General features: G+C 36.0%; 2 protein-coding genes across 2 annotated transcripts; one reads left to right on the forward strand and one right to left on the reverse strand.

Moving 5' to 3' along the window:
• Window positions 1-48,153: 48,153 nt before the first annotated feature.
• On the reverse strand, window positions 48,154-50,780 carry LOC102667629 (uncharacterized). Its single transcript, XM_006586436.1, has 6 exons — window positions 50,478-50,780; window positions 49,680-50,074; window positions 49,517-49,580; window positions 48,610-49,209; window positions 48,340-48,516; window positions 48,154-48,255 (listed from the first exon to the last, which is right to left on the reverse strand). Exons 1-6 carry the CDS (start codon window positions 50,778-50,780, stop codon window positions 48,154-48,156), a joined length of 1,641 nt encoding a protein of 546 aa, XP_006586499.1.
• Window positions 50,781-52,857: 2,077 nt separating this feature from the next.
• On the forward strand, window positions 52,858-53,787 carry LOC102667755 (RING-H2 finger protein ATL29). The gene has a single exon (XM_006586437.1). It carries the CDS (start codon window positions 52,858-52,860, stop codon window positions 53,785-53,787), a length of 930 nt encoding a protein of 309 aa, XP_006586500.1.
• The last annotated feature ends 14,046 nt before the right edge of the window (window positions 53,788-67,833 follow it).

The following is a 67,833-nucleotide window of genomic DNA, read 5'->3' on the forward strand; positions in this document are numbered from 1 at the left end:
GAGCTTACTTTGGGTTTAAAAGTGAGCTTTCAGAAGAGTAAGTTAGCTGGTGTTGGTGTTGATAGTGACAATCTTTGAAGGTATGCCTCTCTCCTAAATTGCAAGGTTATGCCTATACTTCACCCTTTTGTTATTGTGTATGCTTTCATTCTATAAGATTCCAAAAGTAGTCATTAAAAGGTTTAGGTCCACTACAAGAATTTATAGATTTCGCATCGCACGGTTAATATCGGTTATTGAAACAACCGATGTTAACAAAAGCACGGTGGCATTTTCGTAAATAACTTAAGTTAAGTAACATTGGTTTTGAAAAAATCGATGTTAACACGAGATCGTTAACATCAATTATTAAAAAACCGATGCTAACATCAACTGGTTAACATCAGTTTTTCCAAAACTGATGTTAACATGGGATCGTTAACATCAGTATTTTATAAAACCGATGTTAACTAGTTGATGTTAACATCGGTTTTCTTTAAAAAAACCGATGTTGTGTTATACATAAATTAAAAACCAAAACCCTTCCACCCCCCCCCCCCCGCGCTTAGTCTCATAATCCCTTTCTCTTCTCCTTCACCTACAAGACCTGTCACCATCGTTTGTGACCTATCACTGTTGTTTGTGACCTGTCATCGTCGTGTCCTCCTCACCATCATCGCAGCTGAACTACTCCACGAGTTGGGGTTCATCACTACCGCGAGGTTGAGCATTCCGTTGGAGTTCGACATCAGCGCAAGGTACGTGATGCAGTGGGCATTGGATAGAAGACTCCAAGAAGATTGGGCCAGAGATGTAAGAGAAGGCCCTAAGGTTCTCATGAGCCTTAGGGTAGATTTTGGGCCCATGGGCTAAGTATGAGCCCACTTATCTTTGTACATATTAGATTAAGATTTCATTATTTTTGGGCCTTGTATTTAGGGCTCCATAATGTAGGTAGGGTACCCTAGAAATGTAGGATTTTCCGCCCTTGTATTTTAGGGCACCTAGACTAGTTTTTGTATTAGGGGTAGTTTTGTAATTTCACATGAATTAAGTGAATATTTGATGTGTGTGTTGAGAAATAAATTTAATTGAATTGGGAGAAGCCCAATCCAATTAAATTTTAGAGGGGGAGGTGAGCATTTGCTTGCTACACCCTATTGCCACATCATATGATCACACTTTGTGCATGTCCTTCATGCTTTACATGCCTCATGACACCTAAGCACACTTAGTGGAGAATCTTGAACTTGATCTTGGATTAGTGGGCTGAACCATAGCTAAAATTCACTAATCATAATTAGTGAAATTTTGGCTCCAAAATTTGGCTCCACAAATTCAATTTCAAATTCAAGTGAAATTTGAATAGAAATTCAAATTTCCCTCCAATTTTGTGTGACACTTAGGCTATAAATAGAGGTCATGTGTGTGCATTTTTTCAACTTTGATCATTTGAAAATTAAACTTCAGATTTCAGAGCTCTTTTAGAGCACAAAATTTCGTGCTCTTCTCTTCCTCTCCCTTCATTCATCTCCTTCTTCCTCCAAGCTCTTATCCATGGCCTCCTATGGTGGTGAGCTTCTTCTAGACTCATCTTCTACTTGAAGTGGCATCTCCTCTCTCTCTTTTCCTTCTCTATTACGCTGCCATTCATCTTCTAAGAAGCAAAGGAATCCATTGATGAAGAAGATCCTAGGCCTACAAGCTCCAATGGAGCTTACATCATGTGGTATCAAGAGCATCTTCATCTAGGTGATCTTCTTTTGCTTCCTCTATCTTTTTGTTCGGTGAATTCTCTTTAATTCCTTGTTCTTCATCTTATTATTCATGTATATCCTCCATTTTCTTGTGGTTTGGTGCTGTTTAGAGTAGATTAAAAAAAATAAACCGATTAAATCTTAGAACTACACTTGTTCTTGCATTTCTATGGTTCAAATTTTGTAGATCTACTCTTGAATCATGATTTTGTGTTGATTTTAGGTTCTATCATTTTTCATTCATAATATTCTTGTGCTGAACTTTTGATCTAAATTTTCTTCCAAAATATTGATTAAAAAAAAAACACGAAAATCTAAGTGTAAATCACTTAATCCATGTTGTTAGATCTATTACGCTGCCATTCATCTTCTAAGAAGCAAAGGAATCCATTGATGAAGAAGATCCTAGGCCTACAAGCTCCAATGGAGCTTACATCATGTGGTATCAAGAGCATCTTCATCTAGGTGATCTTCTTTTGCTTCCTCTATCTTTTTGTTCGGTGAATTCTCTTTAATTCCTTGTTCTTCATCTTATTCTTCATGTATATCCTCCATTTTCTTGTGGTTTGGTGCTGTTTAGAGTAGATTAAAAAAAATAAACCGATTAAATCTTAGAACTACACTTGTTCTTGCATTTCTATGGTTCAAATTTTGTAGATCTACTCTTGAATCATGATTTTGTGTTGATTTTAGGTTCTATCATTTTTCATTCATAATATTCTTGTGCTGAACTTTTGATCTAAATTTTCTTCCAAAATATTGATTAAAAAAAAAACACGAAAATCTAAGTGTAAATCACTTAATCCATGTTGTCTTGGAGTCATGTTTAGTCATAGTAATTGTCACATTATGTTCTCTAAGTTTGTGTTGAATTTTTTTTTTTGTTGATTGAATTCTAGATACATTTGTTCATGTATTCTTGTCATTCTTAGCCTATCTTTTGAATTTTGAGTCTAATTCATGCATGTTATTTAGTTCATAACATGTTCTAAATCAATTCGTAGAAGTAGTCTTGTTGTTGAACTCTTTTTTTTTTTGTTTTCTAAGTTTCCTACATGATGCCTATGATGAAGTTGAGTTGTGGTGCTGAGTTGTGGCTGGATTTGTGAATCAAAATAAGTCTTAAGCTCTCTTGAATTGTGTTATTCAAGATAATTGAGCATAAGTAAACACAAATTATAACTATCGAAACCTTAAGCAACATAAACACTACTGTTGATTTCTAGGTTGAAATCGTTGGTGTTGGTAGCTTGAACATACGAACTTGTATAAATTACTGGGAATTGGTCACTATGTTTTTTGAGCTGAAATGTTTACTGAATTTTCTAGACATCTGGAGCAAAATTATGAAAAAAGAACCAAGCGTTTTGGATTAAAGGAAAAAATAAGAAAAATCACACAAGTTGGTAGAAAAATCAGTGTTTAGGAAAAAAACGTGAAAGGGAAGTGTGTTGGTTGTTTTGGCTCAAAATTTGTTCTATAATTGGTGTCTATTTTATACCAATCCTAGTTCTGAAATTTAAATTGAAAATTAGTGTGAAATAAAAGTTCCAAAACTAGAGGTTTCTTGAGTCTTTTTATTTTAGTTTTTTTTACTCTACTCTAGAGCCATTCTAAGTTTCTCTTTGAGTTCTAGCTAGCTTTTATGTGCTTTTCCTTGCCTTAATTGTTGAATAATCCTTGAAAAATTGTCTTGTTAAAAATCTATTGGTTTAGCTTTCATTTCATTTTTTTGGTCTTTGGTTATTGCTTGTCTCTTTGTTTCCTTGTTTGTGAGTTGCCACATAGGGAATTGGAAATGAGGATTAGTGCCATCCATTGAAGAATTTGAGTCAAGAAGCAAGGGGCCAACCACCTTATGAGCTATTGGAATAAGAAGCACTCCAAATTGAGTGAAACACCACAAAGAGAATAGCCACCAAAATTGAAGACTCTTTTTTGTAATTTTGTAATTGGCAATTTTTTTTGCTTTCAAATTTTGTAACAAAAAGGCCTTTCATTGGAAGTAAGTTGGGAGCCTCCAATAGGTCACCCTACTTCTATTTGTGTGTAATAATTTTAGGAAATTTTCCCTTAGGATTGTGAGTGTTTTGTTGGGAACCTTAAATGTGGTCATCCAAACACTCTTAGGATTTGCCTAGTTTACATTTCTTGCTTACTTTCATAGCTTATTTCCTTTACCTTCCATTGTCAAACCACCTAGATAGCTTGCCTTTTACCAATTAATTTTTACCTTATCTTTCACACCTCTTTTAGTGTTTATTTTGGCTAGTTTCAACCATAGATTCTTTTACCTTTTGTTTTCAAACCCCCAAAAAGAAAGAACCATAACTTGGAACCAACATGGGTCTTCATTCTTTATCTAGTTTTAATGGTGAGGGTTCTACTCCTAAGGACCCCTTGTATAAGATATTAGATGAGTTGAGATCCCTTAAGTTGTGGAAGGAAAAACAAGAGAGAAAAGAAAAAGGTAAAAAAAAAGTGGAAGAAATAAGTCAAGATGAAAGAGAGAAAATAAGAGAGGAAGAAAGAAGAAAAATAATGAAAGAAATGAAAAGAGAAAAACATGCCTCTTATAGTAGTCATGACTCTTGCAATAGTTTAAGTGAAGAACTTAGCGACTATTATAGAGAGCACCATAGTTCACATACTAAACATCACTCCCAAAGAAGAGAAAAGGATAGAAGGCCTCAAGAGGTTAACATTAGCCTCCCATATTTCCATAGAAAAGATAATGTTGAGGCCTACTTAGATTGGGAAATGAAGGTTGAACAACTCTTTGCTTGCCATCATATTAGCAAAGAGAGAAAATTTTCATTGGCTACCCTTAGCTTTCAAGGGTATGCCCTCTATTGGTGGACTTCCCTTGTTAGGGAATGAATGATTCATGAGGATCCTTGAGTTGAGTATTGGAATGATCTTAAGAGTGCCTTTAGGAAGAGGCTCCCTCCTACTATGAAATAGAGCTTATCGACAAGTTCCAAAGGCTTAGACTAGGGAGTATGAGTGTTGAAGAATATAGACAACAAATGGAACTACTCTTTTTAAGAGATGGACTTAGGGAGGAGGAAAGAACAAGCATAGCTAGGTTCCGTAGTGGGCTTAATATAGAAGTGAGGGACAAGGTTGAACTGCTTCCATATAGGGACCTAGATGAGCTAGTCCAACTTTGTATAAGAGTGGAGCAATAACTTAAAAGAAAGCCTTCTTCAAAATCTTATGGCTCTCACTCTTATCCAAGGAAGGACCAAGCCCATGGAATTTTGGGGGCTGCATCTTCAAAACCCAAGGAAGATTGGGGTAAGACCATAAATAAATACACCCCTAAGACTAGTTCCCAAGAAAGGACTAGCAACATTAAATTCTTCAAATATCTTGGGAGAGGTCACATTGCCTCTCAATGCCCCACAAAGAAAACCATGATCATGAGGGGTCAAGACATTTATAGTTGTCAAGAGGAGACTACTTCTTGCCCTCCTTCTAGTGGAAGTGAAGATAATGTAAGGGGTGAAGAGTCTAGTGAGGAAGTCTACCCCCATGAAGAAGGTGACCTCTTAATGGTTAGAAGGCTCCTTGGAGGTCAATCTTGTGATCTATCTCAATCCCAAAGAGAGAACCTCTTTCATACAAGATGCAAAATTTTAGATAAAACTTGTTCTCTCATTGTGGATAGTGGATCTTGTTGCAATTGTTGTAGCACAAGATTAGTTTCCAAGTTGATCCTCACTATCATTCCCCACCAAAAACCTTATAAACTTCAATGGCTCAATGAACAAGGGGAAATGATAGTTAACCAACAAGTGAAGGTACCTTTCTCCATTGGGACATATAAGGATGAAGTTAATTTTGATATAGTTCCCATGGAGGCAGGGCATATTCTTTTAGGAAGGCCATGACAATTTGATAGGAAGATCATTTACAATGGCCTAACTAATGAGATTACCCTCACCCATCTTGGCACTAAATTTGTGTTGCATCCTCAAACACCTTCACAGGTGGCCAAGGATCAACTAACTATGAAAGATAAGAGGGACAAGGAAGAAAAACTATAAAACCAAAAGAAAAAGAAGGATAGTAAGGCCTTGTCTTCAAAGGCCAAGGGGAAGGAAAAAGAGGAAAAGGATTCGTCCAAGAAGATTGTTAAGAAGGAAAATCATTTTGCAACAAAATGTGATATCAAAAGAGCACTCCTTCTTAAACAATCTTTCTACCTTCTCCTATCAAGGGAAACATCCCTTAGCATCACCATACCTCTTGAGCTTGAGGTTATTCCTCAAGTAAAAGAGTTGTTGGATAAGGGTTTGGTTCGTAAGAGCTTAAATCCTTGTGCTTTGTTGGTGCCCAAAATAAGTATTATGAGGCACCAAATCCCTATGATAGGTGGTATGATGAATGTGTTGAGTGGTGCAACCCTCTTTTTTAAAATCACTAATGCACCCAACATCTTCATGATTTGTGTACATAAGGACTCATTAGGTAGGTTTGTTCTTATTTTTTGTTTCAATACAAACTTAGGTGCTCATATGGGACACCTTAGGTTTGTCATAATTTTTTGTAGGAATAATCAACATGAAAATAAACAAAAAGGTATGTTTTATTCCATTACTTTCCTTAACTTTTTAAATAGTGATCAAGGGCTTCTCATGGACCCTAAGAGAATAAAGGTCATTCCTGAGTGGCCTACTCCACCATGTATAAGGGAAATTTGGGGCTTCAATGACTTAATAAACTTTTACAAAAGGTTTGTCCCATATTTTTCTATACTTGTAGCACCACTCATTGAGTTGGTGAGGAACCATGTTCTCTCATGGGAGGATGGTCAGGAAAGGGGTTTTCAGTCCTTATTCTACTCTAACATACCCAGCATCACTAATACATATGTTTTTATTCTTTTTACAGGTGTTGAGGAAAGAACCCTTGAGTTTCAAGAACCTATGGATTTGAGGTCAAATCCTTTTCAAGGGGGAGGGAATGATGCAATCCTACCCTCTAAGGGCATTGGATAGAAGACTCCAAGAAGATTGGGCCAGAGATGAAAAAGAAGGCTTTGAGGTTCTCATGAGCCTTAGGGTAGATTTTGGGCCCATGGGCTAAGTATGAGCCCACTTATCTTTGCACATATTAGATTAGGATTTCATTATTTTTGGGCCTTGTATTTAGGACTCCATAAATTAGGTAGGGTCCCTAGAAATGTAGGATTTTTCCGCCCTTGTATTTTAGGGCACCTAAACTAGTTTTTGTATTAGGGGTAGTTTTGTAATTTCACATGAATTAAGTGAATATTTGATGTGTGTGTTGAGAAATAAATTTAATTGAATTGGGAGAAGCCCAATCCAATTAAATTTTAGAGGGGGAGGTGAGCATTTGCTTGCTACACCCCATTGCCACATCATATGATCACACTTTGTGCATGTCCTTCATGCTTTACATGCCTCATGACACCTAAGCACACTTAGTGGAGAATCTTGAACTTGATCTTGGATTAGTGGGCTGAACCATAGCTAAAATTCACTAATCATAATTAGTGAAATTTTGGCTCCAAAATTTGGCTCCACAAATTCAATTTCAAATTCAAGTGAAATTTGAATAGAAATTCAAATTTCCCTCCAATTTTGTGTGACACTTAGGCTATAAATAGAGGTCACGTGTGTGCATTTTTTCAACTTTGATCATTTGAAAATTAACCTTCAGATTTCAGAGCTCTTTTAGAGCACAAAATTTTGTGCTCTTCTCTTCCTCTTCCTTCATTCATCTCCTTATTCCTCCAAGCTCTTATCCATGGTCTCCTATGGTGGTGAGCTTCTTCTAGAGTCATCTTCTCCTTGAAGTGGCATCTCCTCTCTCTCTTCCTTCTCCATTCCGCTGCCATTCATTTTCTAAGAAGCAAAGGAATTTATTGATGAAGAAGATCCTAGGCCTACAAGCTCCAATGGAGCTTACATCAGTACGTGGTTGCTTCTTTTCTCATTCTTGTGAGCTTTTGTAAGCTTGTTTTTTTTTTCAATAGATGTTTTTATGTCACTGGTTCTTTGAATGACATTAGATGCTTTGATGTTTGAACTTATTTGTTGTTCTCTATAACTATCGACTGCTGCCACTGTTTGGTTTTTGCCTTGCTTTATAACTTTGTCAGGCCCTATGTTGAACACAATAAGAACGTTAAAATATGCTATTAGATACTTGTTCTAAGACCTGTTATTTCAAATTTGAAGGCAAAAGCTAATCTAAGACCTGTTTGTTAGTAGATGGTAATATTAGAGTGGTCACAAGTGTTAAACTTGGGTACTTAGGCCATCTCCAACTGTGATTCTTATAGGGATTCTTAATAAAAACTCTAGCTTACGAATTTATACTATTGAAGTTAATATAGTGGCATCCATTCTTTGAAAATAATCAAGTCTTTCTATCTTTTGTTGCATTCTCAAGTCCTGAACTTTTAAAGTTGTGTTTCTGTAGTATACCAATTCATCAGAATGCATGAATGACTTTTCTATTGGAGATTGAAGATACTCTTAGGACCTGCTTTTTTTTTTTTTTTTTTTTTCATTTGGACATAATTCTACACATCCTATTAAAATCTTTCTATAACAATACACATGATGAAGAGCCAAGTTACTTGAATACTATTCATTCTATTTTCGTTCTTTTTACATCCTCTCAGTTTTGTTATTAGGCTTTCTCAACATTGTTTGCTACACTTCATTTTAATTTGTGGCCGGTTAAAATTGGGTCGATATCATATAGAGCTTTCAAATGCTGATTTATTTTCCAATTCCATATTCATACATGGAGGACTATTGCATCCCAAAGTATTAGAACAAGTATCTAATAGGATGTTCCAGCTGTAAATTTCGAACTTCACATGCATGGTACAATAGACCAGTAGCACTCCCTGTGTTACAAAATTGTTGCATTTTAAAAATATGCAAAAGTAGATCATTACATCAAGTAATTTTACTGTTTCTTATGGCTGTCAAAATTACCACAATAGCTTTTTTGATCAAATTTAGTTTGAGCCTTTTAACTCATTTTCTACAAATCCAAAAATGAAGCTAGCTACTGCCTCCACATCATAACTTAGCCACTGATATCGTTGGCCAAACCTGTCCCTTTGAGATATCATGCCAACGCGTCATTTAGGCCGTCTCTAATCATGGCTGTTGGGCCTTCCTTCTTAAATTCTGAGATGATTTTCATCTTGTCCTCTTGCAAAAGTTCTACATGGACTAACTCCATAGAATGCCCCAGCTGTAGATGAAATCAATGTTGCAATTAGTATTTAACTTAGGTTCCATGACTTCAACTTGTCCATGGGAAGTTAATACTTAATGCTAATAGTAGAGCATATTCAGATATCTACGCATAGAAAAAGGAATTGCCTAGTGACATCTTAGAGCATAAAAAAAAATAAAAGTTCAATTCACTTGACAAAGCATATAAGTTCAAAATGGTGCAGCTTGCTACAATTTAGCCATATTATATTCAGAAAGGTTTAACCATATAAAATCACACACCTGGTCTTGTGCTTGCATTGCAGCAGATTGACTATCTCTAGTGACCATAGTGGTTTTGATTCCCAGACTTCAACTGCCCTATTGCCTCCTGAACCCCTAATCTGCAGTTATCTGAAAGAGAGAAAAATCCAAGTGGGGTTGCTCCCAAGTAAGATAGGAACTGCAAAACAAAACCATCACAAATCACAATGAACATTTCACTCAATTCCAAGAAACAGAAGAAAAAGAGTGTTGACCTCTAGAGAGCATAAACCATAGGGGTCAGTTGTCATTAGCTAAAAGGGATGTTGAAATACGTTGTAATCTCTTTCAAAAAGCATGATAGAGTATTGCTACCAGGTTACACCTCAATGTGAGAGTTGTGTAGTTTGCTTTGCATTTTTGAAGGTTGTCCATGTTAATAATTAGAGGTAATTATATTGAAATTTGGACCAAAATAGCTAGATATGTGTATAGTATGTGCTACTAAGAGAGAGAGAGGGAGAAAGAGAGGGAAAAGTTGAGATCAGGATTATTGAGTTTGAGTTTGAGAATGAGAGTGAAGGTTCATAAGTTCACTTATATAGGGGAACGTTTGTTGAAGGCCACGTTATTTGGGAAGGGTGTGGGGCCCACATATAGTAGTGAGTTTATAGTCTCAAGTTTGAACCCACACTTTTGAAAGTTGACCCTTGTTTTTCAATTCCATGCATGGTGCTTGTTGCTTTGTTAATTTTGTTTTAGATAAAAAAAATGATGTTAGTTGGATTACATTGATAGTCAAAATTGAATTGATATCTTTTTAAAAAATGAGTTCTTTGCTTAACAATTGTGTTGGCTTGCTGATTTGTTGCTTTATAATTTGTAAAATTAATGAAACATTGACACTTAATTTTTGTTAAGAGAAGCAAATAATAGTACCCCACGCACACACACACACACACACACACATGTATATACTCTCCACTTTGTCGCATGCATGGTCAGTCTGCCATGCTTCACATGACTTGAAGGCCTGAGTGACTCATTAGCCTAAAATGATAATAATAAAAGTGGTAGTGGGTTGTTATTTATGGCGTCTACTTTTTGTTGGACAAGTGGCCTCAGATATCTTAAGAAGGGGGGGGGGGGTTGAATTAAGATATCACAACTTATTTCCCCAATTAAAAATTCTAGTTATCTTTCTATTCCAGTTATAAATTCCCTTAATAATGAATTTCTTAAATATTGATTCAAATAGAACAATTTGAATATAAATATAAAACAATAATAAATAAAGGAGTTTAAGGGAAGAGAAAATGCAAACTCAGATTTATACTGGTTCGGCCACACCCTTGTGCCTACGTCCAGTCCCCAAGCAACCCGCTTGAGAGTTCCACTATCTTGTAAATTCCTTTTACAAGTTCTAAACACACAAGGACAACCCTTCCTTTGTGTTTAGAATTCTTTCTCAACAAGAGACCCTCGGTCTCTTAATCCTTTTTCAGAATGAAGAAGAAGAGAAGAAGAAATCTCTCCTGAAAGAGATAGATTTAACAATTTGAGCACTTAAATAATTCCTTATTGAATCACAAGTAATTTGGCCAAGGAATTTTGTAAGAGGATAAAACGATTTTGCTTTTTAAGAGGATAAGACCTTTTTGTTCTGGAAAACTCTTTTCAAAATCGTGTCTCAAGTCACATATATGTGTGTAATCGATTACACGCTTTAAAATTTGAATTAAAACGTTCAGAAACTGCTGGTAATCGATTACCATATATGTGTAATCGATTACACAGTGCAAATTTTGAATTCAAATTTTAATAGCTGTTGTAAATCAGTTTTGGCCACTGGTAATCGATTACATCCTCTGGTAATCGATTACCAGAGAGTAAATTTGTTGAAAAAAGACTTTTTAACTTAAAATTCTTGGCCAAACCTTTTGCTACTTCAATTGGAATTCCCTTCCTATTTAATATACCCTTTCTAAGACTCTATAGACTGTCTTGATCATCCATCTTGAATATCTCTAATTGCTTTGTCTTGAGTAAATCTTTGAGAAGCATATGATTCATGTAATCCTTTGGCATCATCAAAACATTCAGCTTGATCCTTTGTCTACACTTTTTATCCTCTTCTTGCAACTAATTAAATTGCAATAAGGCAATAAATCAATAATAGCTATACTTTCAAATTGTGGAGTCACTATCATAAGCTTTAGTATTTTGGAGAATGATTTAACTATTTTTTTGTTGCTTTTTAGCTATGAGCATGACCAAGTTGATATATCCAAGTTTCTCATATATCTAACTTACCATTCAAATATTTAATTTGGAGGCACTATTTGTGTTTTTGTTTACATCGTCATCAAGACATTCGTTGTTGGACATTATATTGATCATCATCACAGGTATGAAAGTTTTTCATCAACTTTTTATGGTAATTTTTGTTATCAATGCTTTTCTACATTGTTGTCTATGATTAATGACAAGTGCTTTATATGCAAGTTTTGTTCATCATGAGTGAACCTTAGATTCCCGTTTGAGATTGAATACAATGATTCTTGCAGACAGTTTGCATTAATCGTTGTATTGAATCTTGAGTTGTCTGTTTGGACAATTTAGGAAGAGTCATATTTTTATGATAGATTCATGCATTAAGGTTAAGATTATTTTGTTGAATTTGATGAAATATCGGTACAATGCATTTCTAGTTGTTCTCTGAGTGCATACTTGATTGTCGGGGAATTAATCTCACCGCTTTCATATCGTGTACTTGGAGATCAATGCGAAATGTTGCCGAAATTTTGTCAAATTTAACAAAAGAGACTTAACCTTGACGTATGAATCTACCATAAAAATATGTCTTCCTGAATGGGATAAGGCCACACCTTTATTGAAAAAGTGAGATTTTCATGCATCGAATAACTTTGTGAGTATCATAGAGTTATTATTTAGATGGATTGAAGTTGGATGAAGGAAAGTTGCATGAGCCCTACATATGAGGAAGGCGTGGAACAATTCTTGAAATTTGCTTATGAAAGAAGTTGACCAGATGAGGACGACAAATTTTTTTGCCCTTGTATAAATTGTTTGAACAGGAGATGACAAATACTCGACGACATACGGGAGTATCTGTTGTGTGACGTGATTAAGAAGAATTATACAACACGGATATGGCATGGTGAATTGACAGACATGCAGAGTGGGTCCCAATATGAACCGTTTGATGTAGTAATAGGAGATCGCTTAGAGGATATGATTCGTGACCTTGGACAAGAGTCTTTTTAGCAAGCACATGCCCCTATATAAGATACGTTGCAAAATGATTCAGAGAAGCCTTTGTATCCGGGGTGCAACAATTCCTTGACGTTGTTGTCAGCGGTGTTAAGTTTGGTTAATGTAAAGGCCATATATGGGTGGGTGTCATACCCTAATTTCGTCCGGGGACTATCCGTTGTTGGGATGCGACCCTCATTTGACCACTTCGAGGTACTTGGCACCCATCGTTAGGCAATTCGTGAAGTTCCGTGACGTGTCGGAAGTCAAAAGAAGGCATTGTAGCACAATCCGTAAAGTTCCGTAACATTCCGGAAGGCAAAAAGGGGATGATTACGTAATCCGTAAGGTTTCATAACATTACGGAAAGAAAACAAGCATCGTTACGAAATTCTAAAAGTTTCGTAACGTTACGGAAAAAGAATCACCAAAAAAGAGCAAGGGGGTATATTTAGTAAAAATGGGGGTGCAAATAGCAACCAGGCCCACTTGGGCCTTCCAGAAAATTCCTCCAGAAGGCGGTTGCTTCTGGAGGAAGCAACGTAGCTCGCCTGGGCGAGCTGGGTGGCAAGCGTCTCCCCCATTTTCCTATAAATAGGGGGATAAGTAAAGAGGAAAATTGTTCAACCTTCCTGGTAATTCGAGAATCACTTGAAATTAGTGAAAAAAATTGGTTCCATAAAGAAAATCCAAGCCGAGGCGCTTCCGTAACGTTTCCGTGGGTGATTTCGCGAAGATTTTCAACCGTTCTTCAACGTTTTTCGTTCGTTCTTTGCCGTTCTTCGGTCTTCAACCAGTAAGTTCCCGAAATCGAACTTTTCAATTCATTCTATGTACCCTTAGTGGTCCTCATTTGTTTCACGTGCTTTTATTTTCATTTCATTTACTTTTCGTACCCCCTTTTGACGTGCTTTAGTCATTTGCTTAAGTCATTTTCTCGCCTAATCAAAAAATAAAATAAATTTCCACCGATCATTTGAATTGTAATATCCGTTAATTTCTGTTAAAATAAAATTCGACCGTTCGGTCATGCCCTAACCACGTTGGAAACCAAAAAGAGGTAAAATAATAATATAATAATAAAAAATATCTTTTAATAAAATATGTCAAAAAAAATCAATCGGACGTTTTTCTTTGGGATTTCTTTTTCTTAATCGAATCAACTAATAATCAAAGTGAAACTAAGGCTAAAATCAATTCATAAACCAAAATTTTGTCATTGCCTAAAACAGCCATTTCAAAGGTCCAACGCCTTGAAATGGTCTTTTCTGCTTTTATTGGTTAAGTGTAGATTTCTAAAAGCCTAAAATCAATATGTAACTTTGTTACCTCTTTCAAAAATAAAGAAATCATTAATGGTCCAATGCCTTAATGTTTTCTCACTTTTCAAAAGAATCGAAAGATTGTCTAATGGTCCAATGCCTTAAATGACCTTTCATTCAATAAAAACATATCTTGCAAAAAAGTATAAAAAAATAAATAACCAAAACGCTTCATTCACAAAAGAACTATGTAGGTCTGATTTCCTTATCCCAATTGAGGAATACGTAGGAGCAAGGGAAACACCCCTGTCGACCACAAAAAGATAAAAAATATAAAAGGCATAAAAAGACATAAGAACGTAAAAAAGGGAAAAGAATATAAATTGAAGTCATATTTGCACATTTGATTAAAGGTTGCCGTCTCTTGTGACGGACGCGTGGGGTGTTAATACCTTCCCCTTGTGTAAATACAACTCCCAAACCTTTCACTTAAAGTTCGTAGATCACGTCTTTTCCGGTTTTTCTGACGTTTTCCTCAAATAAACGTTGATGGTGACTCCGCGCGTATTCCTTTCTTGGAACACGCACCCGTGAGTCACGCGTCGCCCTCCCGCCGAAGGGTAGGTTGCGACAGTTGGCGACTCCACTGGGGACTGTTTTTAGAGAGTTAGGCCATTTATTCTTGTGCAAATGTTTTACCATGACTTTCTACTTTGTTGGCTTCCCTTTATTTTTCTTATGTTCTTGTATATATAACTCTTTAATGCTTTTAGTGCATTTTAAAATGTATTGCATGAGGTAAATCTTTATTCATTTGATGCACACAAACACCAACACTATTTGCACACACGATGAGTTGAAAAAAAAGGGCCCTATACCCGGGCTCGTGGGAACATAAGGAGTGGAGGTGAATCTGTGATCATGCTAGGTCTCCGACGTGCTTGGTTACAGTGAACCCTCATCTAGAGTTTTTCTCTTTGATAACACATTGTTGCTAGTAGTCCCTACTGCTGCAATATGTTCTTCGAAGGGGATGATACCTCTAGAGACCATCGCGAGAGATATGACCACCTTGGGGATTATCACTAAAAACCCTTTTAGCTCTCTCCCATATAGGTCCCTTGAATAGGGGCATGAAGCGGACACGCTGCGTGCCATTTTTTCACACTTCCATGCATAAGTGTCATGTACCCTTTTGCTTATATTTTGTGAATATTGTCATACTATGTACATTCCCGTGTTGCGCCTTTCGCATATGCATCGTGCACGGATTCTGTTTTGATCCCCTCTCTTTGGAAAACCAACGAAGGGTTCGTGCCACCTTCTTAAATACATACGTCGGGCACTTTGCTACCCCAAGACGTTGTATCTTAGAAGGAGACAATTTCCCAGGCTCCTGTATATATAAATTGCATCTATGTCATATGCATTTCTTCATGCATTCATCCATTCCACCCATGATAGATGTCAGAGTTTTGATTCGCACTAGATTTTGTTCACTTTAGTAAAACATGGGATCAAGTTAAATGCCTTCGCTTAAAAAGAGGTTCTATCAAGTCAAGGTCAAGAGCCTAGGGATCACCAGTCTAAAAAAGTTAGGGCAGTTGATGGGTCAGCTCCAGCAGCAAGCTTTTCGCAAAGCTTACAGTAAAATCTGGGACCTAGCCATGGTAGAAGTCTCCACAGAGGCCATTGCCTCCCTCGCCCAGTATTATGATCAGTCGTTGAGGTGCTTCACCTTTGGGGACTTCCAGCTATCACCCATGGTGGAAGAATTTGAAGAGATCCTAGGATGCCCTCTAGGGGGGAGGAAACCATACCTCTTCACAGGGTTCTATCCCTCATTAGCTAGAATTTCCAAGATAGTCCAAATCTCGGCGCAGGAATTAGACCATAGGAAGCAAGTCGAAAATGGGGTGGTTGGAATACCGAGAAAATATTTGGAGGCAAAAGCAAGAATCTTGGCAGGTAAAGGTGAGTGGGCCCCGTTCATAGATATTCTCGGACTGTTGATTTTCGGAGGAGTCCTCTTTCCGAATGTGGACGGGTTGGTGGACCTGGTTGCGATCGACGCTTTTCTCGCCTATCATAACCACAAGGAAAGCCCGGTTTCGCTATGCTAGCCGACCTATATGACACCTTCGACCGAAGATGTGAAAAGAGCAATACAAGAATTGTTTGCTATACTCCAGCTCTTTATGTATGGTTAGTTTCGCACCTTTTTCGCCAAGAGGTGAGGCATGCTTGCCTGCTAGAAAGCCACCGTTCATGCACAGAGAAAGGAGGGGCAAATTGGGACCAACTCTTAGCGAGCAATGAAGGAGCATCTGTCAACTGGTTCCCTTGATGGAAGGAAGGAAGAACCAGAGTTCTTATTTCATGCGGAGGATTTCCAAATGTTCCCTTGATGGGGACGAGGGGTTGCATAAGCTACAATCCCGTTCTTGCTATAAGACAACTTGGCTACCCTATGAGAGGGGCGCCACTAGAGGATGAGCTCACGCCTGTCATTTCACGAGGTTTCAATAAGACCAACGTGGAGACACTTCAGAAGGCCCGCAAGGCTGAGAGGTGTTGCAAAAGAAGGACAAGGAACTCAGGGGCAGTAACAATGGGCCCATCGGTGGCTATCGTAAGTGGTTAAAAGCCCACGTGCAAGGTTTGGATTGGCTTCCAAGTTTGAGAACCGCTAAAAGAGAGGAAGTTGAGGCACCAGAGGAAGATGAAGAAATGCAGGCCCTTAGGGCAGAACTTGAGCAAGCCCAAACAGTCAAGGAAAGGTTCAAATCAGCAGCTCTTAAGATCCGAAAGGAGAATGCCGAACTGAGAGATATAAATGCAGCTACCACCAAATCCTTGGAACAAGAAACCAAGAGGGCTCGTAAGGAAGAGCATGACCGAGACAAATTCCGTGTAGCTTTATGGGGCATCAACAGTGAGCTCAAGCTTCGAAGGGAAGAGAGAGACCAATCACGAGCACATAACATGGTCTTGAAAGAGGAGTTAGCTGCTTGCTCAAGGTCCAAAAGAAACTTGTCTCAGCATTTATGTGAGACAGAGACCAACATGTTAGCTATCATCAGCAAGTGCCAAAAAGAACTAAATCTGACCACGGCCCACGAGCATAGAGTGGCGGACGAGTATGCCCAAGTGTACGCGGAAAAGGAGGCTAGAGAAAGGGTGATCGACTTGTTACACCAAGAGGCAACAACGTGGATGGACCGATTTGCTCTTACTTTGAACGAGAGTCAAGAACTTCCCCGATTGCTAGCCAAGGCCAAAGCAATGGCGGACACCTACTCCGCCCCCGAGGAGATCCATGGACTTCTCGGCTATTGTCAGCATATGATAGACTTAATGGCCCATATGATTAGAAACCGCTAGGAAGTTTGTATTGTCGCTCAGATCTTGACTAGTTATAACTTTCTGAATAAAATGAGTTTATCCCACGTTTTTACTCCAAAAATCAGTGTGAATCAAGTCACTCCCACATTTTATCTCTAGCATGCATTGTATGTTGGTCTCGTCCTTTGTCACAGGAAGCCGGAAGGTCCATATCACCTTCTTTACTGTACACATGGAGCACTGCACCCCTAAATGCGCAAGTAAGAAGAGATAATTTTCCGGGCTCTCGTGTCCGTAAATGCATTCATATCATGCATCGCATAAGCATCTCTTCACAGCATCATAATGAACATAGCATATTCCAGCATCACATTTTGCATGAGTCATTGCATCATCATGCATATGCGTTCAACATACTTTTTGTTCTACAAACTGCATACCCTTTGTTTTCATGTTCGCTCATGCGTGATCCTTGCATTTTCCTCTACAAAACAGAAACAAAAAGGGAAGCATGAAAATTCATTCTTGGTTGCATATATTCGGTACCATGAGCCAACCATGTCGGGATCATAAACCCGTTTCACTTAAAAACAAAATGAGTGAACATGGTACCTAATGCATGGTTAACTAGGAAATGATGTTTCTTCGGGCATCTCAATTTCATAATTGCATTTTCCATGCATAGCTTGAAGTATGCCCGAGTCATTCATCTCTATGAGAGGTTGTTGAAGTATTGGCGATCAGAATTGCCATTCCTTGGATTATAGGGTTGAACTGAGCTCATGCTTTTTCAAAAAAAGTCCATCAAGTTGAAGTATGGAAGTAACCATCTTGCAAAAATTGGGGCAAAAGATGAATCGAGTTACATCACTGCTTCGTCTACTGCCAAACACATTTAGAACTGTTGATGTCCTTGTTACTTCCATTTTCACCTTGACCAAGATGTCATGGACCATGTTGAAAAATCTAAATTGATGCAACCCCATGTCCTGCGTAAAAATTCGCAATACTTCAAACTGTGCATCATTCACATACATCAATCCTTTTCATTGGTTGCATTGCTCATTGCATTCTTTCCTTGAAAAAAAATGAACTTAATCGTTATTATCAAAAAGAAAAAACACGCTTTATGGCGCCCTTACTGAACCTGTGCTAGAGCTAGAGTAATGGGTGAAGTAGAGAAGGTGCAAGAGCAAAATCAAGGCCGACACGGAGGCCTTGAAAGAAAAATGGCCGCAATGATGGAGGCCATGATGAGCATAAAGGAGATGATGAAGGTCAGTACAGCTTACCGAGCCCATGCTAGAGCTAAGAGTAATGGGTGAAGTAGAGGAGGTGCAAGAGTAGAGGAAGGTCGACATGGAGGCCATGAAAGAGCAAATGGCCACAATGATGGAGGCCATGATGAGCATGAAGAAGATAATGGAAGCCGATGCAGTTGTAATTGCCGCTACCAGCGCTGTTGCTAAGGTGAACCCGATGCCCCCATCTGATCTCAACCAATGAATCATCCAACCTCAGATATGGTAGGCAAAGATTTGGGAAGTACGGACGGCCCCGTGATGTGCAAATTCAAAATGAGTACGCCTTCCCGCTATATGGCTTGCCTCCCAACTATACACCACCCAATGTGGCGTACACTCCTAATGAGGATGTCAATAACTCCACTCCCATGCTCATTGAGAGCCGACAACTTCATCATATACATGTCTCTCAACCCATGGGGGAGACACATGAAATTCCCCACCACTATCTAGCCGACTTCGAGCCTTGCCTCGGATATGCCACTAAAGGGCAAGCAGTTGGTGGTATACCCCTGCAAAACACTTTGGAGGGCCCTTAGTATCACCCCCAACTACACCTCTTGCATTCTACAACAAGTAAAAACCCTCATGCTATGGCACAAATGGAAAAGTTGGATCATCTAGAGGAAAGGCTCAGGGCCATTGAAGGAGGTGAAGATTATGCCTTTGCTAACCTAGGAAAGTTGTTCCTAGTACCCAATATCATCACCCCTCCCAAGTTCAAGGTGTTGGACTTTGATAAGTACAAGGGGACTACTTGCCCCAAGAACCATCTAATGTATTGTCAGAAGATGGGGCCATACGTAGAAGATGAGGAATTGTTGATACATTCCTTCCAAGAAAGTCTTACTGGGGTAGCTGTTACCTGGTACACTAACTTGGAACCTTCCTGAGTCCATGCTTGGAAGGACCTAATGGTTGCCTTCGTTAGGCAGTGTCAGTATAATGGCTTCAGATAGGATGCAATTACAGAACATGTGCAAAAAAGGGGGCACGGATCTTTCAAAGAATATGCCCAAAGGTGGAGGGATCTGGTAGCCCAAATGACACCCCCAATGATGAAAAGGGAGTTGATAATCGTGATGGTAGACACATTATCAGTATTCTACTATGAAAATGGTGGGTTACACACCTTCCAACTTTGCAGATATGGTCTTCAGGATCGAAGTGGGTCTGAAAAGAGGCAAATTTGGTCATCCTACTTTGATAAAAACTGGGGCAGATGAAGAGGATGAGAATGAGGGAGAAACCCATGCTGTGGCTGCCATTCCTATATGGCCAAGTTTCCCACCAACCCAACAATGTCATTACTCAGCCAATAATAACCCATCTCCTTACCCACCACCCATTTATCCACAAAGGTCATCCCTAAATCAAACCACAAAACGCACCTACCACACGACCAATGCGAACACCACCTCTAGCACGAACCAAAAACACCAACGAAGGAAGGAATTTTGCAGCGAAAAAGCCTATAGAATTCACCCTAATTCCGGTGTCCTATGATGACTTGCTCCCATATCCACTCGATAATTCAATGATAGCCATAACCCCAACCAAGATTCCTCAACCTCCATTTCTCCGAGAATACGACTCGAACGCAACGTGTGCTTGTCATGGAGAAGCCCCGGGGCGTTCCTTTGAGCATTGTAGGGCCCTGAAGCATAAGGTGCAAGGTCTAATTGATGCGGGTTGGCTGAAATTTGAGGAAAATTGCATGTAAATCCTGACATTGACAAGAGATGCCACACATGGGGCAATTTTGAAAGCTGTTGTTAGATGTCTCCAATGACTCATCAGGATTTTCAAGTTTATACCATTATTGTAAACCACAGTTACAATGCTAAATAAAATGGATAAATTTGATATCTTTGTCCTTCATCCTCTCACAAATGCATCTTTGCTTATTCAACTTTCACCAGAATGTGGGTGCAAGCCATTAGTCTGTTTGCTTAAGCGACCTGTGCCCCTGAGTTTGGACTTCCAAGACCGTTCAATCAGAAATTACTCGTGCTACACATTTGGTGGGGGTGCCGTAAAACAATGAGTAAAGTTCAAAACAAATAAGTTTCAAAATAAAAAAAAAAGTTCAAAAAGAAAAAGAAAAAAAAAGCATTTGATTGACTGTGTTTTCAAGACGTTCATGTGACCTCATTTTATCATTCCGAAAAGTTTGTCTTTTTAGAGAGAAGTGAGTTATCAAGAATAGGATGTTGGACAAATGGCCTCAGTTACCTTAAGAAAGAGGGGGGTTGAATTAAGATACAAAGACTATTCCCCAATTAAACTTTCACTCTCTCTTTTTGGATTAGCAATGCACCCTTAAAAGACAATTCAAAATAAACTTCTTTAAAGCAAAAGATAAATAGCAATAAATAAAAGAAGTTTAAGGGAAGAGAGGAATGCAAACTTGATTTATACTGGTTCGGCCACTTCCCGTGCTTATGTCCAGTCCTCAAGCAACCCACTTGAGATTTTCCACTCTCTTTGTAAAAGGAGTTTTACAAAGTCTGAACCACACAGGGACAACCCTTCCCTTGTGTTCAGGAATCCTCTACAACAAGAGACTCTCGGTCTCTTAATCCCTTTTCAGAAGTAAGAAGAAGAGAAGAAGAAATCTCTCTTGAAAGAGATAGATTGTACAATGAAGATCAATCAAAATTCCTTATTGAATATGCAAGTGGTTGACCAAGGAATCTTTTTGAGAGGATAAGACATTTCAGTTCAGAAAAACTCTCTTAATCTTTTGAGAGGATAAAACTTTTTGGGCAATGAAAACTCTCTTTAAATTCGTGTTTCCAAGTCACATATAAATAGACCTTTGATGGCCATTCATAAACCATTTGAATAGATGTGACTCTTGGAAATTATTTACTGAAAATCTCCTCTGGTAATCGATTACAAAGACTTGTGTAATCGATTACAGGCTTTAAAATTTGAATTAAAACATTCAATAAACTGCTGGTAATCGATTACCATCCATGTGTAATTGATTACACATTATAAATTTTGAATTCAAATTTCTAGTGACTGTTATAAACATTTTCAACTGCTGGTAATCGATTACCAGAGAGTAAATCTCAATTTAAAATGATTTAGATAGAATTCTTTGGCCAAACCTTTTGCTTTTTCAATTTGGAAACTTCTTCCTAAGATTCTAGAGATCAACTTGATCATATATCTTGATTTTCTTGGATTCTTGGATTCTTTTCTTGAATAAAACTTAGAAGCACTTGATCCTTTGGAATCATCAAAACATCAAAACATCTTGCTTCTACATAGGAGTCATTTGACTTAATCCATCAACTGAAAAATCCTTCAACTATTTCTCGTCCTTGGAAAATTCTTTTTGCAAGAATCAACTGCTTCTTTCATTCTTCCTCACTACGAGGTTGTGAAAACAAGACAACGATTGGTACCTCAAAGCCTTACACTGGGGCAATGAGGGGCACCGTGCATGAACCTCAAGCGAACCTAAGGGTAGATTAGAAGTTCTCACCCAATAGGTTCCCAGCTACAAGGTCATGATGAAAGATAACAATTGGTACCTCAAAGCCTTACACTGGGGCAATGAGAGGCATCGTGCATGAGCCTCAAGTGAACATAGGGGCAGATCAAAAGTTCTTACCCGTCGATGTTTTTAAACAAAAAAAAAGAGGGGGGGGGGGGACAAACCCTGGCATTTCAATGGATTGATTAAACGTCAAACGGTTCCATTGCCGTCACTCCATGATGGTCAAGTGACTAAATCAAACAGAACATACACTATGAAGGAGTTCCCGGAGAGATTTGCAAAAGATAGGATAAGGTTGCATGAATTATAACCTTTTTCAAAAGGACAGTCAATCTGTGTTTTCCAAAAAAATTCAAAATCAAAATCACAAAATAGGGAAAACATGTCATGAACATTGTACAACTTTCCATTGCATTGCATTGTTTCATATGAAGTCCACATTTACCAAATTTCACGACAAAGGTTGCATGCGTCCCTAAAAATCATGTTAACTGCATAGATTTCCTACATCTATGTCCAATCTTTTGAATTTGGGATGACCGGCCCTCTCAAATGAGTCAATCTCAGGTTTTCTCATAAGGGTGGACCCTTGGGTACTAGTACCCTCTCCTTCAGAGGACAGCACGTCCTCATCTTCAGAGGACTACATGCCCTCACCTTCTGAGGACTACATGCCCTCACCTTCAGAGGACTACACGTCCTCACCTTCAGAGGACTACACGTCCTCGCCTTCAGAGGGCTGCACGTCCTCGCCTTCAGAGGACTACACATCCTCCATTTCAGAGGACTACACGTCTTCTCCTTCAGAGGGCTGCACGCTCTCGCCTTTAGAGGGCTTCACGCTCTCGCATTCAGTGGGCTCCACATCCGCACCTTAAAAGAATTTAAGGTCCTCTTCCCCTTAATGCTTAACCGAGACTTGAACTCCCGGTTAAGGGGCCAGTAATTTCCTATTATCAGTTCCTGGGCCATTCCCTGATTCTGGAGGAGGGCCACCTATGCAAGTACAACCAGAGGAGGAGGCTATCGTGCAACTACTATGCATACCGGGGCAAGATTTCACCCGTGCCGCTGCAAAGAAACAAGTGCGGATCATGCGCACCAACATGACCACTATTACACAGATATGGATGACGTTGCTACTTAGCAACATTCCGTCCAACGACCGTAATGCCGATCTCCCCCTGCGGAAGTATCAGTTGGTCTGTGCCGTCCCGACATAGGTAGGTATGCATTATTTCCAACTGATTTCTAATGCCATATGCTATTTTCAGGGGTCGCGCCCACAAGACACCTAGTGGACCCGGAGAAGACCAACAGGGCCCTGGGGTTTCCAACTTTGGTTACGGGCCTCTATCAGTCCTACAGGGTGCCCGTACCCCCCGGCAAGGTCATGCCATCGCGACATAGGTAAGTATGCATATGGTTCAAACTGATTTCTGATGTCATCTATTGTTTGCAGGGATCGCGCCCGCAGGACACCCAGTGGACCCAAAGAAGTCCAACAGGGTCCTGGGGTTTCCAGCTCTGATTACGGACCTCTATCAGTTCTACGGAGTGCCCGTCACCCCCAACAAGGTCATCAGGCCCCCTACTAATCGAGCTTTCATCAAGAGGTACTGCGCCTCCCAGTCAGGCGCAAGGCAAAACACCACAACAGCCTGGGGATGGCCAACAACAGGCAACAAATGCACCGTCGCCACCTTTAGAGTTCACCTCAGCTCATCCACAAAAAGGTTAGAGTGTTGCCTATGACACATGGTCGACCAGCAGGTAACCAAGTCCAAAGCCAAAGGTAAGCAAAGTACTAGGTCCATGACCAACGAGTCATAAGGCGTTCAGCTCAAGACGTTAAAGAAGCGCTACTAGGAGGCAACCTAGTACCTTTTGAATCTACGCTTGTTATTTGATCACTTTTTATAGTAGGATGCACCTAGTTGCTCATGATCCTAGGAATTTAAATAAAACAAGCACAAGCTCAGAAGGTAGTCATACCTCACAAAATATATATATGTATGTTTAGGTAGTGAAAATACCTTAGATATGCATGTATGTAAACAAAAAAATACTTCACAAAATATATATATGTATGTTTAGGTAGAAAGATACCTTAGATATGCATGTATGTAAACAAAAAATACTTCACAAATATATATATGTTTAGGTAGAAAGATACCTTGGATATGCATGTATGTAGCAAAGATACTTCACAAAATATATATGTGTATGTTTAGGTAGCAAGATACCTTGGATATGCATGTATATAGCAAAAATATCTCACAAAAGATATATATGTATGTTTAGGTAGCAAGATACCTTGGATATGCATGAATATAACAAAAATAACTCACAAAAATATACACATGTTTAGGTAGCAAAATACCTCATGAAAAGAAAAAAACAAAAACAAACAAGGAAAAGAAATAAACACATGATAAAAAGGAAAAGAGAAAAAAGAAAAATAAGTTGTCTAGCTGAAAGAACAACATGCTTGTGAAAAGAGATAACTTCCAACTTTTCTTTGAAAGAATTCACTGATCATAACCAGTTTTTGAAAAAAAATGTGTACGCCTAAAGGGTAAATGCTGTGAAAGTTTTTCCGAACACCCAAGATAGATTCGGATGAATGCACAAATTGATAAAAGAACATATTTTGGAAATACTGGGTTGACTAAAATAGAGAAAATGAATTATGAGCCCTAGCATCACATGACCAAATTTTTTTCGACACTTGAGTGTCCACATAGGTGCATGCATGACTAGTTTTGCATAAAATTTCCAAATCATCATTGTTGCATTTGTATCATGGAAATAATGTGGGACATCCCCTTTTATCCCTGAACCAAACCAAACCCTGACATATATTATGTCCAGCCGTTCTACAAGCCTAGAGCCAAAATCCCGATTTACCATAAACCTTGCCCTCAGAAGAAAACAAAAGAGAAAGGAACTTCCCAATCAAAAGAGTGGGAGAAAGAAAAAAGAGAAAAATCCCAATCAAAGAATGAGAGAAAGCAGAAACACAAAAAAGGGAAGAAAATTCTCGATCAAGGATCGGAAGAAAACAGAAGAAATATGCAGAAAGGTCTTCTGACCAGACGATATCTGAACAATACAGATTTGTCACCAAGAAAACATGAAAAGAAAGGAAACCACGACCTAAAGTGGTCCTCTCTTTTTGATTGCCAACCAAAATCCTGTGCATCGGTGACTTGTTTGCCTCGCGCTAAACAAAAAAACAGAAAAGGAAAAGGCCAAAAATATTCAAAGCCAAAATCCCACAAAAAACACCATTCCCAAGGAAAAGTCCTACTGATCCATGATCACGCATGTAGTCTTTGATTTGATAGGAAATAATTTTCAAAATCAAGTCATGGCATATCTATGGTTCGGAATTAGGATGAAACACTTACCTATGTGAGATTGATACACTTTGAGTGATTTTCTTCTATTTTTGTTGAGCCCAGTGTTTCCTCTAAATGGTCATTTAGAAACGAAATGCTAACATCCAAAATCTCATTTGTGGTTATGAGAAGATTTCGTCAGCATACTCCCCTTCCCCAGTAGACACATTGTTTTTCATCCAAAAAGCATATGTTGCTCTGATTAGTTGGAAGTTTTCTCTCTTTACTAAAGCATGTTCGCATTTTAGTGAAGAAAACACCAAGACTATTTTTAGTCTCACAAGTTAGCCCGAACTACGTAGGTCTAAGTTCCTCATTGAGGATACGTAGGAGCAAGAGCCTCGCTTTTGTCGGCCGCCCCACAAATTCTGTCATACTGACACTGGAGTCACGTGACATACGAAGATACCCGAGTGGTTATCTGTAAAAACTTTCTTTTGCTATCTCTAAGACTCAAAGCATGATAGCACGCAGAGACTAACGTCGCCTTCTGCACCCTTTGTCAATCGCGGCCAACAAGCCCGTTGACACGCGAAGATTTACGCCATCTTCCGCGCAGACAAATTCTGTCAAACTGACACTGGAGTCATGTGACATGCGGAGATACCCGAGTGGTTATCCGTAAAAACTTTCTTTTGCTATCTCTAAGACTCAAAGCATGATAGAACGTAGAGACTAACGTCGTCTTCTGCACCTTTTGTCAATCACGGCCAACAAGCCCGTTGACACGCGGAGATTTACGTCATCTTCCGCGCAGACAAATTCTGTCATACTGACACTGGAGTCACGTGACATGCGGAGATACCCGAGTGGTTATCCGTAAAAACTTTCTTTTGATATCTCTAAGACTCAAAGCATGATAGCAAGCTGAGTGGGTAAAAGCGTGGAAACAGATTATGCGCCCTTTATCATTCAAGCATAGCAACCTGAGTGGGTAAACGCGCAGAAACAGATTATGCGCCCTTTATCATTCAGGAACAACAAGTTGAGTGGGTAAACGCGCAGATATAGATTCTGCGCCCTTTATCATTCAGGAACAACAAGCTTAGTGGGTAAACGCGTAAATATAGATTCTGTGCCCTTTATCATTCAGGAACAACAAGCTGAGTGGGTAAACGCGCAAATACAGATTCTGCGCCCTTTATCATTTAGGAACAACAAGCTGAGTGGGTAAACGCGCAGATACAGATTCTACGCCCTTTATCATTCAGGAACAACAAGCTGAGTGGGTAAACGCACAGAGACAGATTCTGCGCCCTTTATCATTCAAGAGCAGCGAGGCGGGTGATAAACACGTAGAGACAAATTCTGCGCCCTTTGTCATTCAAAAATAGCAAGCTGAGAAGTGGGCGGAGACAAATTATGGTCATTCTGCACACATTTTCACCGTCCAGAGGCGGTCGTGTCCGGTGGCACACAGAGACAAATTATGGTCATTCTGTGTCTCGCCGCCCAGGCTCGATTGGGTCCAACAAAACGTAGAGACAAATTATGGTCATTCTGCATCTTATATCAACCATGAGGAGCAAATTCGACAGTATCAGGATGATGTGTCAGTACTGATCATTTTCAATTTTTTGCAGGTTCCACTGGCAGGGAGGTTCACTGGCCGAGTGGTGTTTCGCTCGAACGAAATTAGTGTCTTATCTTTACTTCCCTTTTATCTCCAATAAAAGACAAGTAAAGAGGGGCAACTGTCATACCCTCATTTGACTACTTCGAGGTACTTAGCACCCATCGTTAGGCTATTCGTGAAGTTCCGTGACGTGCCGGAAGTCAAAAGAAGGCATTGTAGCACAATCCGTAAAGTTCTGTAACATTCCGGAAGGCAAAAAGGGGATGATTACATATTCCGTAAGGTTTTGTAACATTACGGAAAGAAAACAAGCATCGTTACGAAATTCGTAAAGTTTCGTAACGTTACGGAAAAAGAATCACCAAAAAAGAGCAAGGGGGTGTATTTAGTAAAAATGGGGGTGCAAATAGCAACCAGGCCCACTTGGGCCTTCCAGAAAATTCCTCCAGAAGGCGGTTGCTTTTGGAGGAAGCAACCTAGCTCGCCAGGGCAAGTTGAGCTCGCTTGGGCGAGCTGGGTGGCAAGCATCTCCCCCATTTTCCTATAAATAGGGGGAGATGTGAAGAGGAAAATTGTTCAGCCCTCCTGGTAATTCGAGAATCACTTGAAATTAGTGAAAAAAATTGGTTCCGTGAAGAAAATCCAAGCCGAGGCACTTTCGTAATGTTTCTGTGGGTGATTTCGCGAAGATTTTCAACCGTTCTTCAACGTTCTTCGTTCGTTCTTCGCCATTCTTCGTTCTTCAACCGGTAAGTTCCCGAAATTGAACTTTTCAATTCATTTTATGTACCCTTAGTGGTCCTCATTTGTTTCATGTGCTTTTATTTTCATTTCATTTACTTTCCGTATCCCCTTTTGACGTGCTTTAGTCATTTGCTTAAGTCATTTTCTCGCCTAATAAAAAAAAAAAAAATTTCCACCGATCATTTGAATTGTAATATTCGTTAATTTCTTTTAAAATGAAATCCAACCGTTCGGTCATGCCATAACCACGTTGGAAACCAAAAAAAGGTAAAATAATAATATAATAATAAAAAATATCTTTTAGTAAATTAAGTCAAAAAAAATCAATTAGACGTTTTTCTTTGGGATTTCTTTTTCTTAATCGAATCAACTAATAACCAAAGTGAAACTAAGGCTAAAATCAATTCATAAACCAAACTTTTGTCATCGCCTAAAAAAGTCATTTTCAAAGGTCCAACGCCTTGAAATGGTCTTTTCTGCTTTTATTGGTTAAGTGTAGATTTCTAAAAAGCCTAAAATCAATATGTAACTTTGTTACCTCTTTCAAAAATAAAGAAATCATTAATGGTCCAATGCCTTAATGTTTTCTCACTTTTCAAAAGAATCGAAAGATTGTCTAATGGTCCAATGCCTTAAATGACCTTTCATTCAATAAAAACATATCTTGCAAAAAAGTATAAAAAAAATAAATAACCAAAACGCTTCGTTCACAAAAGAACTACATATGTCTGATTTCCTTATCACAATTGAGGAATACGTAGGAGCAAGGGAAACACCCCTGTCGACCACAAAAAGATAAAAAATATAAAAGGCATAAAAAGACATAAGAACGTAAAAAAGGGAAAAAAATATAAATTGAAGTCATATTTGCACATTTGATTAAAGGTTGTCGTCTCTTGTGACAGACGCGTGGGGTGCTAATACCTTCCCCTTGTGTAAATACAACTCCCAAACCTTTCACTTAAAGTTCGTAGATCACGTCTTTTCCGGTTTTTCCTGACGTTTTCCTCAAATTTACATTGGTGGCAACTCCGTGCGTATTCCTTTCTTGGAACACGCACCCGCGAGTCACGCGTCGCCCTCCCGCCGAAGGGTAGGTTGCAACAGTGGGGTAACAAAAACTTGAGTTCATTGCTTCAAGCAGTGCACGATATGCTTCCAAACAGAAACATTTTGCTAAAAACTTATTATCAAGCCAAGAAGATATTGTGTTCGATGGGTATGGAGGATGAGAAGATTCTTGCTTGCCCCAATGATTGCATATTATATCGACATGTGTTTTAAGAAATGCACAAATGCCTTAGGTTTAGGGTATCACAGTACAAAGTGAAGGATGATAACGAGTGTAGTAGTGACGAAAACTCAAAGAAGGGCCCCCAACAAAGGTGTTGTGGTATCTTCCGATCATTCCAAGGTTTAGGTGACTATTTGCTAATAGAGACGATGCAAAAGACCTTACATGGCATGCAAATGGGAGAAACTGCGATGGAATGCTCCGTCATCCAACTGATTCCTCCAAGTGGAAGAAGATTGATAGTTTGTATCCAAATTTCGGTAAAGAGGCAAGAAATCTAAGGCTTGGACTTGCCGCTGATGGAATGAATCCATATGGCAGTTTAAGCACTCAACACAATTCGTGGCTAGTCTTGCTAGTAATTTACAATCTGCCTCCTTGGTTGTGCATGAAGCGAAAATACATGATGTTGTCTATGATGATATCGGGCCCAAGAGAGCCAGGAAATGACATCGATGTTTATCTCAGTCCCTTGATTGAAGGCTTGACAAAGTTGTGGGACAAAGGGGTTTTAGTGTTTGATGGGTTTTGAAATGAGAATTTTCATTTGTGTGCAATGCTTTTTTGTACCATTAATGACTTTCCAGCATATGGGAATTTGAGCGGGTACAGTGTTAAGGGCCATCGTGCATGCCCCATTTGAGAAGAAGACACAAGCTACATACAACTGAAACATGGTAGAAAAATAGTATACACTAGGCGATTGAAAAAAAGCATTTAATGAAAGTCAAAAGCATGAAAGTGCGCCCATACCATTAATTGGTGACCAGGTCTTTCAGTGGGTTCAACACCTGAATACTATATTTGGAAAGACCCAAAAGAAGGGAAAAAAGTAAGACTTGCATATGGAAGAAAAGGTCGATTTTGTTTGATCTTCCATACTGCTTTGATCAAGATGTTAGACATTGTATTGATGTTATGGGTGTGGAGAAAAATGTATATGATAGTATCATTGGGACACTCCTTAACATTTAAGGCAAGACAAAAAATGGTTTAAATACTTGTCAAGATCTAGCTGAGATGGGTATACGAGCGCAGTTACATCCAAGGTCTGATGGTAAAAAAATATACTTGCCTCAAGCTTGTCATACTTTGTCCAGAAAGGAGAAGATGAGTTTTTGTCAGTGTCTGTACCATGTCAAAGTCCCACAAGGATACTCTTCAAATATTAAGAGCCTTTTGCAGTTGAAAGATCTTAAGTTGGTAGGCTTAAAGTCTCACGATTTCCACGTCTTGATGCAACAATTGTTTGTCATGGCCATACGAGACATTTTGCCTAACAAAGTCAAGCTTGCCATAACTCGACTGTGCTTATTCTTCAATGCCATATGTAGCAAAGTCCTTGATCTTGTCAAGTTAGATGAGCTAGAAAACAAGGATGCTATTATATTGTGTCAGTTGGAGATGTATTTTCCTCTTGCTTTCTTTGACATCATGGTTCACTTAATTGTTCATCTGATTAGAGAAATCAAATGTTATGGTCCTGTTTATTTGCGGTGGATGTATCCGGTTGAGCGATACATAAAGATCTTAAAAGGGTATACCAAAAATCTACACCATGCAAAAGCATATATTGTGGAAAGGTACATTGCAGAAGAAACCATTGAATTTTGTCCAGAGTACATTGAAAAAGTAAAACCTGTTGGGCTTCCCGAGTCTCGGCATGACGAAAGAGTGTGAGGTAAGGGTTCAAGAGGACTGCATGTTATCACTCTAAGTGTAGAAGATTTGCAACAAGCTCATTTGTATGTATTGAATAACAATAATGAAGTTTTGCCATACATACTTTGCCAAGAAGGTTTAGTGAAGGAAAGTAATCCAAAAATGTTGAAGAACAGGGTCTTGAAAGAGCATAACAAGACTTTCCTAGATTGGTTTAAAGATACAATCTTGATGATAAAGCTTATGAAACATTAAGAAAGCTAGCAGATGGGCCTAAAAGAAATGTTATCACTTGGCAAGGATATGATATAAACAAGTATTCCTTTTATACAAAAGCACAAGACGAGAAAAGTACAATACAAAATAGTAGGGTTACCCTAGGGCTGAATCTCAACACTTCGCTAGTGTACATGATGACAATCCCCGTGTAGCTTCCATCCCTTACTTTGGTTTCATAGAAGAAATTTGGGAGCTTAAATATGTCAAATTTATTGTTTGTGTTTTCAAATGTAAGTGGGTTGATAGTAATATCGGTGTACAGATTGATGATGCAGGATTTACGTTGGTGGATCTTAAGAAACTCGCTTACCAGAATGATCCTTTCATCATGGCAAAACAATCTGAATAGGTATTTTATGTTCAAGACCCTTGTGATTAAAGGTGGTCAGTGGTTTTACACGAGAAAACAATTGGTGTTAATGTTGAAGATGATGATTCACACATTGATACTTATGTTAGTCCTTTATCCACACAAATGTCGCCTAACATCGTCGGAGCGGAAGAAGCTGACGATGTTCATGCTAATCGTAATGATCATGATGAAGGAGAATTAATTAACATCGCCTAATGTAATTTTTTTTATTATGTACTTTATTCCAGTCCATTAAATTACATAAGCTGTTGAATTTTGTGATAATGTTGAAAATTCATTAATGTTTTTTTCTTTACAAGAAAATGACTACACCACCCAGTTCTCTTCCTTCTCCTTCTCCTCCTCCTCTTCCTACTGATGCAACATCACATTCCCCTCTTACCTTGAAGCGGACAAGAAAAGCCACACACTTGAGATCATTGGCTACCAGACTAGTTGGGGCAGAGAGACCCTTGGTCCATGTGGATCCAGCGACCGGGAAAGCCGACGGTCCCCCAGAAAGAAGTTAAGAACATATTTGGGGATTGTCACTCATGATAAGGTAGATGTGACATAGGAGAATTGGAAACGAGTCCCTATTGCGCAGAAGGATTTGATATGGGAGGATATTCAGGTATTTTACTTAAATGTTGCATGTGGATGATTAACAATAAAATTGTAATTTAGTTACAATAAATTAATATTTAATTTTTGTTTGTCAGGCTGAATTCGATATCCCTAAAGCATCTGATCTGAGGACAAAAAAGAAATTACTTCAGACTGTAGGGGAGCGGTGGAGACAATTTAAGTCTGATTTGATGTGAAATGGACACTTGCAGCTGACAAGGATAGTGTTGATGACACTATATGCGAAAAGTATGGCTTTAGCAAGGAGAAGTGAACCCAATTTTGTCAGAGCCGCAGAGACCCTTTGTGGGAGGTAACTGCGTGATTTTCATTGTTTTAAACTTTAAATTTAGTTATTATTGTCAGTAATCATAACTTTCGATAATCTTTAATTTTTACAAGATGTGCGAAAGAAGGCACAGGCCATTCAGAAACAAAACTTCGCCCCTCACGTGTTGTCTCGTGGGGGTTATGAGTTTCTTGAAAAGAAGTTGATGGATGAGAAGAAATAGAAACAACTGGAGGAAGCTGCTCAATTTGGAAGCACTGACACTGTGATTGATCCTCCATCTCCCATTAGACGGCACGTGAAGTGGAAAATGGCCTGCACCAAGAAAACTAGGCAAATGACGTCTGAGGCAACAAAGGAAATTGCTGACAATATTATAAGTCACTTTCAATTGTTCCTTACAGGATTCATTGGAGGAGCAGGCCTCACAGGGTTCCTTTATCACCTATGGACGTCAGGATGTACTGACTGCTGCCATTAGGCGACCAGAACACCCTGGTCGTGTGCATGCTATTGGAGCCGGTGTCACGATCAAACAATACTTTGGACTAGCTCCAAGGACCTCCCGCACTTCTTCGTCCATGGCTCCCGAAGACCTCGAGAAGGTAACACAAAAGATTAGGGACCAGCTGGAGGAGTCGATCATAGAAAAAGTGACTCAACAACTAATGCTGTCCTTTAGCCAGATGCAGTCCCAGTTTCAATCGCAGATGCAATCAGAGGGATTGTCACTGCCTCATGAGCCAGAGGTTGGTCCTTTAGATGCTCGTGTTAGCACAAAGGAGAGTTGTGTTGATCCTTCAGGGAACGACCCAGACACAGGTGACTCAAAGAAATACGGGTTGTACGTCGAAGAAAATCCTCCCCGCCTGGTTGCCCTAGGAAGACTTTATGAGGGGTCCACAACCGTTCAAAACATGCCTTTGTCCCATGATCAAGTCAAGGTTGGTGTTGAGGAAGTTAGAGATGCAGATGCTCCCATTCCTGTACCCACTCAAGAGGTTCAGTTAGTGGGGCAGACACTTAACACCTTCGTTGCTTGGCCGACACATCTTGTGAAGCGTTTATCAAAATAGGTATTTCACTGTGGTTAAATGTTTTTTTTCCAATTAAAGTGTTCATTGTATATATATTATGTTAATTAATTGTGTTGGATAAACAAGGAGTTGTGGGACTGCGAAACCTGCACATAGGTCGGATCATCATGTCGATGATCTCTTATATCTGATGACATTGACCATCCCACAACTTTTTCTTAAGCTGTTGCAAGTTATGTGGGATGGTACCGTGTTTGGGGTGTTTAATGAAAACTTCCCCTTGTACATAAAACATGAAGATTTGTCTGAAATAACACACAATGGTCAATGTCTCAGCATCTCTGTTATACAATTATGGATTCTATAAGTCAGTTTACATTATTGTTTATTGCCTAACTAATTGTTTTAAATTCATACATAATTTACTTTATTTTAACAACAATAGGCATATGACTGAGACAAGTATGCGAGCAGGGAATGCCGATGTGTATGGATTCCTCGAGCCACAGTCCATACAGAGATTTGGGCAATCACAATTTGAGTCAGAAAGTTACATTAAGAATTGGATGCATAATTCAAAGAGGGATGTGTACCTAGGAGCCTACTTGAATGGGTAAGTTAAACTGAACAAATGAATTTAAATAATGTATAATAGTATAATAACTTATATTGTTCTCCACTACAGTGCACATTGGCAAATGGTCGTCATTTTGCCTAAAGAAAATGTTGTCATCTGGTTTTGTTCGTTGCATAATAGGCCAGACAACTTCTTTAAGGGAATTATTAACAGGTTAGTTCTATTTTTCAATACATTTTCATTAACATTAGTCGGGAGCATCAATATATTAATTGTACAATACGCATCCATGTTTGTATTGAATAGTGCTTTGAAAGGACTTAACGATACTCCACAAAGTAAATCCAAGGCTGCTGCTAAGTGGATTGTTGTTAAAGTAAGCCATTTAAACAATGCTTCTAGTTATATTTTAATATTGTGTAGACTAATTTGTACTTAACATTGAATATCTAAACTTCATAATGTATTTAGTGTAATAGACAAAAAGGAAGCACTGAGTGTGGGTATTACGTCATGCACTGGATGTCAACTATAATCTTAGGAAGTTTCAAGAATAATTGGGAAATCGTAATTTTTTAATTCAAATGTATTTCATTTTGTTATAATTGGTATTATATATTATTGACTTATGTTTTATTATATCATGCAGTATTTCAATGATACTAGACCATTAGAAGCAGAGAGATTGAAGGCTCTTCGCATCCAGTGGGCAACCTATTATTTGAAAGTTAAAAATGAAACAATTAGTGTTTAGGCAATTTTGGAATTGTAGTTTAGTTACTATACATTTTTTACAATTCATGTCTCCTTAACATTAAATATTCTTTTAATTCATAGTAAATAATAAATTTTTGATGGAATTTCTGGTAAAAACTATTTGAAAAAAGAATGAAAATTATATGGTGTGGTTCTGCTTTTAAATTTGCAGGTTAATTTGGGGTTATTAAAAAAACAAGCATCGGTTTTGGAAAACCGATGTTAACAATATTACTTTCAATGTTGGCACTTTCAACATCGGTTTTGAAAGTCCTTAATAATCGATGTTAAAACCCTATTTTCTAGTAGTGGTGCTTGGAAGGGAACTTTTTATGGGGAGGGGAGGATGGTGGGAGGAAAATTTCTTGGGGAAAATGGGACCATGTTTGTCTTCCAAAAGAGAAGGGTGGTTTAGGTATCAAGGATATTGCTTTGTTAAATGATGCCTTATTAACAAAGTGGAAGTTGAAAATGATGAACATAGAAGGAGGCTTGTGGTATGATGTCTCAATATCCAAGTATCAGGTTGGAAACTACTTTGGGCTCCTAGAGCTTTGTATAAGCAATTTACTTGGTGGAAGGACCTTGGGAAGAGTTGTGGGAGTAATAATATTTTGGGGTGGTTTGGTTCACATTTGGACACATTGTTGGTTAGGGGATGAAAAACTTGACTATAATTGACTATAAGTTTTGCAGAATGTACCAAAATTCTCTACAAAGAGAAATGGGCAAATAGGAGAGTGAGGAATGGGTTTGAGATTTCAAGTGGAGAAGGAGGTGGTTCCTATAGGAGGTTGGGGCTTTTGATACATTTAGGGATTTAATTAGTAGAGTTCCCTTGAAGAAAGATCAAAGGGATAGGCGAAAATGGAAGTTGAAGGCTTTGGGAATTTATTCAGTTTCATCAACACATACAACTTTACAATCGATACCTCAGGTGGAGAATAAATTTTTTTACATGTCTTTGTGGAAGGTGAAGATGCTATTGTCAGTTTTACACTTTGTATGGAGGGTTATTCAAGATAGATTGCCAACGGACATCAACTTGAAGTGAAAAAGGGGTTTTGCAGAATGATGAGTCATGTCTTTGTCCCTTTTACGGGTTGGTGGAGGAATCAACATCTCACTTGCTGGCTATTTTCTATGCGGTGGATGAAATATGGAAAGCATGCTACTATTGGATAGATGTTAGGTGGTCATTACTGAGAATATACACCTGCACCATTGACTACATTGTCCATTGATTCAAGTCAAATTAGTAGCAAAAGTGTGGAATGTGATATGGATCATGATCTTGTGGAGTTTATGGAGGATGAGAAATGAGATGTTGTTCAATAATGGGGTTCTATCTTGTTAAGAAGGATTCAAGAAATTCTATTCAAATAGGAAAGTTCACATGATAGAAGGAGAAGAGAGATATCACGCAAAATTGTTAAGAGTTGGATCAAGTGGCCTCAGAATAATTAAGAAGGGGGTTTGAATTAATTATTAATGTACCTTGACTAATTAAAACTTATCCTTCTTAATGTTACTAGATTCAATTTAAGCTTTACTACTAAGTTATGTAACTTAAACAAAAGTAAAGCATAAAAGTAAAGTACACATCGGAAATTAAAAAGTGTAGGGAAGAAGAAGACAAACACAATAATTTTATACTGGTTTGGCAACAACCCGTGCCTACATCCAGTCCCCAAGCAACCACCGGTTCTTGAGATTTCTTTCAACCTTGTAAAATCCTTTACAAGCAAAGATCCACAAGGGATGTACCCTCCCTTGTTCTCTTTGAACAACCAAGTGGATGTATCCTCCACTTGAACTGATCCACAAGAGATGTACCGTCTCTTGTTCTCAGTTACAACAACCCAAGTAGATGTACCCTCTACTTGTACCACAAAGGATGTACCCTCCAATGTGTTGAGACAAAGAATTCTCAGGCGGTTAGTCCTTTGAATCTTTGTAAGGGGAAACAAAAGATATCTCAAGCAGTTAGTCCTTTGAAATCTTTTGTTTAAGGAAAAAGGAAGAATCAAGAGAAAATCTTTTGGAAAGGGAGAAGGGAGACACAAAAGAATTCAGGCGGTTAGTCCTTTGTTCTTTTGGAAAAGGGAGAAGAGAGACACAAAAAGAATTCAGGCGATTAATCCTTGTTGAATTCTTTTTGGCAAAGGGAGAAAAGAATGAAAAGATATAGCACACTTTTGTTTTCTGCAGAATTTTCACTTGCAGAAGAACAAGGTTTGAAGAAGAAACTTAGAAAGCTTTTTGGCAAAGGAAGAAGAAGAAGAAAGATGAGTAGGAAAGAATTGTAAAGGTTTAAAGGTTTCTCAATAATTGTTCAAGAAGTTCTTCCAAAAGTTGTTTGAATGCAAGTCAAGGTCTTACTTTTATAGACTCTTCATGTCTGGTCAAGAAAACCATTGGAAGAGTTATAACCTTGAGAAAATCATGTCAAGAGTTACATCTATTGACCTTTTATTCAAAACTTGTCACTGGTAATCGATTACCATAATCATGTAATCGATTACACAATGCATTTTATGGAAAGATGTGACTCTTCACACTTGAATTTGAATTTCAACGTTCAGATACACTGGTAATCGATTACCAATATATTATAATCGATTACACCATTTAAAAATCATTTGGAACGTTGCAAATTCAGTTAAAAGCTTTTTGAAATCAAACTTTATCACTGGTAATCGATTACAGGAAACTGGCAATCGATTACCAGAAAGTAAATACTCTGGTAACTTAGAAAATTTTGAGAAAACTCTTTTGTAAAACAAAACTGTGCTATGTTTGGTTTTTGAAAAATCCTTTTCAATACTTCCCTTGTGAAGTCTTCTTGATTTCTTCTCTTGAATCTTGAATTCATCTTCTCTTGAATCTTGAAATCAATTTCTCTTGAATCTTGAATCTTCTTGATTTCCTCTAATGAATCTTGAAATTAATCTTGATCATGAACTTGTTGACTCAATCTTGAAATCATTCTTTTGGGCTTTTTGTCATCATCAAAACTACTTGATTCATACTTGAATCATCATCATGAAACTTGCTTCTACATTAAGTTTATTGCGAATAACAAAATTTACAATGAAGGGGTTCTAAGAACTTTCAAGTTCTCTAAACCTAGAATACAAAGCTTCTTATAAAGAAGACAACAACTAATTGTCTAACCGAAAATAGTTACAATAGGAAAATAATTATAGTTACACCACAACTTATGTTAATAAACCACTAGACTGGACGCTTCCTTCTACGTGACTGGATGCTCCACCAGATCATTGAAGTTGGATGACCAATACAAAAGACAAGAGTACTAAACCAAACAACCAATGTTGTCGTCCACCCTATCTTTACCATCCATCCTCCAACAGTCAATATATCTTTTGAAGGTATTATGGATGCAATTTGTCTTAAATCGTGGATTTAGTTGAAAAAAAATAAGATAGTTGGGTTTAATTACTTTTTTTTTTCCGAGTGGGTTAACTCCCCATGTCGGGCTTTGCTTACAGACATGGATGGATCTATGTGCATCTAAATTTCTGGAAATGCACTCATGTGGCTTTTCTTTTGTGTGGTTTGGTGATATGAACCCTCATGTCCTCATCATTTGGCCAAGTGGGGTAGTTGTGTACCGGGCTTTTGTTGAGGGTTCGTCTCTTTTTAGCAATGATGCAAAGAGGGAGTTGCTTTGAGCATCTAGCATTTTTACTGGGACACCCAGTAACTCAGGTGAAAGGGCTAAAATGCCCTTCCCCTATGCTTATAAATAAAAATAGTGACTCGTATGGACGAGTCACTATTCCGTTGCGTCGTTTTCCACTTCTTCTTCTTCTTTGCCTTCCAGCTTCTTCTTCTTCGTGTTGGTGGTTCTTCTTCGCCTTCCTACTTCTTCTTCTTCGTGTTGGTGGTTCTTCTTCTTTGTGTTCGTGCTTCTTCTCCCTCTTGGTGTTCCTGCGTCTTCTTCGTGCATTGCTACTTCTTTTTCTTCTTCGTGCGTTCTCCTTCGATTTAAGTATTGTCTTCACTTGCATTCTTCCTATTGGCATTGTTTTTTTTAATGATTATTGTTTGAATGATTGTTATTTGAATGATGGCACAATGATTGGATTGTTCTCTGTGAAAAACACTGTTCTTTGTGAAAAAACCCACACGGATTGACAATCCGTATGAACCATACGGATCAGTAATCTGTACGACAATCCGTATGAACCATATGGATCAATAATCCATATAAACCATACGGATCAACAATCCATATATGTTTTTTTTTAATTCTTTTTATTTGATTTTTTTAGAAATCTTTTTTAATTTTAAATATTTATCTGTGAATTATTTTATAAATTTTTTTGTAGTGTAATTTTGTTTTGTAATAGTTAGTGTAATTTTATAAATTTTTCTGATTTATTTGTTTAGTATTGATTTTATTTATGAAAAAATATGTTCGTTATTACTAAGATTAGATTACATTTTAGATCATTTTAGATTGGTAAAACAAAGATTAGATTAGATTGCTAAGACAAACATGAGATTGGCCAAAAAATTAATGTTAAATATTGTAATATTATACTTGTTTAAATTTTTAAAAAGTTTGTTACTTGTGAAAATTATTGAAGTCATAATTAAAAAAAATTAAATTTGTTATCAAAATATTGAAACAAAAATTTTAATTGTACAATAAATTTGTTTGAAAAAATATTGATTGAAACGAAAATGCAAATGAAAATTTATTCAAAATTTTTAAAATTGATGAAACCAAAATTTAAAATTTAAAATATGATAAGATTGTTAGCTTAAGATAATGATTGAAAACCAAAAACAATACCTTAGTTATAAGTAAGATTAGATTAGATTAGTTATTTCTAAGTATTCATTTTATTTATGAAAACAATATGTTAGTTATTACTAAGATTAGATTAGATTGGTAAAACTAAGATTAGATTAAATTTGAAAAAATATTTAAAAGATATTAAATTTTAAATATGATAATATTGAAGTCATAGTTAAAAATAATTTAAATTGGTTAGTTACAAAAATTATTGAAATGAAAAGTTTGAATAATTTAAAATTGTTATCAAAATTATTGAAAGAAAAAATTTAATTGTACAATAATTTTTTTTTAAAAAAATTGATTGAAACAAAAATGTAAACAAAAATTAATTTAAAATTGATGAAACCAAAATTTAAAATATTTTAAAATGGTTAGTTAGTTCAAAAGAATTGTTGAAAGCTAAATTTAAAATATTTTAAAATTGTTAGGCACGGGTTGTTGCCGAACCAGTATAAAAACTCTTGTGTGTTTGTCTCTTTCTTCCCTACTCTTTTACTTTCCGCTGTGCATTTTAATTCCCGCTTTTACTTTTGCTTAAGTTTCTTTTCTGTTCTTCATTTACTTAACAACATAGTAAAAGCCTTAGAAGAGTAAATTTTTAATTAGTAAAGGTCTGGTAATAATTAATTCAACCCCCCCTTCTTAATTATTCTGAAGCCACTCGATCCAACAAATGGTATCAGAGCAGGTGTCTTGTAGAAAGTTTAACCACTTCAAGATTTATGGCCTCTTCAAATCCTTTGTTTCCTGAAGGAAATTTCATTCAAAGACCACCCATTTTCAATGGAGAGGGTTACCATTATTGGAAAACCCGCATGCAGATTTTTATTGAAGCCATAAATCTAAATATTTCGGAAGCAATAGAAATAGGACCATACATACCCATTGTAGTAGATGTAAGCACAAGCACTTTAACCCAAAAACCTATAGATAAGTGGACAGAAGAAGATAGGAGAAGAATCCAGTATGACCTCAAAGCCAAAAACATCATCACTTCAGCCCTAGGAATAGATGAGTACTTTAGAGTGTCAAATTGTATTAATGCCAAGGAGATGTGGGATACTCTCCAATTAACCCTTGAAGGAACCACAGATGCAAAAAGGTCTAGAATCAATACCCTTATCCATGAATATGATCTATTTAGGATGAACCCTAATGAAAATATTCATAGTTTGCAGAAAAGATTTACACATATAGTAAACCACCTTGCCTCTCTAGGAAAAATCTTTCCTAATGAAGATTTGATTAATAAAATTTTAAGATGTTTAAGTAGGGAATGGCAACCCAAGGTAACTACTATTTCTGAAAGTAAAGATCTTTCTTCCATGTCTCTTGCCACTTTATTTGGTAAATTGCAGGAACACGAGATGGAACTTCAACGCCTTAATCAAAATGAAGAAAATGACAAAAAGAAGAGAAGTATAGCCCTTAAAGCCTCATCATCAATGCAAGAAGAAAACGAAGAAGAAGATTCAGATGATGAAGAAGATTTTTCTTTCTTTGTTAAGAAATTTCAAAAATTCATCAAGAAAAGAAGAATTGACAGGCGTCAGAACTTCAATAATGGATGAAAATCACAAGATGATTCTCAAGTCCTTAGGTGTTACAAATGCAACCAAATTGGTCACATCAAAGCCAATTGTCCTTCAAATGAAGAGTGGCCTAAGAAAAGTGAAAAGAAAAGGTTTGATGAAAGAAGAACTAAGAAAGCCTACATTGCATGGGATGACAATGATTCATCCGATGGTTCAGAAAAAGAGATTAATCTTCTAACCAAGGATTATGAAAGTGATGAGAACATCTCTCAAGAATGAAAAACAAGGAGAAAAAGTATGATCCTCATCTTTGAAGATCTAGACACTTTAATCTTGAAAAAGGTAATATCAAAACCATTCTCTTATTAAAATTTCTCTTAAGTTGAAATGTTTATTCAAACAATTTGATTATGATGACTAACAATTCTTTCATTTGTTTGTCTGAAAATTATGAGTATGTGTTTTTCGATTGATCTCATCTTATTTGCATGAAAAATTCATTCATATATTTGAATAAAATCAATATTCTTGATACTTATGTTTGATTGTTGTGATATAATTGTTTATCTACATACTTTAATGTTTTTGCATGATATGATATGTGAAATACATGATTAAGAATTATTCATAAAGTATTTTTCCTTAAAAAATTATTTTGGTAATCACTCAAAATTTATTTTCTCCTAGAAAGCCTTTTGGTTTTTTGTTTTTTGGCTAAAATAATCTCTGGTAATCGATTACCATAATAGTGTAATTGATTACAAGCAGTTATTTCTGGCAATATTGCTCTCTTGTAATCAATTACCATATTTGTGTAATCGATTACAACGCGTCCCTGCACCTATATATTCAGATTTCAAATTCTGAAACCTGCAACTTTTCTCTCTCTCGAAAACCCTCGCCCCAAATTTTCTTCCAGCCATATCTCACTCAATTCTTGTCCAAATCACTCCCCACAAAGCCCAAACTTCTTCTTTTTCCACTCTCTTTCATTTGAACTGATTGAAATCTCAAAAAATCTCTTCAAATGGCGGAACCATCGAAGAAGCGAAAGGGCACTTCGAGCCGGAGTCAACAGTATTCCGGGTCACAAGAAACACCAATTCCTTCCTCCATTCCCTTGGGGATCATTGTTTTCATCAGAGGAACAGCGTATACGGTACACAAACCTCTTTTCCTCTCGTTTCATTATAGACCCAAAAATCATAGATATGGATTTCTTCTCAAATGAGAGTTTTGAATGCTTTCAAGCATTTGAAACTCAAATCTTATTCCATTCATGTCTCTGAAATTACCTGTTTATTCTGATCTAGTCAAAGTCATTTATTCTAATTTAGAAATCCATGAAGGCACCCTAATGTATGAAATTTATGGGATTAAGATGGTCATTGACCAGTCCCTATTCTATGATTTAACCCAATTGCCAAGCGAAGGTGTACCATTTGAAGGTGCACTGATTGATGATTGGAAGTTTGATTTTTCTGTGCATGATGCCCGCCGGTTGGTTTGCACCAATCAAGCGGATATGAACGGAAGGCTTCTTGCCGATTCATTGGCTTTTGAAAGCCGCATCCTCCATTACCTAATTGTTCGCATTTTGCTTCCAAGATCTTCAAACCTTGCTCAGGTTTCTGAAGAAGATCTCATTGTTATGTGGGCCTTTCATAAAGGTCTACAAATTTATTGGGCACATCTTGTTAGATAACACATGCATAAGGCATTGCGATTGAATGCTTCATTGTCTTATTCTCATCTTGTTACCCTTTTCCTTCAACACTTCAACATCCCTCTTGATTCTGAACCCTATGTTCCAATCAAGAGATCCTTCCTTATAGGCACTTCAATCATAGCATCCTTTGGTTATCAAAAAGAGCATGATGGCTCTTGGGTGAAGAAGGGTGCTCGACATGTTGGTGAAGAAGGACATGATGGAGAAGATTCATCTCTTCTTTCAAAGATTTTGGACAGGTTTGATGGTCTTCAAACCTTTGTTGGTGAAAGGTTTGACACATTGGAATTACAAGTGGATATGTGCTTCAATGAAATGGAGTCAAGAATCACAAAGGTTGAAGAAGATGTGTCTTACATTCATTCAAGCTTTGATCTTCCACCATCGCCGCCACCATCATCTTAGATTTCTATTTTAATATTGTTAGTACGTTGATTTTCAGCTGTATATTTTGGCTATATTATTATGATATTTGAACAATTTACTATTTCCTTATTTGCATGGTATGTTTGAACAAATATTAAGTATGTTATTTGACTATGTGGATTTTATAATTAATCTATTCATGATTGTTTCTTCATGGTTCTTGCTTCATGATTTGGTTGATATTTTTCCATGAATGTTGTATGGATGCTTAGTTATCTTTGTATGATTCAAACTTGTAGCGCACTTTGGCTTTTTGTTGATTCCAAAGGGGAGAGAAATAGGGATTAAATGAAGAACTCACATGAGTAATCAACTTAATTTTTAAGAGAAGCATAAATTCAAAAACAAAGGGGGAGAATGGAAATTTATGTGAGTGATCGACTAGGAAAAAGTATGTGTGTGTGTGTGTGTTTCTTGATTTCAGAAGTTGTCATCATCAAAAAGGGGGAGATTGTAGAAGCAAAGCTTCATGATGAATCAAGATTGATTCAAAGATATTTTGATGATAACAAACGTGATGACAAAAAGCTCAAAGGTCAATCAAAGAATAAGTTCAAGATGTTCAAGATAGAATCAAGAAAGAATGAGTTTAAGATGTTCAAGATAGAATCAAGAACACTTCAAGATTCAAGAGGAAAGTTGATTTCAAGAATCAAGAATCAAGATTCAAGGATCAAGCTTCCAAGAATCAAGATCAAGATTCAAGAATCAAGAGAAGACTTAATCAAGATAAGTAGAAAAAGGTTTTTTCAAAAAACTAAGTAGCACATAGATTTTTCTCAAAACATGTTTACCAAAGAGTTTTTACTCTCTGGTAATCGATTACCAGATTGTTGTAATCGATTACCAGTAGCAAAATGTTTTTGAAAAAGTTTTCAAATGAATTTACAACGTTCCAATTGATTTCAAAAAAAGCTGTAATCGATTACAATGTTTTGGTAATCGATTACCAGTGCCTTTGAACGTTGAAATTCAAATTTAAATGTGAAGAGTCACATCCTTTCACATAAAAGCTTTGTGTAATCAATTACACTGATTTGGTAATCGATTACCAGTGATTGTTTCTGAATAAATCAAAAGATGTAACTCTTCAAATGGTTTTTGACTTTTTCAAATAGGTTTTAAGTTTTTCTAAAAGTCATAACTCTTCTAAATGGTCCTCTTGACCAGACATGAAGAGTCTATAAAAGCAAGGCTTTGTTATGCATTTTAAAAAAAATCCAATCAATCTTATACAAGCCTTGAATCTCTTTGAACTTCTTCTTCTTCTTCTTTGTGCCAAAAGCTTTCCAAAGTTTTCTTGTTTTCTAAACCTTGAAAACTTGTGCTATTCATTCTTTTCATCTCTTCTCCCTTTACCAAAAAGAATTCGCCAAGGACTAACCGCCTGAATTCTTTTTGTGTCTCTCTTCTCCCTTTTCCAAAAGAACGAAGGACTAACCGCCTGAATTCTTTTGCGTCTCCCTTCTCCCTTGTCAAAGAATTCAAAATGACACAGTCTGAGAATTCTTTTGATTCTCCCCTTTCCCTTATACAAAAGTCTTCAAAGGACTAACCACCTGATAATTCTTTTGTATCCCCATTCACAAAGTTTCAAAGGTTTAACCGCCTGAGATCTTTGTCTTAATACATTGTAGGGTACATCCTTTGTGGTACAAGTAGAGGGTACATCTACTTGGGTTGTTGACTGAGAACAAGAGATGGTACATCTCTTGTGGATCAGTTCTAGTGGAGGATACATCCACTAGGTTCAAAGAGAACAAGGGAGGGTACATCCCTTGTGGATCTTTGCTTGTAAAAGGATTTTTACAAGGTTGAAAGAAATCTCAAGGACCGCAGGTCGCTTGGGGATTAGATGTAGGCACGGGTTGTTGCCGAACCACTATAAAAACTCTTGTGTGTTTGTCTCCTTCTTCCCTACTCTTTTACTTTTCGATGTGCATTTTAATTCCCGCTTTTACTTTTGCTTAAGTTTGTTTTATGTTCTTCATTTAGTTAACAACATAGTAAAAGCCTTAGAAGAGTAAAATTTTAATTAGTAAAGGTCTAGTAATAATTAATTCAACCCCCCCTTCTTAATTATTCTGAGGCCACTCGATCCAACACAGAGATGATTCGATGTCATGGCTCTTATGTTCGACTTTCATGGCTGCGAGACGTGTATCAGATGAAAATTGATGCATGTCACTGGATTGTAGCAGTGCGAGCATATTTGTTGCATCTACTTGGATGCACACTCTTTGCTAACAAGAGCGTCACATACGTGCACGTGGTATTCTTGGATGCATTGCGTGACTTGACGCAGAGTGGGACTTACGCTTGTGTGCTGCTGCACTTGTGCATATGTAAGATAATTTAAATGAGGCGTCAAAGGGCACGACGAGGCAGCTTGCAGGATGTATCACTCTATTACAGGTTAGTTCAAATGTTACTAAAACATTTTTTCATTGGCGTTGATTATTATATGTTGTCACGTATTTTAATGAATATGTTTGTAAAATATACTTAGTGTTGGATCTACGAGCATTTCCTGTCCGTTGGTTCCGCCCTAGTCGCTGAGGATTATGACGAGGGGAGACCGCGTGCATGCCGATGGACCTCTGGCAAGGCATTGCCCGTGTCGACGTATCGCAGGCATCTGGACAGACTGACCCCTGACGTAGTGTGTTGGATTCCATATGGTGACCACTATTCATTTAGAGAATTTTGGGTCATCTCATTATTTTTCGGCCATCTCAGATGGGGTTCCTAGATGGTCATTCACCGATTGGAGAGGGTTGTACGACAGTTTGGATACATCCAGACTATTTCGCCAGATCCTACTGCGCCTTCGGTCTCTGTTGAAGAAATGGATGATAGATGGATATAGTTTAGTGACTACATTGCACATGTAGGGAAAATTTATGTAGTGTCTGGCCAATGTTTGTCAGGTTACATGGATTGATTCTACATGATGTCACACCCATTCATGTGTCTGACATAGCAAAAGGATCCTCCTAGAGTTTCGCTGGTTCAACAATATGACACATTTGTTGAACCAGATGTGCATCAACAACCAGTGGCGGCAATGACACCTAATGAAGCAAACGTTGTTGTCCATCATCTTAGGCATGTAGTGGTAATATATATTTTTGGTATTTTGTGTTTGTTGTTTTCTTTTCTATTTTATTACTAACAATTGTTATGTTTGTTTTTCTCCACTTACTAGGATGGTTATGTAGCAATTGCTGATAAGTTAGAGAGACTTCTGAACCTGAGGATCCTGACCGAAGGAACAAAAGCCTATACTATTGCTGAAGAATGTTTGAGTATCGCAAGAAGCTACATTAGCCAACCAACTATAGGTCACAAATCGAGGCGTAGGCGGCGTACATATGATCATTGAAGTTGTATTTTTTTGGTTTTTTTCCTTATATATGTCTATTTTAATTTTTTGGATAATTTATTTATTTGGTACATTTATGTATTGATTTTGAATTTGGTTAATTTATAATTTTAGTGCGTTACTTACGGACACATTTTTAATTACTTTGTACAAATCTTTGTCATCCATTTATCGTTAATTAGTCGTTAATGTTGATTTGAGGAATAAATTAATTCGTCCATAACAAATTACGAATGTATGTTTTTTGTAACGTTGAAGCATCATAAATCATTCTCAAAGTTGACAACACACTGTAAATTGCATGCGTCTGTTTAAAAAAATGAATACTACACATACGTACTGACATAGAAATGACTACTCAGTTGTTTTAGTTCTGATAGTAACAACGCATGTCTGATGCAAAATTAAAGCATGACACAACATTATTGTACTTGACAACACATAGGAAGTGGCACGCGTCTAATAAAAAAAAACACAAATAGTCTCGGTGAACAACATCTATATATACCACACCAACACTCTAAAAAATCACACATTCTTGCCTAATCTACCTTTAGAAAACAAATTTTACAAGAAAATATGACATTTTTGGGAGAAACGAGCGGTCAGACCATTGTCAACTCCAGATTAGCTTTTATTTTTCTGAATGGATCGATTATTCATAATGAATCTGGTGTTTATTTCCAAAGTTCCACTCTGATACCCATTTGAGTACCTAATGATTGTGGTTTTGAAATGCTAATAAACAGAATGCACAATACCCTTCAGCTAACCGACAATCAATATTTGGATGAAATTTATTACTGGTAGCCATTCGTAGATGCAGGTAACCAATTTGCCTTTCAATCTATGCAATTGAAAAATGATGATGATGTTAACAAAATGTTAATGTGTAATGATCAATACTCGTGTGTTGGCCCGATTAAGTTATTATGTACCATTGGTAGAACACCAGATGGTATATTAAATTTACTTCAAGCCACTATGACTCCTACTCATGATGCCCTGTTATATTTCAACGGGAGTTGGAACATGCCACGCCAACACGACTTTGTGGGTTACTCATTCACAAGAAAAAATCCAAAAAGATTTGACATTCCTTCGGGATGTAGCATCGATGGACTAAAGGATGTGATTAAGAAAGTTGCACTTCAAGGGATTCCCCCTTATGGTATTCATGAATCACAAATGGTAAGGCGATTGTTTTTTCAACAGTCAGGTCATTCTGAGTATTCAAAAAAAGTTATTAAATTTGAAATTATTAAGCTGAAAATTGACGATGACATGTTGAAGGTCTTAGTACAGTCTAATTACTGGAAACAATTTGGCCCAATAGAAATTTTAGCTGTTTTTAGTAAACTAGTAATCATAATGGAAGACAACATGTCTCGATTGCAACATGATTAAATACAAAATTAGTATTAGTTAATTGTAGTTTTTGATGTATTTTCTGTTTGTTTCAACTATGTTGTAAATTAATGTAATGTTTAAATTCGTGTCCATTAGCTAATGAAACTGTATGTTTATTATTTTCAAAGTACTCACTTATGGATTAACTTTTTAAAATAATTAGTGGAAATAAATTATTATTTACAAAAATGTCAACAAAATTATGAATGCCAACAAAATAATTATTTACACAAACGTCAGTGGAAATAACATATTTTATGTTCATTCTTCACCTAAATCAACAAATTCAGTTTTGAGCCTAGATAAATTTGTGTAATGCTGCATTCTATCTATGTATGGGGGTGAGCCACTGCTTTGCCTGATAATGACAATGTGTATTCCACAACAACGCCAATGATGGTAAAGGACAATGGTCTCGTAAAAAAACCTGTTACATAACACAAACAGATTCAATGTAATATAACCAACTACATTGTCAGCACTTATACTAGCATCATAATTATGCAATTACCTGTGCAAAATAATTCTCACACACATGACTAATGCATATTACGTGATGCACAGAAGAATCTGGTGGTGGCTGACTTCTAAGAGGAAAAATTGTCATGCTTTGTTGTCGTGAAAGAGAAACAGCGATCACATTGTATCGTGAAGCAATGACGTATCCCATATCTGTAATATTCATCCACTAGTCCATGGTAACCTACATGTAACAGACTACAAATATCGGTTACTTAAATGTTATTTTAAGAAAAAGTGACATAACAATAAACTTACGCACCATAGACAATTCTTCAACAAGTAGGGAACGCTTTAATTCCTCAAATCTCTCTATGACACCAAGTAGGTTGATATACTCTTCCAACCAGCTTGTCAATTCTTTATGCAGATGGTTGTGCATCAATGACCACGATTCTTCACCTATATCCAATAAGGCATCTATTGCCCGATAACCACAGTTACCATCCGCTTTGACATCAATAATGTTTTCAATAGAATCCTGGATGCACGAATGAAATTGATTCAACATTGGAATATTCTGCCTCTGTATTGGTTGCACAGATGATGATGCAGTACGTTTTACTGAAGAATTACTATTTTGCACAAAGTGTAACGCATCAACATATTCCCAATAAGATGAATCATGTTTTGTTGAATTTTGTTGTTTGGTCTGTGGATTTTTTGTAGCACCCTTGGTCTTCACCTTTTCTGGAGGAGGACACACAGAATTTAGATCAGGATAAGTAATTTCTCGCAACTTTGTCTTCAAATGTATTTTGCCACAAACATCGAGCTGCTTAAATCGTTTCGATATGGTTTCCATCTCCTCAGTTATGGTCACCTCTGCCTCACATAACCCTTGATCTGAAAAACTAAGTCTCTGCCAAAAAGTGTGGATATTCTCTAGTGGTATGGAGCCAACAACATATTTAGACAACTCTCATGCACATGGAAGACTGTGGGTAGTCCTCATGACACATCCACAACGTGAAGGGTTTTTGCCTGTATAATGTACATGCTCATATTCAACAACAATTTCATTTAAAGTGTACCTTGAAACCATGTCAAGTAGTTTTTTTGTACAAGGTAACTTTAAACACATGCCCAACCACGTGCGTGTTTGTCTCAAAAGATGTTTTAATTTGGGTGTGTTGAAGTGTCATCATGTTGTTCATTGCTTCCCAAACACTGCATATGTCACCAACGGATTTTTGTAGGAGTCTCTTTAATGGCCAATGAGCACTCTCAACCCTACAAATGAAATATACAACAACGTATAAACAACCACAACATTTTCATTTAAGTCAACACTTAAACAAATCAACACAAACAAAAAAACAATATTCAAACCTTTTAGTGGTTGTGTTTCCTAGATGCATCACTTTGTTGGTCCATGCCTTCACAAATTTTTCTTTGTGCGGAATCACCCATGTTTGACACACATAGTCCACAAATATAGGCCACGAAGAGCAATCCATTTCAATTTTTTTAACGTACTCATCAAAAGAACTCTCACATGGACAGTTAACCAAACTCCCCCAAGCCTCCATGACATAATCCCATGCATTCTTTTGAGCAACCAGGGTTTTGCACTTTACCTTTACATTCTTTTCAATGTGAAACCGACACAACAAATTCATAGCATCCGGGAATACAGTTTTCACTGCATTCATCAAAGAAAAATCTCTGTCGGTGACAATAACCCCGGGGAGTGCATCAACTCTCATGAAAAGACCTCGAAACCACTGCAAAGTCCAAACAACATTATTAAGATGTTCTCCTTCTAAGTAAGCAAAAGCAGTGGAGAATGTCATTCCTATTGGTGTAACACCAACAATATCAAGCAACGATAGTTTCTACCTATTTGTTTTGTAGGTACTGTCAATAAAAAAACAAATTACAAGAATTGGTTAATTTGACTGCATCAGGATGACTCCAAAACAAGTCACGTACAACATTTTCATCCTTCATCCTATGCTAGTGAATATATTGATCTCTGTCAAGCAGCATCATGAGCTGTTGCATTTCAGTGTTACTCCCTCTTATGGAAGAATGATATGCATGTATGACATTGTAAATTTATTTGATTGTTGTATAATTGTTGGCATTGTGCTCCTTCAACGTCAAGAGAATATTTCTTGGCTTCACCATGGACTTCATCATATCAGCAACAACAATCTTCTTAACTTTAGATAGTCGACCCACATATGGATGTCCAACTAACGACTTTGCTATTTCATGATTGTGAACCCCACAAATTAGCTTCACCATCCATCCTTCTCCTCCCAAAATTGGCTTTGCACGCAATTTAAATGGGCATCCACATTTTCTAGTGTCAGTGCATGTTTTTACCAAATCAATCTTCTTAGGCTTATACTCACTACTCCTTTCGCAAGCTATTAACAGAAATGGGACCCTTCCTCTAACACCGGTATTGGTGTTTGACCTCATTATCACGACAATAAATCCAATGTCATGAGCCACTGATCAAGTCCAATGTAAAACTTCATCACAACTAGGAAACAACTATAACACAATTCAAAAAAGGTCTGAGATCAATAAACATTTGTGTAACATAATTACTGTACCAACAACAAATTAGACAAATATCTGAGAAGTATTAAAGGCATCAAAGCAATCAACGTATTCTACTTTCACGCCAGCATCTTCCTCATTTTCAACATTCATATGAACTTCTTCAGACATGATACTATCATATATACATCCACTGTACTTCGTCTATCTTAATAAAACATTTAACAAATTCAATGATAAACAAAATACAACTTAAAAAAATTATACAATCACCTCATTTGTTATCAACATAAATATAGCTCTATACAAAATTAAAAAAAAAATCTATTGTACATCATTTGGCACAGACTACATTTTCACTACATATCTTCATTTAAATATCATATAAATTCTAATAAATACATCATTCAATAAAATATCAAATTTGTTTAATTATCAATTGTTGTAATAAACATATAAATACATCATTGAGTTAAATATCAAAATTTTTTAATTATCAATTTTAGTAAATATTTTAAATGTAGAGGAAATTGGGCAAATTAAGGGTATTTTTGGCATTTTATAAGCTGCTGGGTGTCCCAGCAAAAATGCTGGGTGCCCCAAGTAGTTGCCATGCAAAGGTTGTGCTTGGCCTTATTTTCTATTTTGCAATTTCGAAACCTCTTTGTATATGTGGATTTGGTAGGGGCCTTCCTTATGAACATACTTTGTCCTTGTTTTAAAGTAATAACCGATCCAACTCATATTTGTCTAAAAAAAAAAGACAATGCAGATGGACTTGTAAGGACATGAAGATGTGTTCTTGTCCTTTCTTTTCCATTTTATTTTTGTATAGTGTCGATTAAATTAGATATTTAGTGTTCTTTTGTTCTATGGTTATACATAGTTGACACTATATTTCATTAATTACAACTTGTAAAAGGGCCATGAGATATCAATTTGTAATTATTTGATTTAAGTGTATGAATGACTTAAATGTTTTATTGTATTCATAACTTGCAAGTTTAGCATTTGACATTCAAAACAAAACAAAAAATCATTCATAAGTTGTTTCTTTCACAAACAAATTAAATGAAAAGCTTTGAATAAAAATAAAATAAGTATTTTTCTATTTTATTTACTTATGTAACGAAGGTTCCATTACATTTCACATTCTTAGTATTTTAGTTTACTTGCACTAACACATATTATCATAATTAGTTAAATAATTATTCTCTTATTCATTTTAATTATCATTTTTTTATGTGTATTTGAACTTTTTAATTGTTTATCTATTTTGATCTATATATTTATCTCTAATTTTCAATTGAATTTCAATAGTCCTATAAAACAAATTATCAATAATTAAAAATAAATTATATAATAATTTAAATTATTTCTTATATATTTAAAATATATTAATTTATATTTTTAAAAATTATTTATTTATATAAAAATAAGTATTTTTTCTATATTTCACAGATTAAAATTCTACATATAAATTTATTAAAAAAAACGTATTGGCTTTGCTTGCACTCCAAAGCCTACTTATTCAAGCCTTCATATACACAACAAATAATGTTCGGACACTAGTCCTCTCGTCCTTCTCATAAGGACTGGCACATAAGCAACCCTTCCCATCCTCCGCATCACTGTCCTCATATATTGACCCACTATCTACCACTCGTAGAAAACCATTGGCATAGCTCCTTGAATCTCTCTTTACATTTTGTCCTCTACAATCCCCAAAACAATAGGAAATCAAGCCAGAGAAATAACAAAAAGAAGAGAGAGAAAAAACAAGAAAAAGAAAAGAAGAGACATTAGGAACTGATCAACCTTTACTATTACCAATTAGTTAGCTTCATTTGCCTGCTTTGTATATGGTCTCAAACACCACTCATCTGCGTTGTAAACTCCTGGTACTGTGTTCAATTTCTACGGATAAAAAAAAGCACCTCTCATCCATGCAAACAACCCACTACGAAGAACTGTGTCTTCATCGGAGTACGATATGTCGTCATCATCGGCCGCAGCGCCATACAACACCCCGCCGGCACTGATCGCCTTCTTGCTGGGCATGCTCGTGGTGTGCTTTGTGGTGTTCAGCATTGTGTACATGTGCAAGTATTGCTTCTCTGGTGTGATCAACACCTGGGCTTCCCAGCCTATCATTTCGAGCTCCCTCATTCGCCTTACACCGTTTCGGTCCCCTCCTCGAGGCCTCGACCCAAAGCTTCTCCAGGTTTTCCCCACCTTCCCTTACGCCTCTATTAAAGACCTTAGCAAGGATCAAAAGTACGACCTCGAATGTGCAATTTGCTTGTTGGAGTTCGAGGATGATAACATGGTTCGCCTCTTGACGCTCTGTTGCCACGTCTTCCACCAGGATTGCATTGATCTCTGGCTCCGCTCGCACAAGACCTGCCCCGTTTGTCGACGACACCTCGATTCGCCCCCGAATGAAATAGAGAAAGTCGTGGACGTTAACGAGGGTGTGGTGGTCACGTCCACGAGCAGGGAGATACATATTGATGTAACAGAAGGGAAATTGGATGGTTGTGGCGATGATGATGATGATGATACAAGTGGTGGAAATAAAAAACAAGAACATGAACATGGTCATGAGAATCATGAGGTGATCACTCATCAACAAGGGGGAAAAACATTTGCACGGTCACATTCGACGGGGCACTCGATAGTTTTGATAAGAAGAGATGGAAATAAGGAAAAAAATGATCATGAGAAGTATACGTTGATATTGCCGGAGCATGTTTTGAGAGAGAGGCATAATAATAAGCACAATTGTACAAGGAGTTGTGTGAGTTACAAGGACATGGCCATGCTTGTTGCTCCTCTTCCTGTTGCACCTTATAGTAATTGTGGCTTTGTTCAACCAGTTTCGCCAGCTGGCACCTCCTCCCCTGACCATACTCGGAAATAACGTTCTTTGTCGTTTTTCTCGATTCTTTTGAGTTTTCTCTTCTCTTCTATTTTTTTTTTTTTAGATTTTGCTTTTAAAATTTTACTTGTACTTGAGATAAAAGATAAATAGGCTTAAGAGGGAAATGATTGTTATAGAGTAGACACATGATAACTTTTGAAGAGTAATGATAGAAAGATGGCCAAACACTAAAACCATCCCTTTAACACCCGCTTACATGGCATAAAATATATCATTTTATTATTCAATATTTAATAAAAAAGAAAAAGAAAGAAAAAAGAAAAGCAAAATTTCAAATGCAAAAGGAGATTTGGCTCATTTAGGGTAGAATATTTCTCTCCTTCTCCTCAATACATCAAAAGCATTCCCTTCATCTTCTATATGCATTTTTGTCTCCACTCCCAATATCGGCTTTCATAGTTCACTTTTGCATTTAATTTCCAACATGGTGAAGGATTAAAGAGCTTCCCGTGCAGGTTATGTTTTTTTTTCTTGTTCATCGTTCTCTTTCTCCTTGGTTGTTGTTTTTCTAACTTGGGTGTCTATTTGGGAAGAGTCCTTTGTGTGTGTGACTTGGTGGATGCATGTGTGAGTTAGATGGTTGTGGTCGTGTGTGGGAAAAGAATTTTGTTGAAGATGAGGGGAAGAGCAACCACACATTCTAGATAGAAAATGAGAGGAATGGTAGAAAATCTTATTGATCACTCAATCGCTTGTGTTCATTGTGTTACACAGAGGTATTTATACATAAGTCACTTATATCAAGTCGCATAACAGATTCTATTGAGTTAACCACTCTAACAAATAGTGTTAACCACTTATCAGTAAAATTCTACTTAACCATATACCTAACAGAGGTAACCATAAAACATATATGAGTTAACACTTTGAATTACTCTGTAGCAAATTTAGGGGCTAAGGGGTTTTGCTATGTGTGCATGATAAAGGGAATTTGGGGACTAAGGGGCTCTTATTATATTATTATATTAAGAGTGTTTTTAGGTTCAACTTGTGTTAGTTGTGCTACACTTGTGCTTTATCTAGATTGTTAGAATAAAAAGGCCATTAGTAGTAGGTTTGTTTTATATCACAAGATAGTGATGATCAAAGTCTTATTACTTAAGTGCTTTGTCCATAATGATCAACGGTCAACAAGTTCTTAATGTTTTTTTTTTGAATGCTTGAATTTTATCCTTCACATCACACTGTTGCTAAGTGGTAACTTGATGAAAAAACTTTCATCTTCAGTTTTGTTAAACATCTAGTTTGTTGGGATTGCTAGTTTTAGCTTGATCTAACAATCTACAGGTCCTCTTAACTTGTGTTAGTGCATAATTCAAATGTTGAACAACATGTTATACTCGCATGGTTTAAGAAAAAAGGATTTTGAGACTTTATATTCAACACAACTGGCTTTTAATATCTGTCTTAGTTTTTTTAAGAGAAATGATGCAAATGATGATGTCAACGGAGAACTCAATTCATATATGACTTTTCAGAGCTATTAAAGTTTTAGATTCATATGTAGCTTAAATTTTAGTTTTAGGCATTTGTTGTTAAGTTTTCATATAAAAATTGTTAATTAAACTTACTAATTGGTTAGCCATCATTTTTTGAGATTGACATGTACAAAATTCATCTTGGTAATTGTGTGCAGTATAACATATTCATAAATTAAGGCTAGTTTAATCATGTGCAACAATTTGACCCATGTGATTGCTGAAACAGTAAGACAAGAACTTGTTTCTGAGAATGTGCAGTCCATGAGCAAACATAATGCTTCTAGAAACAAGCTTTTCCAATATGTTGGCTTATGGATATCCCAAAAGATTAAGGTTAGATTGTTATCCATTCTATTTGCATTCTTTTCATTTTTGTGATTACATTATCCTCTTAATTTTTTTGTTGAATGTGATCTCAAACTTGTTTATTTCCTTATAAAAATGCTTATTTATGTTATGCCATGATCATTGGTTGATCTGTCTAGCATTACCTACCATCACTGTCACCACTAGTTTATATTTTCTAGGACTTGTAGCAAAATATCATGCAAGTGATACAAATTAGACCATACATAATATGATCTATATTATTATTTGCCAATTTTTTCATAAGTGATAAACATTTATATACAAAACCAATTAAGTATAGTGATATCATGGTTTACCCTTATTTGGAAAATTTAACACCTACTTTGTTGTTGGTGTCTACTGCATAGAACCTTGCTCCTATTAGGATTGCTTCAACAAACCCATTCATGAAGACATTGTTCTTCGAACTTGTGGGCAAATTGAATCCCGTAACCCTCTTGCATTTTTGCTCCTAAAATCGTCAGAACTTCTAATTCTGCACCTGAAATTAGGGTTAGACCATTAGAAAATAAACTTAGTTTTTCACCTATGCAATTTAAACCATCTTTAATAGGGTATTAATTATTATCTTCTTGTAGGATGACCCAAATAAAACTCCCGCTTCATTTTTTTGGTTTTTATTTCTTTAATGTCTTCTCCTACACCATTCATTTTTCTTTTTTCTTTTTTTTGTTCTTGTTAACTTTGACTTTTTTTCTTCTCCTTCTGCCACACTTTACTGAGATAAATTTTCTTTTTAGCCTTTTTAGACTTTTTAGCCTTTGAGATTTTCATACATTAAGCAAGTGGTTAAGGAGATCAAAGTAAAATTTTGAGGAGTTTTGGCCTTTGGACACAAGCTTGCAGCCACAAAATTCCATATAATTAAAAATTGGAAATTCTTGTTTGTGGTAATAATCACAAAAAGAGTTTTTTAACACAAGCAATTTGTTGTAATTTGTATCATAATATATGTAGTTACTTCCCGTGAGAAAAATCTGAGGAAAATGTATTTTGATTTTATATTTGATTCAACATTTTTGGCAATGGCAGGATTGAAAATTATTTAATTGAATTGGGTTTTATATTGCTTAATTTGGCAATAATACATGTGCTGAATTTATTTATGTTTATTTTTTATTCTTTTTTTACTTGGCTACTTAGTACTCCTTTTTATATTAACATTAATTTTTATTGTAAATATGTTGTTTTATAACAACTAATACAAAGATGTAGTAAAAAATTCCATTTTGCACAACTATGACTAATTATTCATATTAAAATGGTTAACCACATTTTTTTTATAGAGTTAATTTAATGTTATTAAAATATGTTAGGTCTGGACGATCACTCTTCTCATCTATCTTGGATTTTGATAAATAACAAAAAGTATAAATTATTGATGCTCTAATGAGTTTTTGACAAGTGGACAAGTTCAAATATTAAAGGACTTAACAATATGTTGTATCATCCAAGAAGGCATTCACTCTGTGACATTTAGTGTTATATAGTTATTCCATGCATCCAGCTAGTAAGTAAATCACACAACTTTTGAAATGATTAACATTGGGCAAAAAGTCTATGATAATATAAAAAAGGAAGTACATGTATTCTATCCTATACAAATTCATTTAAATTTAAGGAAAAGACAGGATATAAGGAAATAGAAGGTACTCACAGAATATTCTCTAAAGGTTACTTTCACTAAGGACAAGGAGCACATGGTGCTGTTTGTACTATCGTGTAATTTCTCACAAATTAGAGCACACCATGTAGCCTTATCTTCCATTGCGAGGCAATGATATTTTCAAGTAACCAACGTTGATCCCGTAACGGATCATTCATTGAAGTCTATAAAAGGTAGTCTCTACCCAAAAAGAAAAGAGAGAAAAATTGATGAACAAGCAAGAACATAATTGAAGTGAAACTCTGCTGAAATTACTGGATGACTAATACAAAGTTTTTATCTGTTTATTCTTTACTAAGCAAAGTCATTTTGTAATTGAGTTTTATTGTTTATCCACTCTTTGAGTGTTGTTGAATACTCGTATTCATTCAAACTACTATTTGTGAAAGACAGGAGTGACTTAGTGTTAAACAATACTTGGGTTTCTTAGATTCAGGGGGAGTCTAAGAAAGTTTTAGAAGTGGTGTTAAGAATACTTGTAAAGCTAGGAGTGACAGGTCAGAATACTTGTTTTGTAATCAAGTTTTGATTAGTAGAACCATTTACTGTTGAGTAAAGGAGAACTGAACGTAGCTCAAGTTGAGTGAACCAATATAAACCAAGTGTTTGATTAACACTCAGAGTCACTTCTTTAGTATCAAGTGTTTATTTGAAAAAATATTTTAAAAAGACTCTCTATTATTAAGTATTTGGACAATCAAACTTGTCGTTATTAAAATCTATTTTTCTCCTTAGTGGGTGATCTATCTTTCTTCTATATTTCCCTTTATATATGTGTTAAAAGGTGTAAAAGTTTATTATATATTTGATTAACACACTATTCAACCCCCTTTTTGGATTGATTGTTGTCATTTCAAAATTTAAGTCATCAAAGCTGATTTTTCTATAAGTAAATGAGGAATTTTTATATATAATGGAAACACACATCATCCAATGAATGACATGGATTTTATAGTATGGGAACTTGTATCCCTCATATTCGTATCATTGTTAAGTCAATAACAATTATATTTTTAGTTTGGTTCATTGATCATTAACTCTAGTCCTTCTAATATCATTACTCAAAAGTCACACTTGAATGAGATTTTCTTTGGCTTATGCCTAAAAGATTAAACTTGTATAAGCAAAAGCTCTTGTCATGTCATTTGATGGAATAATTCTACTTGTACCTAGATAATCAAACAAATTATATTTGTTGGTTAGTTATGCATAAAGTTACTAAAAATTGATGATCCTAAATGATTTGATAAGTGTATAATGTACACATTAACTCTTTCTATTGTTTTAAATTTAAGCACACCATATGATAAAAAATTGTATCCATGCTATGAATAAGGTGGTTAAGTCTATAATAAACAAAGATTATCCTTGTATCATTGGTGGTTAACTCTAATATTTCTAATATTATTACTCGAAAGTCACATGTGAACAAGAATTTGTTTATCTTATGCATCAATGACTAAACATATATGAGGAAAGCATGCCCCATGCCATCTAAGAATAATTCAACCTTTATCATATGGGGATCACACAAGCTACATTTACTGGTCAGTTATGCGTAAAGTTAAGGTTACTACAATAACTTAAGTTGTTACATTTGATTGGATTTCATTTTACATCTAGACTTTCATAAAAAAACTACAAAAAATGATGATCATAAATTATTCAAAATGTGTTTAATGCACATTTAACCCTTAGTATTGTCTTAAATTTAGGCACACCATACGATGAAAATATGTATTCATGCTACGAATTAGATGGTTAAGTCTATCATAAATAATGGTTAACCTTTTATCATTTGTGGTTAATTTTATCCCTTATATTCCTATCACTCAAAAGTCACATCTGAACAAGATTTTTTTTCGCTCATGATTGAAAGATTAAACTTGTGACAAAGCTTGTGTTATGTCATCTGATAGAATAATTATACTTGTACCAATGGAATTATGCAAGTTATAATTACTAGTTAGTGCTTCACAAAATTAAGGTTACATTAATAACTTAAGTGGTTACATTTGATTGGATTTCATTTGACATCTAAGCTTTCATTATAAATTACAAAAAATGATGATCATAAATAATTTGATAAATGTATAATGCACATGTTAACTTTTACGATTGTTTTAAATTTAAGTACGCCATATGATGAAATTTGTATTCATGCTATGCATGAGGTTGTTAAGTTTATAATAAACAAAGGCTATCCTTTTATCATTGGTGGTTAACTCTAATCCTTCTAATATTGTTATTCAAAAGTCATATGTAAACAAAAATTTGTTTGTCTTATGCATCAAGGACTGAACTTAAATGAGGAAAACATGTGTCATGTCATTTGATAATAATTCAGCCTCTATTGTATGAGGATCACACAAGCTACATTTATTGGTTAGTTATGCACAAAGTTAAGGTTACTTTAGTAACTAAAGTGATTACATTTCATTGGATTTTATTTTACATCCAAACTCTCATTAGAAACTATGAAAAATGATGATCGTAAATGATTTGAAAAGGGGATTATGCACAAGTTAATTCTTACTATTATTTGAAATTTTGACACTTCATATGATGAAAATTTGTTTTCATGCTATGACTAATATGATTAAATCTATCATAACTAATGATTAACCTTTTATCATTTGTGGTTAATTCTAATCCTTTATTTGTTAATTCTAACCCTTTATTACTCAAAATTCACATGTGAACTTGATTTTATTTTACTACATGCATGAAAGATTGAACTTGTTCGAATAAAGCTTGTGTCATGTCATAATTCTACTTGTACCAAGGGAATCACGAAAGCTACAATTATAGGTTAATTATGCCCAAAGTTAAGGTAGGTTACTTTAGAAACTTAAATTGTTATATTCGATTGGATTTCATTTCACATCAAATTTTCACTAAAAATTACAAAAAATGACTATTCTAAATGCTTTGATAAGTGTATAATACACATAATAACCGTTGCTTTGATAAGTGTATAATACACATAATAACGGTTGCTTTTGTTTTAAATTTAGGCGAACCATATGAAGAAAATATGTATTCATGCTATGAATAAGGTGATTATGTTAATCAAATTATTATTAACTCTATTCATTAGTGGTTAATAATGTTATTGAGTTTCATAAGTAGTTAAATACATATGTAAAAATGGTCAACTTTGAGTCACAAATGGTTATAAATAAATTTGACTAAATCAATTATTCATGTGCTTGATAATATATTTTTTTTTCGTTTTTGAGGTATTTATTGTTCACTTATCATTTGTGGAGATTATTTAATAATTTCAAAAAAATTCAAAGGATCAGATGGCAATTAAAGAAAAAGAAAGATAAGATTGTTGTGATATGTTTTTAAAAAATGAAGAAAGATTTGACAAAGCAAATATGATATACAATACCATACAATCTAATAATCTAATCTTAAATCCCATACAACATTTATATAAAGATAGACAATTCATTTTCTTAGAATCACATAGAGTCTCTCTTGACAGATAGGAGATTTATGGGTTGCTCAATGATTATTGCTAGCTTATAAGCTTAGTCACCTTAATTAATGGCATATTTCTGACTCAAATTATTGCTAGTTGTGACAGACTACTCATTTTCCCTTCGTAAATCATTTAATTCCTATGTTATTTTTCCTCCTCCAACTACACCTTTCTTTCCATCTGCACTCTTTCCCATTAAGATGAACCATATTGTCTTTTGGTTTTCTTGTTTTTCTTTTCTTTTTGGGACCCTTTGTTTTGAATTGCTCTTTCTTACCTCGATCATTGAATGGATCATCTAGAGTACATAGACTAAAGCACATCCCTTCATATCATGAAAAAACTACTTGTATAATTCCTATTTTACCTCAAGAAAAAATCACAATAAATACTATTTTCAAATGTTTATGGAAATAACAACATCAATGCTTTCTTAACATATTCAACAAATAAAACAATACCTGAAATTGTTTTCAACACAATAGTTCTAATCACCAACATTGCTTAAGTTATCCATTATAATTAGGGAGAATTATAAATTTCGAACCAATACATCAACACTTATGATAGATTAGCATTTATCAACCTCACTATGCAAAACAGATGAATAAAACTTCAAACCAAGTTTATATTGGCACGAGGCATTACATAAATAATCATTGCTAATGTTTGAACATGTACTTGGATGCATTTCAATCTTGATTTTTTTTTCAACTAGAAATTTGTATATTCGTGCATTTTTCACAGCTCTAAAATAATATCACACACAAGATGCACATGCATACTATGATAGCTTATGTTAAATATCAACAAAACCCAAAAAACCTTCATAAGTCCTAGTTTTTCCATTTTTCAACAAAAGATAGAACCACTGTCAAGGAGTGCATTGCAATAATATATAACCAAGAAAGTTCAAAAAGAACAAGAAAGAATGAGAAAGTAACATGGTTGCATAAATTGAAAGACAAAGAAGGAACTTATAAGAAAAGAAAACTTTTAAACACTGACTTAATAAGTAATAAACATTTTATTCAACGCTGCATGCTTCTATACACAAGAAGCTCTTAAAAAATATACCATCATGTTTGTGAGCACCCAATTATGCATTTTTTTTACCAAAGTAAACACAATTTTCCCATGTCACTATGTTAGCACCACAAGAATATTAATGCCACAAGAAAGCTGAACTGAAGTCTTTGATATTTGAATATGAGTAAACTAATCATACTAACATGGTAGTATTAGACTGTAATAAGTTGATAGTGTTAAAGTTAAACTTGAACACACTAACCACTCTTAATCAAAGATTATATAACACATAAATATTATGGGAAAGGAAATAGATACAAATCTGTTAATGACCAACATTTCTATCTATCTCTCTCTCTCTCTCTCTCTCTCTCTCTCTCTCTCTCTCTATATATATATATATATATATATATATATATATATATATATATATATATATATATATATAGTGTGAACATTTTCAAGGGTTTATCTTTATTCTACAAAAAGTACACCTTATCACAATGTAGTAGATGCCCTGAAAACAAGAGAAACAGGTCGCAGTGGGTTGCGATGGGTCACGGTGGAGGAAGCAATAACAGAAATAGAAGGAGCATCAAGTTTTTTGTTTGACGAATGAATGACAGATGAGAAGGAGAAACAGAGCAACAACGCAAACTCCCTTTGGTGTCAACAGCTATACGACCTCCAATAAGTGTGAAGGAGAAATAGTGTGCAAAACAAGAAGAAGCATTGTTATGTAAACTAGGGTCTTCAATTTGTCTACAAGTAGCGCCCTTTTCCTTTCCTTCTTTTCATTCCTATTTTTAATTTCAACTTTTTTCTTTTGTTTTTATTTTTTATTATTAATTAGTTGAAATGATAAAATAATATTTTTAAAGCTAGCTAAGCGAATGGCTAATGGGCTATAACATTGTTTAGGTGTTTGCCTATCTTTTTCCATTTTTAAAAGGCTAAAATATGTTTTTTTGTCCATGTAAATATGCAGAAGTTCAATTTTAGTCCCTACAAAAAAAAATTATTAGTTTTTCGTCCTCACAAAATTATAATGTGTCATTTTTTGGCTCGGATCTAGGTTTGGTTATATCCAAACCTAACTGAACTATGTGGCATTATTTTTATATTAAAATTTAAATACGATTTATGGATTAAAAACTGTCACAAATTGCAAAAAAAAAATAATGCAAGAATACAATTTGTGGCGGTTAAATTGAGGGGGGGAAATCATATCAGATTAAAAAAACCAATCTCTCAAAATCACCAACACCAGCATCCCCCCGTAGATAAAAGAGAACCTAGAACATAACCAATCAACTCAATACCAACCAAATTCAAATCCTCCAATTCACCACCACACCTTGAACCAAAACATCCACCACCTCCAACCCCTAAATCCCTAACCTCTAGGTATGAAGTGTAGTTTATTGTGGCAGCAATCTAGGCTCAAATGGTTGAGAGAAGGGGATGCAAAGTCTATCTTTTTTCATAAGTTGATGGAAGCTTGCTTGAGAAGCTTCTATGGAGGCTAGATCTTCAAGCTTCAATGAAGTCCTTCAATGGTGATTTTCCACCATGGAGATGCAGCGAAAGATAAAGGAGAAGAGGTGAGAGGAACAAATGATGGTTCATCAAACCATTTTTTTTTGAAGAAATCATAGCAATAGTTAGGAAATGAGAAGGATCTAAAAGCCCAGATCCAGATGGTATTAAAATCTTATTTTTGAAGGATTTTTGGGAAGATTTGATGTTAGACTTTGTGGGATTTATGGAGGAATTCCATAGAAATGGGAAACTAGTGAGAGGGGCCAACAATTCTTTTATTATGTTGATACCTAAAAAAGATAGCCCTTTGACTTTAGGGGATCATAGGCCTATTTCATTGATTGGGTGCATTTATAAGGTGTTATCCAATGTGTTAGTGAATAGGTTGAAAAAGGTTTTGGATCCACTCATATTTGAGATCCAGTAAGTTTTATCAGAGACATACAAATTTTGGATGGGGTTCTTATTGCAAATGAATTGGTGCGTGCGTTAAAAAGGAAGAAAAATGAGTTGATGTGTTTTTAAGTGGATTTTGGAAGGATTTTGGAAAAGCTTATGATTCTGTGAGTTGGGAGTTTTTGGATTTTATCATGCAAAGTTTAGGATTCCATTCTAAGTGGAGACATTGAATTTAGGAATGAGTATCTTCGACTAGAATTTCTATTTTGTTTAACGGTAGTTTTTTAGAGGAGTTTGGGACTGGGAGAGGGTTGTGATAGGGGGATCCTCTATTACCTTTCTTTATCTTATAATGGCAGAAGGATTAAGCATGATGTTCAATGAGGTAGTGAAGAGTTTATTTTGTGGGTTTCAGATAGAAGGTATATAGGGGTATGTATTCCATCTATAGTTTGCCGATGATACACTCGTTATTAGCAAAAAGATAGAGGAAAATGTGTTGGCTATAAAAGTCATTCTCCAATTATTTGAAGTAGCTTCTGGGTTGAAGGTAAGTTTGCATAAGAGTCAACTGGTGGGGGTTGGGATTCAAGAAACATAGATGAATCAAGAAGCTGAGTTGTTGCATTGTAAAATTGGTTCCCTTCCATTTAAATATTTAGGTTTTCCTATAATGGTCAATTATAAGAGATTGGCTGCTTGGGAACCAATGGTGCAGAACATGAAGAAAAGATTGGTTTCATGGGATAGTAAGCATATCTTATTTGGTGGTAGGGTTGTTTTGCTCAAATTTGTTTTGGTCTCTCTTTTGATCTACTTTCTTTCTTCAGAGCACCTCCAAGTATTATTACTTCCCTTGAAAGCTTATTTAAAAAATTTCTTTGGGGGGAGGGGGGTAGTGTGGATAAAAGGAAGATTTGTTAGGTAGCATGGGATATCACGTGTTCTGAAAAGGAGAATGAGGGTTTGGGGTTGAAAATTTTACATAGGTATAATTTAGCCTTGGTGGGTAAGTGTGTAAACATAAAGAGTTGATGAAGACTTGCAAGTTCTTAGTTTATTTTGATGATGTGTTGTATTAAGAAACACTTTTAAAATCACTAAGTTTCAATTCTGCATCAAGATAATTGATTATATGTTAATATAGTAGACTAGATCTAGCCTTTGTTTTCTTAGAATTGAGAACAACTTGCAAATAGTCGTCTACCTTAAGTGTCCAATCGACTATCTGGTTCTAAAGTGATTTTTTGCTTTCATAAACAGTCAATTAAATGGTAATATAAGCTACTATTTGTTCTTCAGAAAACTCAGGTGATGCAAAGAAAACTCTAGTCGACTATCTCTATGACATAATAGAATATTTTGGTTCTAAGGCTATAAAAATGAGTTTTTTGAAAGACTTCATGGGTGACACCATTTCTCTTGTTTTTCTTTGAGATAGTTTCTGAACCTCTGATTATCATCCCCACTTTGATCCTTGATTGAAAACATCATTTCACATTGGGTTCAATAGATCTTTGCATGGATCATGAAGGGTAGTAAGGACTATATAGGAAGTATTTCAAAACTTTCACATATTAGGTGAAATCTTTCCTTAATTGTGATTCTACTTTTCATTTTTCATTGAGTAGTTTCTCAATGGTTTGGATTTAGTTGGTTTTCTACATGTGGGTTTAGTTCTTGATAGGTTTTCAATAGTTTAGGCATTTGTGGTGCGTATTTGCTTATGAGTTTGGTTGTAACTCAAAAGGTTATAGTGGATAGATCTTAGTGGACTACTTGGATCAACTGGATGTAGATTTCTTTGAAATCGAACCAATATAAATTGTTGTGTGCATCTTTTTCTTTAACCTTTAAACTCTTGTATTGCTTCTTGCATAAGCTTCTTATTCTTTGAGCTCTAATTATTGTTTTGTATCATTGAGTAAGTGTTTGAATGAGTTTAAGAAAACAAGAGTATTTGCAACACACCTAAATCTCTTGGATTAACTGGATTAAGGAAGCTATTTGTGAAAACTTTTCATTTAGGGTCTAAAATCGATTTGGAACCAATTCACCCCCTCTTGGTTTATGTGCCATTATTTCTGAAAATTGGTGATCAGATCTTTATTTGATAGTCATTCAAATGGTTTTCGAAAAAGATCCTTATAATGGCTAAAAATCATTAAACTTTTGTGGAAGGTGCTTCTATAAATCGACCCCCTCTTTCTACCGAAGAAAACTATCCATTTTGGAAACTACACATGGTGGTTTTCTTTGAATCCTTTGATAGAGGAGTATGGGATGCCATTGTAAATGGTTCTTACATTCCAAAATTTGTTATTGATGGAAAAGAGGTAGAAAAATACTTTAACTCTTAGACAACGAAAGAAAATAGACTTGCTCAATACAATGTTAGAGGTAAAAATTTCTTGCCTCCTTTTTAACCCTTGATGAGTTTTATTGTGCTTCTCAATGTGCAGATGCTAAACAAATTTGGAGATGTAGAAGCAAAGCTTCCAAGATTATTTTGATGATACCAAAGATTATTAAAGATCCATTCAAACAAGATTAAAGAATCAAGAAGATTCAAGTGAAGAATCAAGAGAAGACTCAAGATATGCAAGAACCTCCAGAAAAGCATCAAGATAAGTATAAAAAGAATTTTTCAAAGAAAAGATTGAATAACACAATTTGTACAAAATAATTTTTCAAAGAAAAATCTTTTACCAGAGTTTTTACTCTCTGGTAATCGATTACCATAAGGCAGTAATCGATTACCAGAAGCCCAAAACAGTTTTATAACTGTTTTACAAAGTAGTAATCAATTACCATGGGCATGTAATCGATTACCAATTTTTTTGAACGTTGAATTTCAAATCTCAAGAGTCACAACTTGTGACAAAATATTTTCAAAATAGTGTAATCGATTACACAATATTTATAATCGATTACCAGTGGTTTTTGAACGTTGGATTTTAAACATCAACATGAAGAGTAACAACTTTTGATAAAATAAACTGTGTAATCGATTACACCATTATGGTAATCGATTACCAGTGACTGGTTTTGAAAAATTGTCAAGAGTCACAACTTTTAAAGTCATTGGTTTTGAAAAAAATTGCCTAGAGTCACAACTTTTAAAGTGACTGGTTTTTGAAGAAATTGGCAAGAGTCACAACTTTTTTAAAGTGACTGGTTTTGAAGAAATTACCAAAAGTCACAACTTTTAATATGGTTTCTTCAAAAGCCATCAAATGGCTATAAATATGTGACCATGGCACAAATTTCAATATGATTATTCTCAACATCTTTCTAAGAGTTTTTGTTCAACACTTGCTTTGTCAAGAAAAGTTCATTGGGCAAAAACTTATGCTATTCTATTTTCTTCCTCTCCTTCATTCTTACAAAAAGCTTTTCAAGAGACCTATTCTTGGTGACTGTTTTCAAGAGAAGGTCTTCTTGGTTACAAACACTGAACACAAGGGACCAACGTTCCTTGGGTTCATTGCAAGAAGCAGGATTTGCTTCTTGGTTGATCACTGGACACAAAAGACCAACGTCATTTGGGTTCATTACAAGAAGTGGGTATAACTTCTTGGTTGTTATCAGTGGACACAAAGGACCAACGTTCCTTGGGGTTCATTGCAAGAAGTGGGAATAACTTCTTGGTTGTAATCATTGAACACAAAGGAGGGAAGCCCTTTGTGGTTCATTGCTTGTAAAGGATTTTACAAGTATAGTGGAAATCTCAAGCGGGTTGCTTGGGGACTGGACGTAGGCACGGGTTGTGGCCGAACCAGTATAAATCCGGTTTTGCATTCTCTCTTTGCTTAATCTCTTTTACTTTCTGTTGTGTTTATATTTCTTTAAGCTTACTTCTCCTTATTTGTTATTCGAGTAACTTACAATTAAAGAAATAATTGAATCTAGGGAATATCTAAGAAAGGGAAATTTTCAAAAAAGAATAGTCAACACAATCTTAATTAAACCCCCCTTCTTAAAATTTCTGATGTTTTTTTTTTTGGGGTTGAAAATGTTGTAAGAAATTCTTTAAAGAGGCGGTT

This window comes from Glycine max, chromosome 8 (assembly GCF_000004515.6).
Source record: "Glycine max cultivar Williams 82 chromosome 8, Glycine_max_v4.0, whole genome shotgun sequence".
Taxonomy (NCBI): Eukaryota; Viridiplantae; Streptophyta; class Magnoliopsida; order Fabales; family Fabaceae; genus Glycine; species Glycine max.

What these genes read in the sequence shown, in the direction of transcription:
- LOC102667755 (XM_006586437.1), top strand. Translation starts at nt 52,858, where the DNA reads ATGTCGTCATCATCGGCCGCAGCGCCATACAACACCCCGCCGGCACTG.
- LOC102667629 (XM_006586436.1), bottom strand. Translation starts at nt 50,780, where the DNA reads ATGAGGTCAAACACCAATACCGGTGTTAGAGGAAGGGTCCCATTTCTG. An exon ending in GGAAACACAACCACTAAAAG is followed by an intron (nt 49,581 to 49,679) that starts GTTTGAATATTG and finishes TTTCATTTGTAG; the next exon opens with GGTTGAGAGTGCTCATTGGC. An exon ending in CCGTTGGTGACATATGCAGT is followed by an intron (nt 49,210 to 49,516) that starts GTTTGGGAAGCA and finishes ACTTTTTGGCAG; the next exon opens with AGACTTAGTTTTTCAGATCA.